This window comes from Ruditapes philippinarum, unplaced genomic scaffold (genome assembly GCF_026571515.1).
Source record: "Ruditapes philippinarum isolate M1 unplaced genomic scaffold, ASM2657151v2 ctg1317_1_1_1_1, whole genome shotgun sequence".
Lineage (NCBI taxonomy): Eukaryota > Metazoa > Mollusca > Bivalvia > Venerida > Veneridae > Ruditapes > Ruditapes philippinarum.
In genome coordinates this window covers 1-57,366 of record NW_026865400.1, presented here as the reverse complement: position 1 = coordinate 57,366, position 57,366 = coordinate 1, and the positions used below count along the sequence as shown (strand labels likewise).

General features: G+C 31.3%; 1 protein-coding gene across 2 annotated transcripts; it reads right to left on the bottom strand.

The window, feature by feature from the left end:
* Positions 1–10,170: 10,170 nt before the first annotated feature.
* LOC132728866 (dopamine D2-like receptor) lies at positions 10,171–40,224 on the bottom strand. Of its 2 annotated transcripts, none has more exons than XM_060714553.1 (3): positions 40,084–40,224; positions 39,095–39,620; positions 10,171–13,500 (listed from the first exon to the last, which is right to left on the bottom strand). In XM_060714553.1, exons 2-3 carry the CDS (start codon positions 39,387–39,389, stop codon positions 11,414–11,416), a joined length of 2,382 nt encoding a protein of 793 aa, XP_060570536.1. In that variant the 5' UTR covers positions 39,390–39,620; positions 40,084–40,224; the 3' UTR covers positions 10,171–11,413. The 2 variants fall into 2 exon arrangements, with proteins under 2 accessions (XP_060570536.1, XP_060570537.1); XM_060714554.1 differs by lacking the exon at positions 40,084–40,224 and adding an exon at positions 39,963–40,078.
* Positions 40,225–57,366: the final 17,142 nt, after the last annotated feature.

Here is a 57,366-nt window from a genome sequence, read left to right as displayed (position 1 = left end):
TCCGGTTTTGGAGTAGATGTTTGATATCATTACAATTAAAAAAAACAAAACAACAATAGCATGTTTCATTTTATCTATAGTGAGATAAAAACAATAAATATGGACAATTAATTGAGAAAAGGGTACATTTTTATCGGTATTAATATGACATTATCAACTTTGAAACATTTTATTTTAATTTGTTATCCGTGTTTAGTAAAGATGCAGAGGAATACAAAATTAGATTTTTATGAATTATTCAATTGATTGTAAATTTAAAAATGATTAAAGAAAAATACAAATGTACATGTAACATGGTTTAAGAATAAACATATTTATATTTGAAAGATAAACCATATAATTTACTGGAACAGTTTTGACTTTTAATCGTCAGTCAAATATGACAATTGAATTCTTAAAAATTATTTTACAATTTTAATAAAAAAAAGAGTATACGCTCCGTAAACATAAAAATCAGTATTAAAAATAGAACATAAACACAAAAGAAAAGAAAACAATATTCATATTTTGTTTTTTTTTAATTAAAATTAATAGATATTACAATTTTATAATAAACAATTATGCTCAATAAAGCGATAAATAATAAGGGACAATTACAAAGTGTGGTACGTGTTGATCATGCGTTACACATATGGATTATAAATAATTGTATACATGTATATCCGTTGCTATTAATAACCACGATCATAAAGAAAAATAAATAAAGTAATATTCTAATCTCTAGCATGCCAATCAAAGTTCATAATGAACACGCTCATTCATAAGTGATATATCAATTCTTGGTAAAACCAATTAACCATTTGAAAGTGTATAAGAATATTTTGTCATCATATGTCTACTAGTTCATCTTCACTTGCTGCTTTTCTTGCTTGGACGCCCTTTGATGCCTTGCATCAATGCTTTTCTTGTATGGACATGTAATATACTGGCTACTGTCTTGTTGAAGTATTGTAGTGGCATAACTAGTATTTGACTATTTTCTTTTATGTCTTTTTTCAAGACATGTAGACTGAACTAGAAACTTTTGACTAGAAGTTTGTGTAAGTTTTGTACGCCTTTGTATATCATAGATATTCAAAAAAAAAATGAATGAATAATGAAATAGTGAATAATGTCATAAAATTTCATCTATATACATGTATATGCTATTCACTGTGTCAAAACCTCATGCTTTCAAGAGCACAATAATTTTCTACCCTTGATGATGCGCTTGTTATGAGATTATGAATAATTTTCATTGCATACTTACCGTAAAATTCCTAATAAACGCCCCTCCCCTAATAAAGGCCCCCCCAGGCCTTTTGATAAGGAAAACAATCTACTTATCAGTGCTGAACTCACTAATTAAAGCCATAATTAAAACACTTTTTAATGTTATTACCAACACTTGCTAAATCTTTTTCTAAATGTATTTACAGTGATTTTTGGATTTAAAGGAAAAAAACTGTTATTGTAATTTAATAGCCCCCGTTTTTAGGGAAATGTTTTAGCCCCCGGGGCGTTTTAATAGGAATTTTTTAGCGGTATATCTTTTACTGAAATTTTAGATTCAAACCCAAATATGTCATAGAGCCTACTAACCTCCCCTTTTTTTTTTTACAGGTTTTTGGGGGGCCGCCAAAAGAAAAATAAATTTTCTGTTGTATTGAGCTGCTCAAAATTTAAGTTAATACCTGTTAACAGACACTAAACAGATAACTTTTTATATTTTTTAAAAAAAATATGTCATCATACAGGCATTAATTTAAATGATGTTAACACTTATGCTAATATCACAATATTTCTATATATTCTTTCCTGAAAGCAATGTTTATTGATAATTAAGTTGAGTGTTGTAAATTCTTTTGGTCTATCAGTATCATTTAGTCCAATGTTGTCTGGATTGAATACTGTATAAGCCAGTGTGTAACACTGGGATGTGTGTGTAACACTGGAATGTGGGTGTAACACTGGGATGTAGGTGTAACACTGGGGGTGTAACATTGGGGTGTGGGTGTAACACTGGGATGTGGGTGTAAACACTGAGATGTGGGTTGTAACACTGGGATGTGGGTGTAACACTGGGATTTTGGGTGTAACACTGGGATGTGGGTGTAACAATAGGATGTGGGTGTAACACTGGGGGATTTGGGTGTAACACTGGGGTGTGGGTGTAACACTGGATGTGGGTATAACACTGGGAATGTGGGTGTAACACTGGGATTTGGGTGCTAACACTGGGATGTGGGTGTAACAACTGGGATGTGGGTGTAACACTGGGATGTGGGTGTAACACTGGGATGTGGGTGTAACACTGGGATGTGGGTGTAACACTGGGATGTGGGTGTAACACTAGGATGTGGGGTAACACAGTTTTGGGTGAACACGGGGATCTGTAACAAGGGGATGTGGTGAAACACGGGGATGGGGTTTTAAACCTGGGATGTGGGTTAACCCGGGGGGCCGGGATGTGGGTTTTTTTAACCTGGGAAATTTTTTTTTTTTGGTTTTTTGTAACACTGGATGTGGGTGAACACGGGGATGTGGGTTTTTACACGGGGAATGGGGGTATAAAACCGGGGTTTTTTGTGTAACACGGGATGTGATTTGTTTACGGGGTTTGGGGGAAAAGCACGGGTTTGGGGGTTATCATTTGGAGGGGGTTAAACCCACTGGGATTTTTTGGGTGTAACCCCTGGGGGGGGTTTGTAAAAACTGGGGGTGTAAAAATTGAGGGTAAAAAGATGATGAAATCTCTTTTGTTTTCTCTTTTGAACCATGTCTTTTGTTTTTTTTTCCCATTGTTCTTGAGAGATCTCCTTTTTTTCTTTTTACTTAAGCTGTAAAAAGTTGTCCCATAAATGATGCTTCATCAAAGTGTTATTACATTTTTTTTGTCCTCCGAAGTTATTCCAGTATTTAATGTGATTATTGAGGATTGAGTACTGCTTAAGAAACCAGTCGTAGGTAATATAAGAGTTTCTGAATGGTGTTTGACATTAATGTTATGAAGACTTTATTAAAGTGCAAACTAGTCTGAACCTTTCAGAAACAACTTGTCATATCCAACATGGTTAACACAATGTAAGACAACAATGTAAGACCAAATTAAGTATTCATTGATTGACTGATTGTATTTTCCTTTATTTCCTGAATAAATCCTGGCATAAATCTGTGAAATGATGATTTTGTACCTCACAAGGTTGTATTTCAGATTTACAAGCAATTACCACTCAGATTTTACCATGTCTTTCTTAATAAAAACAATTGACTTATTTCCTTTATTCTGTAAATTATAAATGACGAAAAATTAAAACTCGCAAAATCTTTGGGTTTTTTTTCTGTTAAAATCGATTGATGTCCTTTTTAAGTTCAAAGGTATAATCAATTTGTTCTACTTTTGTCCTGATCATGTTGTTTATGGCAAAATTAAAAGAGGGTCAATTAGAATATATTTTTATTATAATATCAGTTCTTAGAAATGGCAGATCCTTTGAGAGTAATTAAATACAAGAATGATTTAAAAACATAAAAATGAATATGGCTTTGTATGTATAAAAAAATGTGGTAGCACTGGTAGAACTGGCTTTTGCTGTATTCCATCTTCAGGAATAAATTGGTACTGTTGTTCCTGGCATTCTTCTTTATACAAGATAGTACTAATTATTCTTTATGCAAGCTGGTACTAATTCTTCTTTATGCAAGATAGTTCTAGTTCTTCTTTATGCAAGATGGTACTAGTTCTTCTTTATGCAAGATAGTTCTAGTTCTTCTTTATGCAAGATGGTACTAGTTCTTCTTTATGCAATATGGTACTAGTTCTTCTTTATGCAAGATGGTACTAGTTCTTCTTTATGCAAGATGGTACTAATTCTTCTTTATACAAAATAGTACTAGTTCTTTTCAATGCAAGATAGTTCTAGTTCTTCTTTATGCAAGATGGTACTAGTTCTTCTTTATGCAAGATGGTTCTAATTCTTCTTTATGCAAGATAGTACTAATTCTTCTTTATGCAAGATAGTTCTAGTTCTTCTTTATGCAAGATGGTACTAGTTCTTCTTTATGCAAGATGGTACTAGTTCTTCTTTATGCAAGATGGTTCTAATTCTTCTTTATGCAATATAGTTCTAGTTCTTTTTTATGCAAGATGGTACAAGTTCTTCTTTATGCAAGATGGTACTAAGTCTTCTTTATGCAAGATAGTTCTAGTTCTTCTTTATGCAAGATGGTACTAGTTCTTCTTTATGCAAGATGGTACTAGTTCTTCTTTATGCAAGATGGTACTAGTTCTTCTTTATGCAAGATGGTACTAGTTCTTCTTTATGCAAGATGGTACTTGTTCTTCTTTATGCAAGATGGTTCTGGTTCTTCTTTATGCAAGATGGTACTAGTTCTTCTTTATGCAAGATGGTACTGGTTCTTTTTTATACAAGATAATACTAGTTCTTCTCTATGCAAGATGGTACTTGTTTTTCTCTATGCAAGATGGTACTAGTTCTTCTTTATGCAAGTTATTCTCTATGCGAGGTAGTACTAGTTCTTCTTTATGCAAGATGGTACTAGTTCTTCGTTATGCAAGATGGTACTAGTTCTTCTTTATGCAAGATGGTACTAGTTCTTCATTATGCAAGATGGTACTAGTTCCTCTTTCAAACAGAGGAAAAGTTAGTTATGTCTCAAATTTCAGTGTTTTATGTCTTTTGTCTTGACAGAAAGTTGTTTGATTGAGCCTGCCCATTGACTTAATGCATGAATGCAAGCTACAGTTAATGCACAAGTAGTGTTCAACAGTTAAATATGAACATAGAACAGTGTTTGTCCATGTAAAACAAGGCCATTTCTTGATGCCTGGAGAGAATATTCTTCTAATAATTAATTAGAAAATCTCTTACATCTATTTATGAAAAAAGAAAAGAAAATAACCTTGATTTTTTTCTATAAACTTTTTTTTTATCATTTATTCATGAAGGAAACTGTATCATTTAAATATGTATTGATGGAATTTTCATAGAAAATAAAATGTTGGAATGTTGCTTTAATCATCTGTTTGAACTCTCTGCCTTCCCATTACTTTAGGGAATGCAAGGTGTATATTTTGATGAGTAGTAAGAATGTAATGGAATTTGATTAGTATACAGTATGATATCTCCAGTGGTTAATGGTTGATTAAAAAGTCAAGGCTCATTAGTGGCTTTACCATGGTGTGAGGTCAAGGGTCATAATGCTCATCATCAGTGGGGGTTTCCCTGTCAGTCAGAATTTTATTACATCAGCTGTTAAGGTAACACAACCATGATTAGTTTGTAAAAAATTGGTATTTTATTGTTCTTTATAAGATTCAATAAAACTGAATATAATAAGGGGAGAAAAAAGCAGGAAAATCTTGTTTACTGATCACTTTTCAAAATTTGTATGATGTATAAAGTTATAAGATTTTTTTTTTAATGTCTACAAGCTGAAATGGATGGAATACCTTAACATGTGAAGAAGTGCAATGTGTTGCCTTAGGTGGATGTCAAAAAATACATTAGTAGCAGGTTCTTTGACCATGCAGGCAACATGTTAGAAATGTTATTAACCTCAGAACATAAGGGTTATCACACTTGTAGTAAACTTTTGTGCAGATTGAAAAGCAATGGAAAAAAGGTTTGATCATAATAAGGGGTTTATTAAGCATACTTAAAAGTTCATCCTGTCAAATTTGTGAAATGTATAATGTAGATTTGCCCTGCCTTGAATTTAGAGTTGTTTCAATATAAAACAATATGGGATTCCAGTATTATATAAAGATATAATACATTTATTACAAGACTGTATTTGTTGGAGGTATATACATCTTATTATGTTATTGTTTTCTCTTGCATATGCCCTAAAAGAACAACAAGAACAACAATATCCATTGTAACACTTACCTTAATATAGGGCTAGAAGACTTTGGCTCAAAAAATTGTAATTTTTCCTGATCATAAATTTTTACATGTATATAATAATTATATAATGCACTGTGTCCACTATAATGCTTTTTCAATGTGACAGTCAAGTACATAAACATTTGTTATTAGGACACTTGTAGGCCAAAAATGTTTGAAGATTAGCACTAATCTGCTGTTTTGTTCATTTTACCTGCTGATCAGTAAGGTACCAATGGGTTATAACAATCTCATATTCATAGGTGTGACAGCAAACACTGATCAATTGTGTAAATCACACACCCAACATTTTTAAATTTCAATATATAAAATATCAGTTATAACAGGTTGTAGTGTATCTAAGAATTGTTGAATTCTATCACACTTACCAGTAGTCTATGAACATTGTTTTAATTAATGAAATTTTAATATGTTATTAGGTATGAGGAATTTTCTGATTGACAGAAGAAACCTCATTAATTTGATAACATTTTCTGTTTCAACAGAAAGTCATGTTTTTCAATTTTCTCAGTAGGAATTGAATCTTTCACAAAATAGTTCAATCAGAATTACAAGTCATTCAGTCAGACACAAGTTTGCCTTGTTAGTCTTTGAGTAGCATTTCACACCTTCCTATTTCTAATATTAGTTATTAAGACAGAAATAGAATAAGGTCGACTAAATCCGGAACATGTCGTTCAAATTTCGCCCAACATAATATTTATTTTGGTTATGTTTTTTTTTGTTGCTTTATAGGCAAATCCAAATTCCGAAAAAACGTTTTTTTATGATATTTTCACAATTTGATAAGAATGTAGTTAGGATAATCATCGAGAAATCTGCCAATTTTTCACTAATGAGGCCTGACAAGTTTTTGCTGTAGATTTCTACTTGTGGCAAGCTTGTTATTCTGAACAAGTTCCATGTTTGGTCACAAATGTAATTATGCCTCTTCTATACTCTTGCTGTGTTTTTTTTTGTCTTTTGGAGGAAAGTAAAGTATAATGTATGGAAATTTGTTAATGTCTAGAAGAAAACAATAGGTTTTATTCTTCTTACCATTTTATAAGATTTTTTTTTGGTTTTAGATGTTTTATAAGTATGAATATATTACATCATGCTTGTATTTGAACAGAGGATTATAATGTGTACCTCTGTATTATATGCAATGTTTTGAAGTTTAATTGCCCATGTATAAACAAAATATCATGATTTTAAAAAAGGGGATGATTTTTTCAATGAAGACATGCTATTTTTTTAACTGAATAGTTTGAAAATAGTGAAGTCAGTTTTGATATAGATTGATATTTAATATATTAACTATATTTTTTGAAAATATTCCTACTGGTACATTAGTTTTGTGGCTCAGACTGGGGTTGCCTTTAAGATTTGGGACATTAGAATTGCAGCCAGTAACAGTTTAAGTCTGCGGGATCATAAGAGGTGGCTAAATGGGTTTAAATTATTTGAGTCTCATTAGCAGGTAGGGTGTTGCTTTTAGTGTGTTTCACCCAAGGTAAGCCAAATTCATCTTTCCCGATTTGGTGCCGTATGACCAAGCTGCATTGATATATGCACCGTAAAACCAAACAAAACAAACTTTAAATTTGGTAAGAAATTTCATCTTCACACAGAAAGTTGATTCTGTGCCTTGCTAGCAGTGTCATTTTGACAAAATTAAACAAATATTTAGATAATATTTGTTTACAATATTAGGATTTTGAGGTATTCATGGTACAGTAAAGTCTCGCTTTACGACCAACCCTAAATTACGGGCAATTCGATATTACAACCGCTTTTTTCCGGTCCCGATTTTTTGCCTATATAATTCAATGGTCATAAGGCCCGATATTACGACCGACCGGCTACTACCTATTACGACCGCTTTTAAAGGTCAAAAATGTCACTTAACAATGCAAACGGGGTCCAATAAAACGACCACTAATTTATTCTGCTCGCTACATGTCATCCATTATCTCCAATAAACAAACAATTTTACAACACTTAACGACAACCACCATGAAGGTGTGAACGATTTGCGGTACATGGAAGAGACATTCAAAATATCAATTAACAGTTTGAAATTTAAAGTGTCTATAGATGAGATTATCAGTGAGATTAGCTGTTTGTGATTAAAAGGAATGGGATTAAATGTGTCAACGTTCCTGTCAATTTATTATTTTGAATTGATGCGAAATCGAAGAAAGACGACCGGTGCGTTAACAACACACACTTTCGGATAGGTAGGTTATTTCGTCTATGTTAAATAAAAATAGATATTTTATAATTCGGAGTCAGAACTTTTACAGCTTTTGCAAATTTAATAACAATTGTCTTTTGAAATAAAATTTAGAATCATAAACGGAAAATAATTAATTCAGAACAAAAAAAAAAAATGATTCATGATGTTTTAAATGGCAATAGAGATTTTAACAATTATAGATACATTTTAATATTACTTAAACAAAAAAACGTATTTTTTTTAACTTTAGGTCCGAATAATCCTGAAACAAAAGGACACACATTTAGATGGGTGGGAGAAATAAAGCATCCAACAAAAATGAGTATGCAAGAGATCACCAGAACTCAACAACTGAACAACAATGATTAAAATGAGATTTTCTTGTGAAAACTGTTGAAAATAAAAAATGTCTTTTCGATGTCGTTTTTAGTTGCATAAAATGATGCATAAATGTGATAATTTCAATAAATAAATCATCTTTTTGTTGAATAAAATTCATGTTAATTTGTTTATGTTATTCAAACAGCTATGTTTCAATGATCCCAATCACTAATGATTAATGATATCCTCCTACTCCAGAATACGTATTATAGTAAAAATTAGCATGGGTCTCCAAATTAAGACCGACTCGATAATAAGACCATTTTGACCAGGACCCCAAAGTGGTCTCAATAGCGAGACTTTACTGTATATATAAAACACATTTTAAAAGTAGTCAAGGAAGAAACTTTTTATATTCCACTGTGCAAAAGAGGTGATGTTTTTATAATTATCAGGTAAACTCCTAATAATTCCTATAGTTTAGGGTTCAAAGTGAAAAGTCATTATGCAGTGTAGCTGGCATCTGAAGACCGCTGCATGGTTTTAATTAATATTTTGAAAACATTCAAATTATAGGAAATTCATTTGTAAGGTTTTTGATAATGAATGGTGTAATTGGGGGAAAAATGTTCTTGAGAAAAGGCAAAACATTTTGTGGTGAAACCTTGTTTTTGGACAAAATGAGAAATTTTCTTTAACATTTTGTCATTTGTCATGGTGATACATTCACTTTGTCTTTAATTAAGACAAATAATGGTGTTGCTATGCAGCCTGTGTTAAAGACTCGGGTCCCAGATGTACAACACTTTTATACTCTAATGCCATCTAGGTCTTAATAAAAGGAATTAATTTGGTTATTATCACTTTCTATATTGATTGAATAGCAAGTGTTTGATGTCAAATGTGTAAGAAGGTCCCCAGTGTGAACCTTTAACTTGGAAAAAGGGAGATTATTTTATCAATTTGATGTCACAAGATATGAACAACTGTCTATTTTGTATTCAAGATAGGCTTCTGATTATTGTAAAGGAAGATCACAGTGGTTTCTTTATGATGTTATAATATTCTTCCACAAATTGTGTTATTCTCTAGGTATTTTACCAGACAAATTATTTTAGTGATGAGTGGACAAATATTCAGTTTGTTTCTGTTTATTGAAAGATTGTTGTAATTTTATTCTGATTCAATTAAACTATGGAACACCAGTACATGTATTTCAAGCATTTTGGACACCAGTTTTTCAATCACCAAGTTACTCCAGCACACAGTACGGGAGTTATAATTGTAGATGGGTGGTTAAGGTTGTTAACTTCAAACCTGACTGGGCCCTTATCATTGTGAGTTAAATCCTGACAGGATTTTGGATATTACACAAAGACCTTAAGTTAGAGGTAAATTACTGCACAGAGACCTTAAGTTAGAGGTAAATTACTGCACAGGATCCTTAAGTTAGAGGTAAATTACTGCACAGAGACCTTAAGTAAGAGGAAAGCAACTTCACAGAGACCTTAGAGGAGGTAAATTAATGCTCTTTGACCTTGAGTTGAATTACTGTTATGAGACCTTAAGGAAGAGGTTAGTTTTTGCATAGTGACTGTTACTATTTCATATGTCAGATGTTTTTATTGCATCATGTTATCTCCAACAAGATGTGTTAAACTGTGAACTGGTCTCAGACAGTGAACATTGAACATTGTTTTCACAGATAATGCAAATAAAACATCAAACAAATAAATTACAATAATAAAATTTTATTTTTAAAGTAGAATTCATAAAATATTATTAAATGAGCTGATGTATGGTGAAATGATAACAAAATAACTGAACATGGAATAAACATGAAACAATTATTGACTGTATTAGTGACCAGCACTAAAACACATAAATGCCACAACAAACTTGAAATGTACATCTTAAATATTAAAATATAAATTTAAAATAAGCTTAAAGACAATAGAAGTTTTTTATATGAAAAAATGATAAATAACCTTATTCAAATAAGAAAAAAATATATATTGAACTTGGTTTAAAACTCAGAGAAATTGTTTTGATGGACTAGTTTTTTAATGTTTTATGGACATTGGACTGGTTACAGAATAAATGTAAATTATTGAATTTACTGGTTTTAAATTACAAGGGAATTGTTGATTCAACTTGTTTTGAAATAAAGACAATTAAAAATGCATGCCCTGACTTTGCATTTTGTCCTTCAAGATAATTTTAATAGGAACTCGTTCCTCATTAAGAAAAAGAAACAGACACTTTGATTCTACTTAGATCCTCAACTCAGCATTTAAATTATTGGGCTGTTCTGCTGGGTTAAATTTAAGTAAATTGTAATTTTATTTAGTTTCAATTTTGTTCTAACTTAACTAATCAAAATTACAACCATTATAGCATATATTGTTCAGAATATTTTATTCCTCTTAAACCCTTCTGTACCAGAAAGACTTAGTGTGTTTCTAATGAATATCTTAATTAACTTTTTATTCAGCTAATGGTGCCTTTATGCATTCCCATAAGTCTTTCATGATGTAAAGGCATTTTTAAGTTCTAGAACTAAAACTAAATAAAGGACCAAAGTTATCAGCATTAAAATTGTACAAGAACTTTTTTTATTGAAGATTTGATTCCTTATCATAATAATCAAGTCTGGCACTGCATGCTGACACACAGAGTTAGAAAATAAAATCATATTAATTCTGCAATATATTTGTTTCGCAATATAGATTTGTTTCTATTTCTTTATTAATTTCTGTATATCATGGCAAAAGTTTCAACCTAAAGATTTTTTCAAAAATATTGAAAATCAATTAATTATTAATTGATCATTCTTGTTCTTTTTGTGTTTTTAACAATTCCTTTTTACCAATACAAATGTATTGCACTAAATGTAATAAAAGACATATCACAGATGTAATATATTAGTAAATTATTAAGAACTATTTAGAAATGTAAAATTTTATCTTCCGTTAGAACTAAAGTCACTATGTATTCTATCCTGCTGACCGTTGATTAGAACTGTAAGTGTTTGTCGTCTGTCATGAAACATTGACGCAGGGTGGCTTGGAATACTAGAACGATGGTACTGTGAACGTCCTTTCCCACACAGTTTACACGATAAGATTTTAAGGAAGGCAGTTCTGAATGCTGTGTTGAACATTGTATAAATGATCGGGTTTGCTAGAGATGCGATATAGCCCATCCATACAAATGATGACATCATTTCTGGTGTAATATACTTGCTACAGCTTTCACATGTTGCTGACAGTATGTTAGCAATAAAAAATGGTGTCCACAATATCACAAAAACAGCAAAAATAATTCCGAGCACTTTGGATGCCTTTCTTTCATTTGATGTTGTTTTAGAAGATATGAGGTTTTTGATACCACGTCGTTTCTTACACTTGTAAATGAAGCGTTTTATGCTACTAGGCTTTCGAATAATTTTATGATTATTTTCTGATGACTTGTCCGAGTCATAGGGACTCTCTCTAACATAACTTTGTCTTTTATAAATGTCGCCATTGTTTAAAGCACTGTTTTCATTTACTGTACTTTGTAATTTTGAAAATGGTTTTCCATTGACGTTATTAACTTTGTACATGTAAACAGACTTGGGATGAAGTTTGATAGAAAGAATGTCGGAGCTATTTTCAGAAGACGAATCACCTTCGTCCATAGAATCGGCTGATTCCGACAACTCAGCATTTTGTATTGGTTTCAATTCATCTACATGTGTACTTATAACTATTGCACTATCATTTGTCTCAGTTGGTTGTTTAATACAAGTATTCATATTTAAATTTGGAGTTGGTTGGCAAGTTAACTTTCGTTTAGCTTCTTCCAAAGTTTCTTTTTTGCGTTCACGCTTTGATTCTCTTAAACATTCGTCCATTTCTTCTTGAATCTCATAGAAATGATGACACCATTCTAAAGATCTAAAGTCACGATTAAGTCCGTTTCCTTGGAAACCTAATTGATCAAGTAAAGCTTTTTCTTTAGATTTGCTGTCAGTAAAGTTAGAGCAAGAAACAGATGCTTGAAGATTATTTTTTTCGTAAGTTTTGGGTATTTTGAGACTAGAATGGGTGTTAAGATAGCTCTTACTAGATACATTAGTGTTTGTTCTTGGTCTAAATCTTGACCCAGTTGATGAATGGCTGAAAGATCGAGAAAGTCTTTCAGTACTGGATGATAAGAGGGCTGAATGCTCATCTTCATCTTCAGAAGACGGACTTTGAATCATAGTTATTGGCACATTTAGCATTGGATTCTGATCAATATTCAGCAACCCTGTTGCACTTTCAGAGTTGTCAGTTTTCTCTGCTGAGCCAACATTTTTGTCTGTTTCGTGTTGATCAAAATGAACATGATTAATATAGTCATTAGTACCATCAGTAATTGGAGCAGTGATAGTTGCTTCATATGTTTTGTCCAGTGCATGTTTCAATTCCAGAAATTTCAAGTCGCATTCTGTACATTCAGGTAGATTGACTTTTTCAATGTTTGGTGTTCTGGCCAGTGAGGATATGTCAGTATGGCTTTCTCTCCTAGAGTCAGAACTTGGTGGTGAGAGCATCGTAGCAGCAAGTGTAGATTTATTTCGTGTTTTATTATTCCGAGGGCGCATTCGGAAATGAGATCTGTCAATAGTTCTCATCATGTGTTGATTCTGCCATAATATACGAATTGTTAATGTATAAGTTAATATCATGATGATAAGAGGGACATAAAATGCAAAGATAGAACCATAAATGGCAAATTCCTTCACTGTTATCACACATGTCCTATCATTAAACACTGAACTTTCTTGTGATAAACCATAAATAGATATTGGACTGCTGATTGTAAATGAAACTATCCAGACAAATACAATTTTCACGGCCACCATTGTTTTTGTTTTGTTCCGCCCGTACTGCATCGGATATTTCAGTGTAAAGTACCGATCCATGCTCATGGTACACATATGCCAGATTGAAGCTGTACACATTAGAACATCCATCGTTACCCAGAATGCACAGAACTGGGCTCCAAGGGGAAAATAACCTGCAATGTATAAAAAGAGAAATATGTTATTAAATTTTCTGACATGAAACAAAAATATTAAGTAATGAAGGTTTTGGATACCATGAGTGTGGCAAGTTATTTAATATGTAGCATTGAAAAAAGTTAACTACTTTTTGTGACCTGTTTCAATCATTAACATAATTATACAAATAAAATAGATATAGTATAGAGATACAGTATGTGTATTTTTTGTTGTTTGCGTCTATAAATTTCTGAAATATTTATAACAAAGTTTTAACAAATGTATATTATAGACATGTCAATATTAGTTATAATTTTCAGTAGATGTAAAAAGCAACTGGAGGAATTATAAGAATTATTTTTGGAACATGGTGTGTGATTATAGATTTCTAGATTTTGTCAGTTAAGGGGTTGTCTTTTTTTTAGTTGTCAGATACAGTCAGTTATACTTTAAGGAAGCCGTGTAGGAGACACACAAATTAATTGGACAGGAGAGATGTTGTGACAGTACTATACAACATCATTAGCACTGGAATGATTGAAGATTTCTATACTGATAAATAACATTTATCAGGATGTCCTTGTCACAGCCAATCACTGTTTACAGTCTCCAGTATTTGAAATACACATTTAAGTTTTCTTCCTTTACCCTCATTTTCTCTATGTCTAACTTAATCTTTTCTTTTGCTCTCCCCTGATAAAGATTGTAATGAATTTAATGTACTAATATTTTTTTTTGTGCAACATGCTTTTTCTCTTCTTGCTTCTTGTCACTAATTAGTGAAAATTGGTTAGAAATTTTAATTTTGTTCAGTTTTTTAACATTGGTACATTTTTGCGTCATTGCAACATACTTTGTAAATTGTAACAATTGACTTTTTAACAGCTTTTTTCTCTGATTGAATTGTTAAATCTTCTATCTCTCTAGCTATAATGTGTCAGACTTAAATCTTATACCCATTAATGCACAGTGCATTAATACCCATTAATGCACAGTGCATTAACTGAGTGCAGGTATTTAAGTTACCTGCACTCCAGTTAAAGCACTGTCTGTTGATTGTTGACTCACTCACAGTTGATTGGCTACATTTTTTTGGAGTTCACTTATTGGGACAACAGAGAATGGGATATATTTATGTTGCTTGTACTTTGATTACATTTTTTTCTTTGGCTTCATATTGTTAAGTGTTTAAGAACATCAAGACACTTAACTCAGCCCCCTTGTACAAATCAGATAGCCTTGTGTTTTCTATTACATATCTTTTTGACATTGTCTTCAATGTGTGAATTATGAAGAAGTATTGTTTTACAATATTAAAACAAACAGTGCATCAATAAAATAAGATAAGTAATTGTTTATATGATATTACACTTTTCAGGTCATCTAGAAATACCATTGAAAGGCTACCATAATTATATACATCAAAGCAATATTTTAGTTCTATTATTTTTCAGGTATTCACTAATGACGATGTGCTGTTTTGTTATTTCTTTTATGTTGCAATATCCTCTTCTGAGAATGCCTTCATATAATTAACAGTTAAACAGTTTTGCTTTATTGTTTTCTCCCATTAATTTGGTTTAATGTTGTATTTATTTTGTCTAATTGTAGGTAAGTGTTTTCTACACTCAAGATTGTTGTAATTTGCTTGATGTCTAACAGTTGATAGTTGTGTAATTTTACAACACCTCATGTGAAGAAAGGGTGATAACAATGAAATACAGTTACAGGTAAGATCATTATTTACAGGTAATATTACAACAGTTCATTAAAACAAGAAGTTAATGTAATCCAAAGAGATTGAAAACTAATATGTGAAACAGTTGTATCTCAATGACGCCCTCCCTCCCCCATGATCAAATGCCTCTCAGCTAATTTAGAAAAATAATAACAGCCATTGGTACTAGCAGACAAAACCCCTCTCTATTAGTACATGTAATACAGGATATCCAACTACTGTACCAATCAGAAAAACTTAGTGAAAAGGCTATTGTTAAATTGTTATAAAGTTATTTTATTTTGATGATTCATTTCTGCAGTTAAATTTAATTAGTTTGGCAACAAGTGAACAGTTCATGTTAAGCTTATTTGTTTCTCCTTCAAGGATGGTTAGCTCCCAAGAACTGTTCTGTGATAACAGCTCCATGGTAGTAAAATTCTCATTATGTCATAAAATTTTAGCTTGACTGACAATTTGATTTCTTACACATTATAACAAACTTTTGTATTTGATGTCCCAGTAATTAATTCTAGGTAGAAATTTTTGGGACTTTCCATGTACGCATTAGTTTGACCAACTTTAAAATTTCACAAAAGTATTTATCATCATGATTACCTCCCTTGCCATTTTTAATATGGCTAACAATGTGTAAGGTTTTTATGAAACAACCTCGCCAATCAGTAACCACCCAAAATTTAACTGGCACTTATGTATCAGTTAAGGTTTATTAGTAGATATTTACAAAATTAAATTTAATTTGTAAATACATACTTATAAATTTTAACCAGCTTAGTGTTTAAAATTATTTTTATAAACAGTCGATTCACTAGACTTATTAATAGTTTGCCAATTTACCAAAGTAAATGTGTTCACGATTCATTTGAAATACTGCAGTCCTATCGGACAAAAAACTAATTTCAAACACTAAAATGCACATAAAATCTCTTAAGTCCTTTATTAGTGCTGCCCACCATGTGTGATTCTGTCCTGGAGAGGCTTTCATAAACTATATTACCCTGGCTTACATAATTTCAAAATAATTTTTCTTGTTTATAATAATTCATAGATAAGTATTTCCCATCAGCAAACATGTTTAAACTCTGATATACTCATAAATCAAGTCCATTAAACTATGATATACTTAGAAATAAATCAATCATAAGAAAGATTTATGTTTTAATGGATTTCTGTAATTAGTGAGTTAGGCTGCTGTTGATCTTATGTTTTACCCTCTTTGAATAAAAAAATATGATGGAATGCTTAACGGAAATTACCATTCAGTTTATAGAAAATTGTTTATATTAAAAGTCAGCTTTATATAGGAATTGAATGTACTTATAGTCTGGTAGCAGGGAACAATTAGAATTACATCTTAGAATTACATCAATCATTTATAAACACTCCCTACAGAACAAAGTTTGAAAGTGATTCAAGCCAAGTTTTCTTTTTACTTGTAAAATATAATGGAAAATGTTCATTTTTACAAGCAAAACAATGTTCAGAGATAGGATAGTAAAAATGTTAGACTTTAAGAAATCATTAAAATTTCAATTCAACAGGTATGGAAATAGACTTTTAAGCCTAAAAAAACAGAATTTTACATTATGATGGCATTATATCATTACACCATGTAATAGAGTTTTACAGTGATTATCTGTCACAGCATTCTTTGTTACCATGGTAATTATCAGCCTTAAAACTCCTCTCTAATTGGAAAAAGTGCCACCGTTAATTTGTGGTAGACATGCTTTCAAGACATAAATATCGTGCTTGTTTCTGTAAAAGCTAGGTTTAAACACTCTCTTAACAAAATGCTATTATCAGAATGCTATTCAACAGTGTTTGTTTTTTTGCAAACTCTTAGTGCACAGTATATGATCCCAAGGCCTCTACTGGCAATGCCACTGCATCGCTGCAGCAATACTTGTGAACATACTACACTAACGTCAGTAATACACAGTTTTTACAGTGGTTTTTAAGTCCATTCATGCTAAGTCTGATATATTTTGGTGATAAATTTAATTAAATTAGATGTATGCATTCTTGAAAAATATTGTGTGTAATTGATAGTAAACAATTTCACACAGGGGTATAACATGATGTCACATTTTGTTATATAAGTAAGTATGAAAAATGGATTAACTTTCCCTTTTACCTATAGAACTAAGTCGAGATAATCTGCCATCAACATTTTATTCTTAGCTATAAGGTCATAAAATATTTCTCTGTAATTACCAAAATGGAAACATTGTAAAAATTGTCTTTCCATTTTCTTGTCCTGATTAAAATGTCAGTGTTTGATAATGATTCAGCCTTTACTAAGGCATATAGCCCATATTCTCCATGCTCCATCATTATATAGAGACAATCATAATTACATAGAATCAAAATTTGATTTTAAAATAAACAGTAACCATGGAAACTGTGACTTGAGGGTGAGTGATAAATTTCATTTTGTATCTGTTGTATTTATAATCCCATATTTATTTGAAACATTAGACATGGTTTCATCTTTTTTATATAGAGGTAAAGTTTTCTGGGATTATGTTGTAACTGCACTAATGGAAAAATTAATGATGAATTCTGGTTTAGGTTGTGTGTTTCATTAGGAAAATGAACATTTGCACCTCGATCAATTGACTTTGATATTTGCTCCCCTTTTGTTAAGGTGGACATTCAAGTACCTTGTCTGTTAAGGAATGGCAAAGATTTGCCATACTCCTACATATATGATATTTAAGGTTTGTTTTTTAGACTCTGAATCTTATTGCAGTATAAAACCATAATGTACCTCTTCAGACAGTAATTGTTGGTATGAAATGATCCTTATATAACTTCCAACTATTGTATGTATGAGGAAAATACCATTATTATCCTTGGATAATGCTAAAGGAGCTGACATTTATTAAACAAGTAATGTAATATAACCATTTTATGTCTATTGTACAATGATCAACAATAGATGACCTTGTCATTGGACAAGAAAAAACTATCCTATTATTAAAGATTTTTTTTCTTCAGAAATCTTGAAAATGTTAATGGAGTTAATAATGAGATACCTATGTCTGTATATATATTATGAATTGGCTGTATGAGAATTTATTTGTGTTTTAGGTTTTGAGTCACATGTAATACTATATAAGTGTTGCATTATTTTGTAATTTTCTAGCTTTAAAAGTACCCATAAACTGTTATGGGTAAACTAGAATAGGCCTGTGCCCAGCTTAAACTGAAGTATTTACCCTTCTTTGAGTCATGGCTACTTTATAAACAAGAGTTTAAAGTCCAGATCTCAAACCAAGGAAAAGTTTTCACTTACTCACAATCATTTCCTTTTAAATTAAAGACAAGATGATTTAAATGTAAAGAAACCAAAGTAAAAATGTTAAGAAAAGTGCAGAAACAAAAAAGTAAAAAGTAGAAAGAAATTCAAATTAATATTTATAAACTCTTTGCTACTGAGAGTTGTATCATTAATGTCCTATGTTACTCTTTGTATGTTCATTTTAATTGTTGTAATTGATAAATAATGTAGAAAAGGAAATAATGGTCTTCTTGGAATCATTATTCATCATTGTGAACAATTATATCCTCCAGTAATCTTGTATAAAAGACAATTGTATTGGTAGGATTAGAGACATATTTTCTCCTGGTTTTAGCTCTGTTTTCATGTAAATACTCGATCTATCAGGATACTCCAAACATACTTTCTTCATTGTCAAATGATGAAAAAGATTATTGCCTTTCAGAGAAAGAAAAGATTCTGTAGTTTAGATATATGAAATATATGACATCCGTGTGTCCCGGGAGATTTGTTGAGAAAATGCTATGTTTGCATTACACTTCTTAAAGTACTGGTAATTTGAAGGTAACAATAACTTGCTCATAGAACATTACAAAGCAGTCTTGTAATTGACTCTCTGTTTTCCATGCTGTTTTATGCCCTAACCTTTGCAATTCTTGTTTTCCAAGAGTTAAATATATATGTTTATATGACTCTGTCTGAAAGGTGACATGTAAGGCTTTTTTTGTTTGTGTATAATTGCCTTTATGTAAATTCAAATTCAGTGAAAATTTTGATTATATCATGATGTTGGTCAATTTCCCCCAGTGTCCTGCTGGACTTGTTCATACTCTAATATTGGAACTGGTAATTACTGGTGTATTCACGGATAGCATTGATCAATTGCTCAGAGTTAATTAAGGAATATGGTCTGCAGTTTAATCAAGTTATATTACATTTATTTCATGGTTATATCATTTGATGTTTCAATCATTAAATTACCAAGGTAACTGGTGGGTGGATCTATGAAAACTATTTAATTAGTGATTTGTGGTCTACAAAATCATTCACCTCATTAAATTCTTACAGGTTATTCCTTTAATTAGACTTGTAAATACCTAGACATGTTTCCTGTATTATGTAGTATCTACATCAACATAGCTACTATAATTAACAAAATGTTAATGATTATTTTCAGACATTCCTGTAACACCTTTTCTTTCCTCCTACTTCTTTAGACCGATTTTACAAAATTATAATGTTAAAGTGTTTCTGTTTCTCTTCGAGTTATTTATTTGTCCAGAAAACTTTTTTGTATAAAAAAAAGTACTAAATAAATATGAATGGAAATTAAAGGAAATGAAGACAGATTTTGTTGTTGATGTTTGCTGTATCTAGATCAGCAAGAGATTGGGCTGTAAGTTCTTCCTTGATCAAAGTTCTTTCCTACATCTTTCCAAAGATTTACTCAAGGTAAGGAAGTCATGCAGACAGGCTTAAAATGTTTTGGTGTCTTTGATGCTGATTTCCAAATTTATATATGAATTAACACATATGTGTGTAAAAAGGAAGAATGATTATCTCTTGATTTGTACTTGTTTTTTGGTATAATTATTCAGCTGGCCTTGGTGTTTGTAGTTGTTGTTTTTTTTAAAGCTGCTCGCCTATTCAAAATACCAGGGATCTTGTATAAGATAGGAAAATATTTTATGAAATTGATACTGTAAAATGTTTTTTGTGATGTAGATGTTTGAGAACATGTTTTTGTGCAGGTAACATTATGAATGATGATAATCATGTTTTGCAGATGATAAAATAATACATTATATACCACAGATTAGGTTTGTTTGTTCAACTGATTACATTAGTTTTATCTGAAACTGAATATAAATATAAAAGTAGGAAAAAAAAATCTGATTTTATCATGAAAAACCATATGTTGCAAATCAAATTTTTTTATGCTTATTTACTCAATTACAGGTAAACTGTCTTTCTAAAGCTAGAATCTTTGTAACATCTGTTTATTTGACCAGCTAATTGCTTATCCCATAAGATTTCAAGGTGTTAACTTATTCCAATTAACCAACATCCCATGTGTGTGTCATTGACACTGAAGACAAACAGCTGTAATTGAAGGAAAAAAAGATAAGGCATTGCAGACTTAATTAGATAAAAATAACAGGTTACTTGTATAAACACATAATGTCTTACTGGACATAATATCTTAATGGTTACTTTAGATCTACTTTAGATTTTGGAATTGCATGACCATTGTTACCAAGATTTTTCCATCAAAATGTTTAAATTGTGCACCAAGAGTCTGGATGTCAGACTGACATGGCTTTGCTGGCATGGGTACAATTCCAATGTCAAATTCTTTCAAAGTTCAATGTTCTTGTATTGTTATCTAAGGTCTTCATTGGGAAGTTATGTATGATTTTCATGCCAGTGGCTAATTAGAATTCTGAAGAGCTTTTTTCTCTCTCGATTTCCTAGCTTTACTGATGTGTAAAGTATTGCAGATAATGAAACTGCTGTTTTATGTGATAAGATTAGGATCTAAGGCTTGTGATTGGTCAATATCAGTGTCGCAAATTTTTGTGTCATGTCCAGGAACAGATCCAGAATTTTTCAGATAGAAAGCCCATTCCAAAATAGAGAAAAATGGAATGCTTAAAGAATGGCCAAAATGACAAAATTGAAAATGTTACAGGCTCGCTTTGATTGAGCCTGTTCATGGACATTACTGGAAAGCGCAAGTCACCATCCATGCCCCCCTAGCACTGGCTTAAGCAGAATTCAACATTTAAATGAAGTCTTAACATGAAATCCACCCAGAAAAATAAGGATAACAGACACAAATGATTCAGGATACATGTATACCAAAAGATGAAATAAATGATTGCAAGAACACTTCTAAGAAATAGGACCTGCATTTCGAAAAATAAAAGTCAGTAACCCCAGTATCATAGCATCAATGTACATAAGGCAATAAACTTGATAATAAACATTTTATTCACAGTTACATTAAATCATAACAAAATGGAAATAGAAATAATTCTGGAGAAATTGCAAAAAAATCTTTATGTTATTTTGAAGACTTGAACAAGTAAATTCTGTTTGAATGTTATGTTGCAAAAATTTAACATTTTTGTTGTCTGTATTGTATCATATTATAATACATATAGCAAGTTAAAGTGAAGTATCTGTCAATCAGTATTGGTTTTGTACATTAAATATGTCAGTTTTCTGTAAGCTTATTGAAATAGTTTTGTTATTTCATGTTATATAACAATTTGTAGTACTTAATACAGAAATGATGAGCTTTAAATTATTAAAGTGACATGTCAAATTATAAAGTTAACATTTTGCCATAATTTCTTCAATTTGATAATTTTCTTCGCATGAACGATAAATAACTCATGTGGGCATAGGAAATTTTTGTTGTAAATATGCATCGAAATTAATTTTATCCATAAAAAGAATGGGGCAGTCTTTATATTTTAGACAGATTTATAAATATCCTTAACATATTCCAGTATCAACTGTTGGTCAATCACCATTATAACATTTACTCTTTTGAAATGAGATTCCATATTCACTGTCAGTCTGTATTCTCACTTGTATAACCCATTAATAGAAGCACCAAGTAATGTGACTCTTGATTTAACACATCTCTAAAATAATAATCGGTTTCAATTATTCTCTAATTTCATTTTAATAGCATCATTATTGATGTAAAAGCTTGTCACATATTTCAACAGTAATGTAGTAACAAATACAGAAAGCATCAAATTTCCCTCTCCCCCCACCCCACCCCCGTTTATATGCTTTGATTACTGCTATTATATTCAGAATATGGGGCTTTGATATTATAATATATAAGTAACTATGTAGTATAAAAAATGGTAAAATTGTTTGATTAACAGAAAAGTGATACAACATCCCACTCTTTAATAATAAATATTTATAAACAATAGAGATTTATGGTGATATATATACTATAAAGAGGATAGTTATTTTTGTTCTTGTTTTTTTGTATGAGGAGAAGAATAAATTGAAACATTAAATCATTGCTTTAGGCAGGTTTTCGTGTAGGTTAAATGAACAACAGATAGCTGGGGTTTATTGAGTTATTTTATACATAGTTTAAGAGACTATTCTGACAATTGTACTGCTATTTAAGGCGGTCGTAGGATGGTTCTGAAATAATCATATTTTCTCTCGTAAACTCAATTTGTCTAGTATGCAAATTATTTTTACTAGGTACAATAGAGTAATATTTGTACCGATTGATTTTTGAAGGTTTTCCACAAATATCTATCTTATTAAGTCTAAAAAAGCTCAAGTGCTGTTGTTTAGCTTCTATTTTAGTCTATTTCTTGGTTTAATGAAGCTGAAATCATGTTGTTTGTGATGTTCATATTTGCATAAATGTTATTTATAGGTTGTAATATATGGTAAAATCATAGAAAAAAATCATTGCTTATTTATAATTCAATACACATAAATTGTCTCTGTCTATCAGTCTGGTTTTTTTTCCTTAGCAGAAATACTTTTTCATCTATATTTGTAAATATTTTACGATCTCCCTATCAGAAATTCTTCATTATCTTTAAAATCTGAGATTCCCAAATCAGAATTTAAATCAGTTGTTTTCATTTTTAAATTATGCATTTATCATTAGAAAATTATGCATTTATCATTAGAAAACACCCACAGTGGCATGAAGATTTCTCTTTTGTTTTGGCAGCCAGTAAAATGAGGAAAGTATTTAATTGACTTATCTACACGATTAATTATGTTAGGAGTCAGATAGCATCTTATAATAAAGCTAGAACTAAAACGTCAGTCTACCAGGCAAACAGCCAGACTGTCTTAACCTTACCTTTCCTATGTCTTAATTTCTTACATATTTTATGTGTTCTTTAAGCAGGTAATACTGTTTTATTTAGCTAATTGACAAATTCTAATTGCCCAATTGATACTAATTTATATACTTGTTTGTAAGTTAATGTCTCTCTGTAGAAGATGATTGAAACTAAAATTGTTTCATATTCTCAGTGAAAGAGCTGAAAATATCTTTAAGCTTTTCAATAAAAAACATCAAGTATACTTTAGTTGTCATTTGCTGAACAGTGTTTTTTCATTTCTGTATAAGTACTTAATTAATGCATTTTTGCACCAAGTTATTGTCAGCTAATAGCAATAATGATTGACACAGTACTTGTAGACAAATGTGAAAAAGCAAATGTCTTGAAATTCAGATGAACAGTTAAATTTCTTTGTTACAAGGCATTATAATGGTTTACTGTTATATAAAAGTAAGCTTGTTTGTGTCTGACTTTGTGGCAATTAAATTAGTGTTACTGTGAAACCTAAATATTTATGTATTATTCTAAATTCAATTTAAATGCTTAAAATTTACGTCATAACTAATGTGTTCAAAAAAGACACATAAAGTAGCATTGTTTTATAAAGACAATGAATAATTTATTATTCATAACTTTTGCAATAAATTAATTATTTATATCACCAATTCTACCCTGTATTATAGTAAAAATAGTGCTACTGTTATAGTGTAAAGTTTGTACAGTCTTGTAAATTATCTACTGAACTTGTTACTTAATCTGTTAGAATGCTTATTGTTAAGCACATTATGATGCCAATATATTTTTATTGGTCATAAAAATACCACAAATAAGTTTGTTTTTTCTTGTTTAAGAGAAAAGATTTTATTGTTGTGCTTTTTGAGTTTTAGTGTTGAATATTTTAAACATTGATGTTCATAGTTAGATACAAATTATGATTTTATGATGTCATATTTGGGAAATTGATACAAATTCTGGAATTGTTCGTGATAATATGATTTGAACCCACTCAAAACTAGGCAATAAAATCGTTTTCAGCTCTTTATGTTTGAGTTGATATATGGAATTGAGTTTGTCTGTAGAACTTAATGGTTTTATTTTATTGTTTCATGGTAAAATCCATGACAGTAAGGTGTATGTTGGTTTTTTTCCCACTCTCATTTGGTGCAAAGTTAGCCCTGTTTGCCAATACAAAAAGTATCTTCAGGTTTCTTTTTTACAATTTTATTACTTTAGTCCACAATCATGGCAAACAGAGAAATTAAACTTTGAATTTTCAGATTGTAAAGATTCTGTAAAGGGGTTGGTGTGGATAGGAATTGTAAAAGGGGAGATGTTAGTGTGGGACGTGTTGGTGCTGGGGCAAGGTATGAGTAAAAACTGTTGTTAAAGTGAAGATGTTCGAGAAGTGGGGAGGGGTGTAGGAAACTTATCTTATTAATAATGATTTAACCAACACAAAATCTGAAGTACATAATGTACTGAAGTGTAGATTGTATGATGTTGAACAGTCACATTGTAGTAATTACTATAATATGTTTGAACTATACAATAATCATGGGTTGTGGTATGTTATGTAAATATTTATGATCATTCTTCAAGCATGCAAACAAATATGCACTTGGCAATGATTTCCTGGATTGTGCACAAGAATAATTGTTAATGTGCTTTAACAAAATATGTGGTGGTTTGGTGCAGTATTTATTTGGTATTTCATTGTTTTCTTAATGCAAGAATCATGCTTTCATGATTTTAAGATTTATAATTATGTATAAATATATATACTAATGGAATAAAGTTAAGCAAGTTTGAAAATATATTACTTTGGAGTACATTCAGCGAGGAAGAAAGCATGAAATCAAATATATGGCACACATTTTGATTGCAGTTGATATACTTCATTCATATGATATTACTAGATAAAATGGAATGGTGAATGGTCTTACTGGAAAGAACATTAAAGGGGTCGGCCAAAAAAGTCATTCCAGTATCAATACCTTGTGTGCCCACCATCAACAGCCAAAACTATAAAACATCTTCGTTGCATGCTGCAAATGTATGCATGACATGTGATTTTCGTTCTTTATGTCATACTCTGCTTGACATTTAACAAGTTTATATACATAGACACAATGGGTTATGATGACCAGTGTTCAAAAACGTGTTTTACTTCCTTGCTGTGCATTAAATATCAAATGTGTAATCAACTTACTAAACTTTTTTCCTTCAGTATATAAATATAAACTTGATGAAAGCGCATAGGCAATATCAAACTTGTAATGTCCAATAATTGTTTTTTGTTAAAAACTGAAGAAGGAAATGTGGCATTACTTAGATACATAATTGGGGATTTTCGATGAAATTGTCAATTTGGAAAATGTATTTATTTTCCCTTCTTTTATGCAAATGAAATCACTCAGGTCTTTTGTTATATTTTACAGAAAGTCTTTTGATGACTCTTAGCATCATGATTTCTTCTAGCATGATTTAGATCTTTCCAACTTTTGTCATAATGTAACAATGTGCCTTCTTCCATTCATAAGTTTTTTGATAGGACAGTTATTATATAGCAATATCTAAAGAATGTTCATAATCAAGAGAATTGTTTCCTTGTAGTTCCATTATAAGAGATATGATTGGAGATAATTTAGGGCCTGATCTGACACCATTATCACATAGATTGTCTGTAACTGCAACATTAAAAACACCAGTAATGTGCTTCTATTTGTGGTATTTCATCTAAATTGTTGTCTGGCATTATAAGAACCAGAACAATCTATTATATTATTTATATATACCCTGATACAGTATCCAGGTCATTGCTGATAACTGGTCACATTTTACCAGAAAAGATAAGCCAACAATTTCTAGTTTGGCTGAAACAACTAAATCTATCACAATTAACTACAGTTGTTGTATATACTGATCAAGCTTTTGTGATTTGACCATTTATGTTGGAGTTACTGCCCTTTCTTTGCCTGTGCTCTTATGGGTGATTTGTGATTCAATCATAGTTGACAGAAAATTTTTGTTACAATTGTTTCCTCACTGCCAGACTTGTATAAACATTTGAGCAACTATTTGATTTGTTTTCTGATTTTCTGAGCAACAGTTCATTTATACATCTAACATTTTTATAATAGACAATAGTAAATAATATGCTTATCATTTTTGCATACTGAATAATTAAAGTAAATATAGTGAGCTATGACACAATACTTGCTGACTGAACTGCTATAAAGTGTTGCACCCTTTATTGTCAACATCATTACTAGATATTATGTTATCTATACAATATCATATAAAGTATGAACTTGTCAACAAAAATATACTGTATCAAGGGTCAATTAACTTAATTAAATACAACAATTAACTTGTTGTTGACAATTACCCATATGATTAATATAAAATGCCATACAAATTCGTTCAGTTATATTTCATTTTATCTTTGATAATCTCCCTTTTCTGAACAGAACATATTTTGATGTGTTATTAAAGAAAAATGACTCATATTATGTCTTGCACCAAAGCTTTTATCTGTACTTTGGACAAAACAGGTCTGAGAGTTCAGCTAATACTGACTTTTGATGGAATTTATTTCACCCTGTTAAGATTATTTTTAAGATAATTATTATCTTGTTCTCTCAGAGAATCAGTGTTTTCTTCTTCACACATTTTCTAAAGATGCAATGGTAATTGCATTTAAAAAATTGGGTTTAACATTAAATGTTTAACACTCTCGGGGGTTTTATTTTCTGTTTTGAATTGCTACTGAAACTCAAAGACTCTGTAACAGACAATAGTTTATACATAAAAAGTTACAATTTAGCTTTTTTGTTGGTAAGATAATTTATATTTATATGTGCAGTTAAGACAGAAGAACAGTCATAAAAATCCTTTCACAAGCAATATAGTCATAGACAGAATATAGAACAGTAACCTTAAAAAATGCTGAATATGGCAACATAACTATGTTTGTTAGAGATAATACAAGGGCATCATGTCATTCATATTATTTCCCGTCTTTTTTTTTGGACACAAGGTCATGGTTATATTGTCAGGGAAAGTATAAGGTAATCTTAAATGCTTTAGGTGAAAACATCAGCTGTTAAACTTAAATGATAATTTAAATATTTTCAAATGTGGGAGGAAATTGTAGCTATAAAAATATTGAGAAATTAAAACCCTTTCATTTTTGGAATCTGCGTTTGTTAAAGAACAAATGGTCATTAATCTGTGTAAAAGTCAACAAGTGAGGTTATAATTAAAGTTAGTTAACAATAGGACAGTTCTGTTACACAATGTAATTGACTGTTGTAAAGTATAGGAAAACAATGAAGGATTTGATTATAAAACTTGAACAAACAGTCACTGAAGAAAAGTTATAGTTCATCTATCATTTATTTTGGGAAGTGTATGACGCTTGTAAAATAACTATGTTTGATATGGAATTTTGTTTTAATATTTGTATTTAAAATATCATATGTTAAGTGTGTTTGAGACACTTTTGCAGCTGCATTTATATAAAAGATACTAATTTGTAACAGATACCAGTGCAATGAAGTTGTGTGCTGTGTGGCGACATTTTGTTGTGTTTTTGTCACGATTGACGTCATTCGGTGTAAACTGATATTTCTTGTTGTGACAGAAGGAAAGCATTGTGCTATCTATTAAAAATAGAAATTGCTTCTTTTTGAATGAAAGGTGCTAATTTTTGTTTCCATTACGTCATTTACAACATTGTATTATGATTAGGAATATTTCTGGTTTCAGAGATATTAGCAAAAAAGAAATTTTTTCTCTTGCAATTTTAGAATTAGGCTCATAGTTCCATTTAAAAGTGAAGAAAACAAATATCAAAAGAATCTGTTGAGCTTTACTGAAGTTTTTTGTTGGAATGTCTCATACTTTTTAAAAATAATTTGCTATTTCTGATAAAAATAACCTTGAAAGTTTTTTATATGACCAGTATTACAAAAAATGATACAGAACATTTTTAGCAGCTATATACTTTTGTTGAATATAAACCTAATTTTGAAACTAAAAGAAATAAGTAGCTTAAAATACAATTCCCACATCCCTATACAAAATTGATATGTTAAATTAGCAATAGAAAGATGAAGGATACATTTTCATCTTGAAATTAGAACTCCTGTAAATTTTAATGTACATCAGTTGCAGCTTTATTTGTTCTCATTGCAATAAACACAGTTTGAGGTTGATAAAAAGCTCTCAATTTATTGATACATAATTGGATAATATTTGTTTTTATTTGTGTATTGTGTATTGATTCAACACTTCATCATGTACACCTTGTCATTTTAATGCTGCCTATAACCTGTTATAGCTGCCCTGTTGACAATCATACATTTTGTATTCTCTTAACAAACTCAGTCAATATGTTTAACAGCTCAAGTTGTAACCATCATTCCATTCATTAGTATCTCCTATCAGTAAAATCAGAAGAGGGATATTGAAATGCCATTGCAATTGTCCAAATCCATCCAGTGGCACTCCCACAATTTAAGCTTCAAAGCTCGGCTAATTAAGTAAGCAAAACTTCTCAACATTTATTTAATTTTTTGGTGAAGAATTCTATTGTCCCTTTGTCCAATGGTATTAAGGATACCTAGATAAGTGGTTATAGAAACATGATAAATTCTCTTTAATGGCTGAAAGTGCATTGTGTAGAACAAGAAGTCAGGGACTCATAGGCAGAAAATGTTTTCATTTTAGTACTGGACTGCTATGATTTTTCTTTCGTAAATAGGGAAAAGTTGTTGAGCATCATTTTGATATTCCTGTTTGATCTAGAATATTGTTTACCCATGCACAAAATTTCTCATCAGTATAAAATAACTTTCATTGATACTGGGGTTGGCTTAATTTTGCCAGGCATTAGTTACAGCTTAACCTAACATTGGATAATAGAAAATACCATGTTTTATGGTTTACCCGATAGACATTTTGCCATCTTATCTGTTCCTAATGAAGGTTTGATGAGGCACATTTTGCGCCAGTTTTTATTGTGGAAGAAAAGTATATCTATCATTCTTATATACAGATATTGGACTTTTCTAGTGAGAACCATTATAATATATATATTTGTTTACAGTATAATTGTAAAACAATTATACATACCCATGCAATCCTTTGAGCAATAACTAAAAAATTGCATGCATTATGTCACTCACTTGATTGTATTATCTTAAAGAACAAGGCTAACCTTCCAACAATTTGACAAGATTTGGTACAGCTTTCCTCAAATTTAGAAGTATCTAAAATTGCAGCATTATAATGCCAAAGATAAAAACCAAAGCCAAACTGCACATGCTTGCAGAATGCCAGATCTTTTACTATCTGCTGCAAAAATTGAGATTAAAGCTGCATGCCTCCATATGAGCCAAAATATGTCTGAGAAAAATGCACTAAGATTGAAAGAAAAGTAAAAAAGATTCAAGACACAAGTAATTACATGGATTGTAAATGCCATTTGTATTAAAAATGTGTAAATTACTTCTTATGTTCACTTCAGAATATTTAACATTTAAATACACAAATCTGGAGGCATGCAGCTTTGAGCCAGCAGTCTAGAGTGTAAGACTACATGAATGTGTATAGTCATTACTTTATATTGGTGGAATTGGGCAAGCCATTATGATGGCAACAGTCAAAATCTATGAAATATTGAACTATATAAAACATTATATTACATTTATACTTAATTATGTTTCAGTTTTTGTGAAATTGTTTAATGACTTACAAAATAATAGTATTATACCAGCATCACGGTTCTCATTATGTTGTGAAGGTAGACCTAATATTCTCCATATTTAAGAAGTTGCCATAAAGGATACATTAAGTAATGTAAGCCAATGTTGAATTATCTCCTTAACAACCAAACTATTTTTTGTTTCATATAAAAAGATACATAAAAATTGATAGTGAAATAGATGAATTCAAGAAAGAAGAAAATATAGTAGTTTTATTAAGACCTTTAAAATATTAGAATATTAATTTAATAAAGCCACAGGTGGGATTGACATTTTTGAACTACCATAATAAAATCAAGTGGCATATTGAAATTTTAAAGAAAAAAAGTAGGGATGGCAACGAGTACCAAAATCAATACTCGAGTACTCGGTCAATTTTCCGATCGAGTACTCGGTTACTCGGATGATTTCCAACAATCTTCAAAGTTTAATGACACAATATCAACACCGTCTTCAGGCTACTTTCGGTTTCTATTTCAATTCACAGAATTCGTATCTATAAATAGGACTGCAAGGGAGGTAACTTAGAAAAAGGTCCAATAAGCAAGTTAAATCAACAGCATGATATGTTTATTAACTTCATTTAATGCATATCAAGTATTTCTGGATTTATATGCTTAAAGAAGAAAAGGGAGTTACTCTCCTTTATTGAGTAAAGAAAAACAACGTATAATTGGGTCTAATTACAACCTTTAATCTAACATTCATAATAACAAGCCGGCCCTGTACTGTTTTCAAAACGGTTACCTTAAAACAAGTTTCGGCTACAAACTGTTACACAATTAAAGGTCATTAAATATCATAAGAGGCCGAATGATGTAAGCGACACAGGTGTTCAATCCCATGCGCGTGTCAAACTGTTGATCACTCGTTATGTTTACGATATAATTTTCGCACCTCTTCAAGGATGTTTTTATTGTATTTTACAGGTATTTATGAAGATACATGTATATCTCCGAATTTCTGAACTAATTGGACACCAATCTCATTAAATCTAAAATAAATAGAAATTTTATTTTTTTTCCCCGAGTAATCGAATATCAATTTTGTTAACCGATATTCGGACGTTCGATCGAGTACTCGGTTAACCAAGTACTCGTTGCCATCCCTAAAAAAAAGTTTTGTTTCAACCTTGGCTGTGTTCCTCAAGTATTGATTTTTATCATATTATCATTTTGTTTTATTCAATAAAGACCATATTGCCTTTAGGTTTTGATTGATTTTTATGAGGACTGTAGGAGTCAATTTTAAAGTTTTTACTGGAATGAGAAGATCTTGTTATCAATTATAACCAGTCCTGGTTGATTATAAAATGTATAAAATAGATAACCAGGATCAGATGGGAAATTTTGATAGAACAAAATTTCTCATAGAAAAGATGTGTTTATTAGCAATAAGCTAAAATATCCACTGATGAAATATTTTATTACATTTTTGATGCTGCTAGAATTTTAAGTAAAAAAAAGACTGAGATAAATTTCAGGCTGGAGTTAAAATGAATTTCATGATAGATAGCAAAATATCTTGTTCTTTCTTTCTAGAATTTTATGGTCAGCTTATTTTAAGATTTATTTTTTTATGATTGTGAAAAGGAGTCATTTGAATTTTTATAATATATTATTTAAATGATTTTAGATAAATATAAGAGTTTCCTTTGTCTCTAAAAGTTAATAAAACCTGAGTATCCTGTAATGTCAGACTGTAATGACGGACTGAATGCTTCTGATAATTTCTTATTTTAATGACTTTTTTTAAACATTAAAATAATTGTTAATGAGGATTATATAGAGGATATTTGTTAAGTTCAGTGTAAGATCGGAATATATTTCACCGAGTGAGCACCAAAAGGTATATTTCACGAGTGGCACAGCCACAAGTGAAATGTGAACTTTTGGTGTTCACGAAGTGAAATATAATCTATTGAATAATAATTGTTAATGAGGATTATAATTTATTGAATATAGTCATGTCTGCTTGTTTTTTTTTTGTACTGGTATATAATTCTATTTTAGAAGTAAAATTAAAAGTCTTTTTTATTGTTATCTATATAACATTACAATAAAATGTAAACCAATCCCACAAAGAAAACTACTCCCTAACAGTATTGATTCCTTTTAAAACTTCAAATTCAACCTCAATCTTAGTCTAATGGAAGTGAAATTGTAAATAAATTTAATGGTATAATTTGCCAAAATAGCTGTCTTTTTAAGTGCCAGGGTTTTTATTTCTAGAACTTCCTCAAGATTAAAAATAACTGTGTTTTCATCTAATGCAAAGCTTTATATTAATTTCTTTTCTACTGTGATCCCTCCCCTCTTCCCTTATTTTTCTTGTTTTTTGGAATGTCAGCTGCACTGGATATGTTTATATGTTACACTGCCTTTTACAACATTGTCTGCCATGTGGAGAGGAGATGAAGTAAAGGAGGAAGTTAGGGAAATTAGTGAAGGCAATCAGACACTCATGCTGCTTTTAATACACAGATTTCTGTCTTCAACAAATTGATTAAAAATATGAACAGTGAACTTAAAATTGAGAAAATCAATGTAATCTGTATAGTCAAAAAGCATTGTTGTTCCTCTGTGTACACTAAAATTTATACAAGAACCTAATACATTTGTAATATGAAAATTCAATGTTAATTACTTTGGAAATGAGGCTTTAGGTCATATTCCTAATTTGACCTTCATTGTAATGCGTATCTGATTTATACAACTCCTGTAGTCATTTTGCAGAGTTGCTGCCCATTTATAATTTCAAGGGAGGGAAATATTCAAAATTATTTTTATTTGGTTTTCTTTATCATATTTTCTGTTTCTATTCCATTTTACATCTTACCCATTGCTGTAAGTGAAACTATACAATATTGACCCTGTTCTTTCAGTAAAATACAACAGCAACCTTGAAGTCATGTCTGACTTTTCTTTTCTAGTCTCAGAAAACTTTCTCATGTTTTGCTGGAATCAAGTTTTAACATCTCCTTGCATATGACCTTTTCAACTTGCTACTTATCAGAGGATGTAATTGAAATATCAAGCAGACAAGTTCATCCATCAGGAGATATTTGCAAATCTATCATTCATTTATACTCATTGATATATCCAGATAATATTCCATTAATATGTGCTTTCCCACCAAACCCCACTTTCCATAACCCATCTCTCTATCTCACTCTAATTATAATTCTTTATTGAACAGAAGTTTCCTTACAATATTCGGTTAATATTCTCCTGCATTGACAAATTTAGATATAGACAAGTGTAAACAGTATGGTTTATGTATATTCATCTATAGTAGACAAAATCATTTGTCATTGAGATCATAAGAATAATATATTTGCATTACATAAAATGGTTATTCTTTTTCTCTTTGACAAGGCACATCAGATGATGTGCTAGATTGCCTACAAGATCATTATGTTACAGTGCAAAAGGTCCGTGTGAACTATTGTTGACAGGATCATCTTATGTTTTGAATTGTAACTGGTTAGAAAGTTTGACATTCATTCTGAGAAGAAAAAAGGTGCACATGCAGTGTTGCATTATTGGTAAATTTACAGTTTAATACTATGGAAAAGTAAAATATAAAATAATTACAGAGGAAATAAGACTTTTTTTGTGCCAAGCCCTTCAGATGTTATGCAATGAATAGATCATTGTTATGATATATGAAAAGATGCTATCATGGTCTTATGTCTACTAATTTCATTTCATTGGAATTTTATCCAGAGTTATCTTCTCCAAATCTCAAATTGTCTCTCCCGGAAACAGCTTCATAAATGAAGAGATTAATGTGTCATAATAAAACAAGATATGCAAGAATATAAGACTAATGGGTTACATTCTGCACCTACATCATAGCTATCAGACTTACTGGATTTATTCTGCATCTACATCATAGCTAAAGACAAGACAGAGTAGGAGATCCCGGTTGTGAAATTTGGGGATATCAATACAAAAAAGTGAAATTGAACAGCCAAATTTATAAACTATGGTCTGGCCTATATTATTTAAGGCACAATACAGTAGTGACATAGACAAACCATTTAATATCTTCTCTCCAGGGCTAGTGGATGACAGAATGGTTTGAATAAGATTTATCTGAGGAACACACAAAAAAAAACAACAACAAGTTTTAGAAATTTTAAGATGAATTTCTTTAAAATGTTACTTTTTACCTTTAATTATTAGAAATTATAATATTTATTCTCATTAATTCATGCTAATTAATTCATGTCCTAATTGTAATTAAATTCATCTTAAAAAACAGCATAGAAGTAGGTATATTTACATTACTGGCTGCTATAGCTATATATTTGCACCTGATTAGTAAAGGTAGATTGTAGGCAGATACTTGTAGATTGGAGGAGCTGATACTGATTGAATCATCAGTTAACAGGCGTAGACAGCTGATAAATTCATCAGTTTTTTACTACAGACAACATTAAATATTATTTAGTCAGATGTTCATCTGTGTGTCCTCCCACTACAGCCTGTATCTAACCACTTTTCTAACAGAGTGTACCTGAAGACCCATGTTTGTTTTTGTTTTGTTTAAAGTTCTACCAACAATTTTATAAGAATGTTCCCAGTACTAATGTCAAGTGAATTATTTTTTTTTGTATTTTTTAACTACAGTTCAAAGTTCTGTAAAATTTCCATTGATTTATTGTTTCATACTTTTCTTAACCAACTAATAGGTGCCAATTGAATCAGTAATTGACAGGTTCTCAAGTTTGATAACTCTTTTGATCTGTTTCAGTTCATGCTTATTAAAACAATACAGACTGGTTTCAGGTTCTTGTACAATCTGTGTAACTAGAAGCTCTAGAGACCGAATAATGCTAGTTATCTATATTGCTTTTAAGATAAGGGCTTTTAGAACTTTGCTCTTCTGTGACTACAAAGGCCTTGCTCTACAAATTCAGGAACATGTAGCAAAATAAAATAATTGTTTGAACTTTTTATGAATGGTTGAAATGTTTTATCTAGAGAGCCAAATGTTATTAGATTTAATGATTATTTTTGAATTATGAAGGTGAAAGATGAGCATGTTTCCCTTGTGAAATAGGTGAATTGAAATGAAAATTCCTAAAGTATTTAAATTAAATGAATGGTTTTAATTGACTGAAATGAATGTTCTATCTGATTAACAGAAGACAGTCAAGGTCAAAGAAAATAATCCCTCTAACAAAACAAGATAATCTCAAAAAGTATGACACACTGCGATACATATCTGTACTAACATATTGCAATATAATATTATATAATTTAAATCTAATAAATGTAGCATGAGAAGAAGTTAAAAACATTGAGTATTGTCACAATATTAATTTGCCCCATGTACCAGTACTTATATAATGTTTACCAAGTCTCTGTGAGACCAGGATAAACAAAAGTACAACAGTAATACTATAAAGGTGCATGTTTTTTTGCAAACATTTGTTGGATGTGTCTATGCTTCATCAACTACCAACATGTTTCAGGCTCTAAATTACCTTGATGTTCATGCCTTATCTTTTTTATATTTTTTTATTAACAAGCCAAGTTTGTTTTTGATGAACATTTTTTGCAACATTTGATCCACCCAGTGTAACCCATCCTTATAATGTTCATACCAGTACTTAAAAGAAATAGATAAAAGTACATTTTGGAGTAGGCAGTTTTAATTAGAAACAATTGTGATAAAGATCGTGTAGTATTCATTAACTTTATCTTGTTTCTATGAAATAATTCTGAGGTAAATAGAGAGATTCTGTAGGGGGAAATGACATGAAGTGTCCAATAGATGCCAATTGTTAAAGCAGTTAATGACTACCCTTTACAGACAGTCAATGAGTGGAGAAATCTCAGGTGTCAATTAGTTTAAGTTAAAAACAATACATGTATGATGTCTGTTCTTTAAATGAATTTAACAAGACATATTTTTAACCAGGTTTTCAATTTTGAAAATCCTGGTTATTAGATTGGGGTATGGCGGGCGGATGGGCGGGCGGGCGTCAAACGAAATTGTGTCCGCTCTGTAACTCTTCAACCCTTTGAAGAATTTTGATGAAACTTCAGACAAATGTTTACCACATCAAGATGACGTGCAGAACGCATGTTCCGCATGGCTGGCTCCAAGGTCAAGGTCACAGTGACATTAACATTGAAAATCCTGTCCGCTCTGTAACTCTTCAACCCTTTGAAGAATTTTGATGAAACTTCAGACAAATGTTTACCACATCAAGATGACGTGCAGAACGCATGTTCCGCATGGCTGGCTCCAAGGTCAAGGTCACAGTGACATTAACATTGAAAATCCTGTCCGCTCTGTAACTCTTCAACCCTTTGAAGAATTTTGATGAAACTTCAGACAAATGTTTACCACATCAAGATGACGTGCAGAACGCATGTTCCGCATGGCTGGCTCCAAGGTCAAGGTCACAGTGACATTAACATTGAAAATCCTGTCCGCTCTGTAACTCTTCAACCCTTTGAAGAATTTTGATGAAACTTCAGACAAATGTTTACCACATCAAGATGACGTGCAGAACGCATGTTCCGCATGGCTGGCTCCAAGGTCAAGGTCACAGTGACATTAACATTGAAAATCCTGTTTACATGATTTTAACTTGATTTGGCAGTCAAAGGTCATATCATCTTTGGAGGTAATTTAAAAAAGATATGATATATTATTTCATGTCTACTTTGTAACTTGTTTTTCATTATACAGAATTATCAATATAATTATAGTGAACAAATTCTTCTGTGCTGAACTCGTCCTACATTCAAACTTTCACAGAAGCTTTGTCATCAAGCACCCTGGCACATATTGTCGGGGTTTTGTGATTGGATAGTTTTTGACCTAATTATGGCCCTTTGTTTTTTTCCTTATACATAATATTATAGTGAACACTTCTTCAGTGGCAATTCCTCCTACATTATTCATGTTTTACATTGCACATAGTTACATTGTTTGTTGCTTGTATTTGTATTTCAAATACAACATATTTATCTACAATGGTGATAATTGAAAACCTGGTTTCATGGCATTGCCATGTTTCTTGTGTTAATATGTAACATTGAAGTTAAATTATCAAGGTAAGATGCAATATTGTAGAAATATTATCATTGTCAGATGCAGGTAAACTATCAGATTTAGATGCAATATGTTAGGTAAACTATCACTTTTAGATGCAATATGTTAGGTAAACTATCATGTTTAGATGCAATATGGTAGGGAAAATATCGGGTTAAGATGCAATATGTTAGGTAAACTATCAGGTTTAGATGCAATATGTTAGGGACATAATCAGGTTGAGATGCAATATGGTAGGTGAATTATCAAGTTTAGATGCAATATGGTGGGTGAATTATCAGGTTTAGATGCAATATGGTGGGTGAATTATCAGGTTTAGATGCAATATGGTAGGTGAATTATCAAATTTAGATGCAATATGGTGGGTGAATTATCAGGTTTAGATGCAATATGGTGGGTGAATTATCAGGTTTAGATGCAATATGGTGGGTGAATTATCAGGTTTAGATGCAATATGGTAGGGAAATTATGGTAAGATGCAATATGGTAGGGAAATTATCAGGGTTAAATGCAATATGGTAGGGAAATTATCAGGCTTAGCTGCAATATGGTTGGTGAGTTATCAGGTTTAGATGCAATATGTTATGGAAATTATCAGGGTTAAATGCAATATTGTAGGGAAATTATTAGGGTAAGATAAGATGCGATATAGTAGGGAAATTATCAGGTTTAGATGTAATATGGTAGGGACATTATCAAGGATAAATGTAAAATTGTAGAAAATTATCATGCAATATAGTAGGAAAATTCCTTGATAATTTACCTACCATATTGCACATTCTGTCTTGAACTTGATTTATACTCGGCATGAAATATCTGATAGTTGGTTTCTTGCTTATATTTCTTGCGAAAATATTAGGAAGAAAAGGAAATTAAGGAAATAGATAAAAGTTTTGGTGCCAGATTACCAGGTGTATACTGTACAGCCCACAGATCTCTTAATTATTACATATATCTGCCCCATTTATAATGGCTCATTTAGCTTTTGTAAAATGTGTTTTTTGTGATAAAATTAGTTTAAGAAGTCATTATGTTCAACATGTGAAAAATGTGTTTTTAGGTCCTGCAAACCTTCATGTTATGCCATATGTCAAATATGTTATGAAGTTGCTTTGGTAAAAGTTATATTTAGGGGCCTTAACCCTACTGTAATATTTGAGTGGTTTTAAAAATGTTTGATAAAATTGGTTAATAATAAAAAAAACAAAGTTTGAAAACTATCAAAGATATTGTTCTCATTCTTGGTATATTTGCTTCAGCTTATAATGTACATCTGCATGACAAGGAACAAGTGTTCAGTATTTCTAGAATTATTTCCCTTTTTCTTTATGTAGGAAATGGATAAATGTGAAATAGTATCTAGATATAAGTATTGTGTATTGAGTGATTCTTGGTTGAGATATTTGTACAAATAAAGTTGAATATATAAGATATACATGATTGTATACAAATACATAGGTATTGTAGATATGGATATAAAATTAATGCTTCACGTGTCTCAATGATATAGTGTACATCATAAAAATGAATGATAGCTAGATTGGACAACAAAAATATTATATTAAGGAAAAGAATCAATAAAAATGAACATACTATGAATAAATTAAAAGAATAAAGTTAAATAAACAAATTCATGAATGAATTAATGAGTTAATTAAATGATAGAATAGAATAAATCCTGAAAATGAATAAATATTTGGTTTGAAAATTTAATTTAAATTCAAAGAAAAGAGGTAATAAAAGAATTGAGTTTATAATGAATTAATTGCTAAAAGAAATGGAGTGATTGTTAATGAATTCAGAATTTAAACTGGAATATGTCAATGATATAAATGTATTTAATAAAGAGCATGTGGCTAGTAAAGAAATTAGTAAAATACCCACCATAGATCTCTACAACCATTCCAAAAGGCATGACAATAATGGAGACAAGGAAGTCAGCGATGGCGAGGGACATGAGGAAATAATTTGTCATATTCTGTAAGCGACGCTCCCAACACACAGCCAGGCACACAAGTAAATTTCCTAAAGCTGTACATAATATCACAACAATGAGGGCCAGAAGCCCCCATTTCACGCTTGCCCCAGGCACCGGTATACATGTACCATTAAAACATGTGTCATTTGATTCAATGGAACTGCCATTCATTCCGTACATCATCGGTACTACACTCCACATTTGTAATATCCAATAAATAAATTCCACTCTTTACTTATCCGGATGTTTCAGTATTTGTTCCTTTCCATTATGAATTGAAAAACAAGGAAATCCAGAATTTAATATCCACACAGTGTTGTATTCCTAGTTTTTTTCAATAACTTTATTGTAAATCAATGGTAAAATAACTGTCCATGTTTATAGTTGATGCTTTATGATAGAATTCAGGTATTTTTGGATTTATTTCATTTTCTGTAATAAATAGAAGAAAAAGAAATTTCTTTTTAAAAATGATAGTGTAATTTCTTTGGATGCAAAATATATTTGTATCATAAGAACAGAAATAATTTTCTATCTTAGAAACTTCTTTATGGTACTAATTTCTGGAAAATATTTGATAACTTTGAGAACAAAATTCTTTAACTTCAATATGCAAAGTATTACCAAGGAATTAAGCTTTAAATTAATTATGTACAATTATTAAAAAAAAATCTTAGAATAACAAATATTGATAAATATAACATCCTTAAAGAAAAAAGACATAGATAATTAAAACCATTATTTTCATAAATTCTTTCAAATTTTCATACTCACAATTTAATTGTTAATTTAATAAGAGAAATTAAACAGTTTTGCTTAGAAACATTTCGTCATAGTAAATATTCTAGTATTAAATTATTGCCTTAGAACACACTACTACTACCATGGGCAGTACCTGTTAAAATCCACGGCACCAAGTATTTTCCAATAACAGAATGATCAAGAGTATATACCATTGACAGATCGTGCTACAGTAATCCACCTATTGGTTGTTAAATCACTGAAAATTCCCACAATTACCAGAAACTATTCTAGACGCTAGAATACAGGGACCTAGACTGAGTTACCAACATACTCATCAACCAGTCTGTGTAACACTTTTTCTTTAAGTTTTGCATGTAACTTCATATCTCTCAATCTTATAAAACATCATACAATGTCTTTTTGTAGTCCACTGACCAAGACCCTTAACTCTAGCATTGATTTTCATGAAATTATCTCCCCTTCAAAATAATGTTCAGATAAAATTTTCAAATGTTTTTACAAAATTTTTGTACTATTATCCAGACTGTTGTTTTGCTATTGTAAACACTGATGATAATGGAATATGTAATCAGATAGTAAAAGATTCAAAGCAACAATGTCTTACCTTTAGTTGTAAGGTCTGAGTTATTTCTACTTTCAAGTTTCCCTGTAAGTTCCTTTTTTTTTAAAGGGAGACACAGGCAAAATTTTCATTTCTTCATTTTGATTTTTTTCATTCATACTTCTGTAAATGTCCTCAAAGTAAATGCACTTGACAGTCATTGGAACAAAACTTTTCTCCTTATAAAGAATAAAATACTGCTTTCCTAACTTGACCCATGTGGGTCAGGTAAGAGCTTAAAATTTCACAATAGTTGCTGCAGTGAACTCCGGAAACGTTGAAGAACATATAAAAAAAATGACTTATAATAGACTTGTTTCAATCATACAATATTCACGATATATGTGATACTTAGTGATTTTGTCAGTGTCTTAATTTCGTTCAATACACCTATATATTTACGCTTCAAACCCAAAATTTATAGAATTTATACAGAAATTCATGCTGGGACTTTAAAAAATGTCATTTTAGCATGATTTGAGTACATTAAATCATTTTAATATTTTTGTCATTTATTTGCCTGAGTATCCCTTTAAACAGATAATTATTTTCCAGTCCATTTCTGGGAGAAAATTACTCGTTATAACATGTCGTACTTGTTAACCGTATTCAGTATCTAGCATTAAAGTACATATAGAAAATAATACCAAATCAGGCTTATCATTATCCCTCCTGATTTATGAAATGAACTTGTCTTTTATCATTTACTGTAAGACGAAGAACGTTTTGTATCAAGACTTTAAAGGTTAGATACAGTCACAAAGATTGATTTAATGAAGATTTGTATTCCTGGCACTAAAATTTTAGCAGAATGATGGAGTTGCATTGAAAGAATATAAGAACTACTGTATATAGTCCATTAACAAGCTTCCTCACAATTACATTGCTAACATTATAATATCAAATTGCAAACATTCTAAACCATTCGTCTTACAGACACTACACACTGACAGTTGTAATGGAGTTTTGAGTTTTGGCACTTCAAAATTAAAACTTACTTTAATTCTTTTACCTTTGAATTTTTTTGTTAATAATTCCATCTTTTGTTAAAATTCCTTGTTTCTACAAGTTTTATGTTCCTGCACAAATGTTCAAGTGTTTCCTATTTATTTCTAAGATAATAACACACCAATGATGTTTTTAAAAGACACCTGAAAGTTTTTATCTCTCTTAATTAATGGAGTAAAAATCAGTGATATCATAAAATAAAACAGTAAGTTAATTAATCAATTAATTATTCATAGAGAATCAAGGAGGGCTCTTCAGATTATAATCTTAAGGCTGAAGAATTTATTGTTTGTTTCTTAGAAGAGAAAGACGTAATGATGTGATCTTTCTAAACTTGCTGGTCCTTCTTGATAACACACTGATTATCTATTAAAATACTAAAAGTCTTGCTGTTTATAAGAAAGGTCAATCTCAAAAACCCCAGCACCATACCCAACCCACCCCCAGACGGCCAATTTATTGACCATAAGAGTGGCTAACTATATGTTTATCTTTATGGAAGGTCCATCAATTCAAATTCAAGTTGATATCAATGGACCAGAATTTCTGGTTGCTCAAATTAATCTGTTTATGAAACTCCCATAAAATAAAATAAAAAATATAAATAGATTCAGTCAAACCAGGGAAAATACCATTATAAAAATAAAGTTATGTTAACATTAAGATATCACATCAGGTAATAATAATTTAAATTATTTTCTCACACACAATAATGGAATCTATGTAAGCTGTGTTCATAATGTAATTTTTTAATGTAAATCACCTGAACAAATGTGATCTATTTTCAGGTGAAAATTTTTATGATAGGAAATTAATGTTGTTGTTTAATTTTATCAGATGAAACCAATGAGAAATATTCATGACTTTGATAAGCCTCACATACTTTTATGTATTTTGTTATCCAAAAAAAGCCACTTGTGAAGAGGGAAGGTGTCCAAATATAGAAAATCAAGTGTATAGTGGGTATTGTATGAAGAGATTCACACTGATAATGCCCACATTACTGGCCTCATGACACACTAAACTTGATAAATGTGTAAAGGATATGAAGCATTTGTTTCAACAAGGACATAGTTTAATATATATCATTAATGTCTTTTTATCACATTGAACATCTAGATAATCCCACCCCCAAAACTATGCAAATTTAAAGGATGATGCAGATGAACTTAGTGCACATGTTACAGTCATTACAATGAATGTATATAAAAATGTTGATTCACATTAAAGTACAATGTGTGTAGTGGACATGTCCTGTGTTGACTTGGAATTGGCAACACTGCCAACATTTGGAATTTAAAGGTCTTACAATGGACTAAAATACAATTACAATGTTCTCAAAACAGAGAAATAAAACTGAAAAAATGGACCCTCATAATCTATGAGAAGAAAGCTAATTTATAAGAGAAACATAATTACTGTTAGTGGGTAAGAAAGTAATAATGAATTTTAACCTATATTCCATATTTGGAACACTAATGATCGAGCATTATTGTCATCTTATTTTGTTAATGAATCTCTTACCCACTCTGTCATTAATTAGTATTGTTCTGCAACAGCAAACATAATTTTTTTCAGCTATCGGTTAACCAAATCCCAGCAACAAGCAATGAAACCAATAGTAATGTTCAATTATATTCTATAATGTTTTGGTGGCTTTAGGGGCATTTAAGCAGTATATAAGTAAATCATAAGGTAACTTTCAAGGGTACTAAAGTGGAGGCAGCTAGTAAATTAATTCAAGCATAGGAGCCACTTTATTGTTCACCACGCCACATTATGTTTCTATATAATTTCTTGCTGACACATTTTAGGGTATAACAATGCTAATGTTATCATCACAAAAAAACTTTTTAAAAAGATTCATTAAGTAATGTCAGAATATTACAAAAATATTATAATTATAACTTTAGTCTTTAATTATGGAATAAATAAAGTATATTGACAAAATAAGACCAATAAATGAAATACAATTTGTCAGATACAATGTATATGCTACTTAAAATATAAGTTATATGATTGGTGGAGTATTTATTCTTCTTTCAGTCTGTAACTTGCCCTATATTCTGTTGTAGAAGTGTTTTATGTAATTTTTATGAGAATATATTTGATGTAGGAATATGTTTGACTTAATTCTTGGTCTGTTTACCATAACAGATATACATGTACTTCAAAGGATAATGCTTACTATTTTTCTTTGCTGGTTGATTAATGGGTTGTATTATGTAATACCTTTGGGGACTTAGTGTTGATTACATGGACAAGGTCAAGGTCACATTAAGAAGATGAAAATATTTGTCAAAAGATAAGACAGAGCAAAATTTCTACATGCATCAAGGGATTTTAATATAACTTGTTCACCATTGTTAGGCACAAAGTTCAATTTCCCTAGTGTGACCAATGAGGAGGTAGTAGTAACTAAGATACAGGCTATGAAGGTGTCTTGAATTGAGAGATAATCACAAATGTTCACAGTCATAAGACTTAATGTAACCTAATATAATCCAGGGGAATATATGCATCAAATATATAGGTCAAGGTCACCAAAGATAAATTAAATGTCCAGTTTCTGTCAAGACCTTAGTTTCTGTATATATATATGGCTGGATTACTTGATCAATACAAATAATCATGAGATGTTGTGTCACATGAAGGAATAATGAATCTAGGTCAAATGTCAAGGTCACACTAAGTTATCAGAAGGTTATGCCTGTAGGAAGCAAATTTTCTATTTCTAGTGTCACGGTTCAGAACTGTTCACTATATAGGGGGAAAAGATGTGTAAGCGGCCGGATAGCTCAGTCGGTAGAGCCTCGATACGGTATTCCGAGGGGGCCCGGGTTCGAGTCCCGGTCAGGCTGCACATTTTTCTCACCCTGTGACATTTGGCGCCCAACGTGGGGCCGTGACTGAATATAGCTCAGAGTTTAATTCACATTGCTCTGTTACTCTGTGAAATTCGAGGACAAATTTCAATATAGCAGGGGAGTATGTCACGGCTCAAAACTGTTCACTATATAGGGGGAGAAGATGTGTAAGCGGCCGGATAGCTCAGTCGGTAGAGCCGCGGTACTGTATTCCGAGGGTCCCGGGTCCGAGTCCCGGTCAGGCTGCACATTTTTCTCACCCTGTGACACTAGTCATGCATAGAATGATTTAATACATCTTGAGAAGTAGTGTCATGTGCATGAAGTACCTTTTCAGGTCAATGGTCAAGGTCACACATATAGAGGCTTGTCCATAGCAAAACTTAAATTGATAGATTATTATATAATTTAGCTTATTGAATGTTCACCAGAGTTTTGCTAACAGAATTCAGGCCTCAAGGTTCAAAAAACTATTTTTCTGAGTTTTGTCTCAAATATCAGAGCTGTCATTGGTCAGTGTACACAATTCTGTTGCAGTTTTTGACCAATCAAATACATAAAAACTTAGTTTGAACTTAAAGATTTTTTATAACCTCAGACTGTTCTCTGTAGCCAGGTCAAATAAACATGGATTGAATGATCTTAGCGTTAGGTGACACAAATGTTCACCATCATAACACATAATATTGCACACATGTACCAGGTCTATATGTCAAAGATGAAAGTAAAACACTTGTCCATAGTGAAAGTGCTACATGCATTTAGGAATTGTTACATCTCTTAGCACAAATATTCAAAATTGTAAGGCATAGTGTTGATTGCAAAATTCTAGTCTCAGTGTGACAAAGGTCAGGGTCACTTGCAGAGGTCCAAGGACAGATATGAAATGTGAATATTGACCATTTAGTCATTATGAATATAGGGGTATGTTAATTATCTTCTAATACAGTCAAACGTGTATTAAGCGACCGCGCAAGGGAAACACCAAAAACGGTCGCTTAATGAAACGGTCTCTTAAGACAGTCAGCATGATATAAAAGTCAAAATTTATAAATGACATCTTTCTTATGCGGTAGGAATGCTTTTTAACTTCATTTTTATATAAATGTTGAATAATTAGTACGCTCCGATAATCTAAATGGATGCAAATGTAAAAAATAACTTTCTGATATTTATTGACAAAACGAGGTGCAAAACAGTTTTGATCCATTACGTACATGTTTGACATTTTTTTCTAGAATTTGTTAACTTCTCCGTTGTTTTTCCTTGTCTCCAACATGAAAACCCTAATAGTGAAGATGTTTTCTGTTGTGCATTTTTTCATTTGAAATAAACAAACTACATCTAATTGTTACGATTAATTTAACTGCTGATCAAGTTCAAGGTCAATTCAATGCAGTCTATATGTCAACATGCCAAGCGTATTTACCATCTCAGTAGGGGCGGAGCGTTGCATTGTTTATCCGATATTATTGGATAATACACGTCACGCGCATACTTACAGTAACATGCCATAAGTATTGGTTAAAATGGCGGCCATATTGGATTTAATTGAGCATGTATGTAGGATAAGTTTCCCTTTGATCACATGCTGCCAATCAATGTTGACGTAAATAACACAGATATTAATAGCACAGCCATACAGCATAGGTGTACTTCATTTGAATTCGCTAAACCGGTTTGGGAAATAGAAATTTTCACACGTTTATTTGTTGTGTTTTGATTGTTGACATACTTGTCACATTACAAGGCGGCGTTTTCTAAAAACACAATTACTTGACAGGTAAAAGTGGTCGTTTAGTGAAAAGCTTTATCTCAATTAGGTGACTAATTAGCGGTCGCTGGTCGCGTTGAGCAAAAGTCGCTTAATACATTAAAGATATAGAGAGAAAATGATCGGGAATAATTTAAAGTGGTCGTTTAAGACATAAGTCGCTTAATACACGTGGTCGTATGGGCAAGTTAGACTGTATGTACACACAACAAAACTTCAATTATTTTGGTTTGTTAATCATGGTTTACAAGGGAGAAAATTATTTGAATCATGATAAATATTTGATGTCTCCAGCTCTCATTCTGTATTCATAAGACCAGTATTTGACAGCTAGTTTCTGGAAACAGTAACAAATTAATACATTGCTTTTGATTTGACACATACTTAAATTTTAGCCTACAATGTGCATAAAAGAATCACATGTTCCAAAATTATGAGAAATCTCCCCATCCCTCCCACTATACTTTATACTTGTTACCAAATACAATTTTGTTAATTAAAAAGAACTACAGATCTTATTATTTCTTATAAATGTCACTTGCAGTCAAATGTTGATCACAGAACAAAAGCAGTATGATTTAAAAACTTGTTTGTTAATATAAGAGCTGGATAAGGGGTGATATTTTACCACTTATGTGATAATGGGTGTGATTTAAAAACTTTGTTTTACAAAAAGTAGATAAGGGATATTATCACACACCTGTGCCGATTTTGCGACTCCGTAAATATGGTATTGCACGGCCGTGCATATATTTTGACGTGACGTCATAAGCGTTATACAAACATAGTGTAAAGACGCGCTAAATGTTAGCGTTATACTATAGGCGCGTCAATGAAAAATGACTCTTATTTCACTTTAAACGGTCTTTATTTTTGGTATGTGATAAATAGAATATTAAATTCGTGTAAGTTCATTACTGAATTTATTGCACTCGTTGAATAAAATAATATTATGCTCGCCAGAGGCTCGAATAATATAATTTTATTCAACTCTTGCAATAAATTAGTATTGAACTTACACTCATTCAATATCCTCTATTTATTATGCCCCCACTTCAAAGAAGAGGGGGTATATTGCTTTGCATTTGTCGGTCCGTTGGTCCCTCGGTCCGTAGACCAAATGGTTTCCGAGTGATAACTAAAGAACCCTTAGGCCTAGGAACTTCAAACTTGGTATGGTGATTGGTCATGACAAGTAGATGACCCCTATTGATTTTGGGGTCAAGGGGTCAAAGGTCAAGGTCACATTGACCTTGTAGGTAAAAACAGTTTCCGATCAATAACTAAAGAACCCTTAGGCCTAGGAACTTAAAACTTGGTATGGTGATTGGTCATGACCAGTAGATGACCCCTATAGATTTTGGGGTCAAGGGGTCAAAGGTCAAGGTCACATAGACCTTGTAGGTAAAAACGGTTTCCGATCAACAACTAAAGAACGCTTAGGCCTAGGAACTTCAAACTTGGTATGGTAATTGGTCATGACCAGTAGATTACCCCTATTGATATTGGGGTCAAGGGGTCAAAGGTCAAGGTCACATTGACCTTGTAGGTAAAAACGGTTTCCAATCAATAACTAAAGAACGCTTAGGCCTAGGAACTTCAAACTTGGTATGGTGATTGGTCATAACCAGTAGATGACCCCTATTGATTTTGGGGTCAAAGGTCAAAGTCACATTGACCTTGTTGGTGAAAACAGTTTCCGATCAATAACTAAAGAACGCTTAGGCATAGGAACTTCAAACTTGGTATGGTGATTGGTCATGACAAGTAGATGACCCCTATTGATTTTGGGGTCAAGGGGTCAAAGGTCACATTGACATTGTAGGTAAAACGGTTTCCGATCAATAACTAAAGAACGCTTAGGCTTAGGAACTTCAAACTTAGTGTGGTGATTGGTCATGACCAGTAGATGACCCCTATTGATTTTGGAATCAAGGGGTCAAAGGTCAAGGGCACATTGACCTTGTAGGTAAAAAACGGTTCCCGATCAATAATTAAAGAAAGCTTAGGTCTAGGAACTTCAAACTTTATATGATGATTGGCCATGACCAGTAGATGACCCCTATTGATTTTGGGGTCAAAGGTCAAGGTCACATTCACCTTGTAAGTAAAAACGGTTTCCGATCAATAACTTAAGAACACTAAGGCCTAGGAACTTCAAACTTTATATGATGATTGGTCATGACCAGTAGATGACCCCTATTTATTTTGGAGTCAAGGGGACAGTTTGACCTTATGGTCATTTCTTGAATAGAATGTCTATGTAATTTAACATACATGGATATAGAATGTGAACAGAATGAAATGCTAAGGAACAAAATATTAAGCTGCTCTTTTAGTAGGTTTGGCGATGAATTTATGCATGCCCTACATCTATACTGACATCCTAGGTATTCTGTTATCATTTTAATCATGATACATGAAAAGCATTGATGCAAAGCATCAAAGGGCGTCCAACTTCGCAAGAAATGCAGCAAGTGAAGATGAACTAGTAGACATCTGATGACTAGATATTCTTATAAACTTTTCAATGGTTAATTAGTTTTTACCAGAATTGTATAATATTTATGAATGGCTGGGCGAAAAACATAATATGTTTGTATTTCATTTCCTGCAAAATTCTCCAGTTCGTTATTTATTACCATAGCATGACACAAATGACCGTTTCGTTAAACTAAAACTACTTCTATAAATAGATTTTCGGACATTCACAATGTTAAAGTCATCATTCTATTTATAGGTACAGCAATACATAATAACCCACTGTGTACTAATAAAAAAAAAACGAAGATTAATTGACGGATAAGATAATTTCATTTGAATATGTTTGCATTGCGAAATTCTCCAGTTGCTATTCATTGTACATATCGCGACATTTCATTTTTGATAATCAAACACCCTCATACCAATCGGAATGATCGGCTATTATGACCGACGAAAAGGCCCGAGAAGTTGCAATTGCCCTTTCACAAAATCTGATTTCATTCCATAAAGGGACGTCGCGCTTCAGTGCGGACACTAATAAACAATATTTTTATATTCTATGGATAGCATATATATAGCTTTATACACTTTAATAATGAAATTGTGTGTTTGTTGCAAAAGTTAGATAATTATGTGGAACTTTCACAGAAATCTTGTGATGTCAATTCATCTCTTACCAACTTTACTTATTGTTACAGAAAATAGTGAACAATGTTGAATCTCATTATGAAGTTAGAATCTCTTGCTTTACAGTCTGCCAGCTTAGCTCAATAGGAAGGCATCAGGGTTGCTTGTTTAACCATTGAACAAGGCAGACTTTCCCCCCTGACAGTTGATCTCTGACATTGAGTCTAATGGTATATGCCTCTCACAATCACGTGGGACAAGTACATATCCTTGGTCACTTGTGGAGAAATTGGAAAATACAGGAAGCCAGTAATTTATGGATCAACTGCTGAGATATAAACATAAAATGTGTTAAAATAGGCATAAAACCAAACAAATCTGGCATGAAGACTAATCAAATATGATAGATGAAGGCTAATTGATTTTACTAAAGTTCAAACTGTGGCCCTGAAAAAAGCATTCCCTCACAATTAAAATTGGTAAAATTGTCTCATCATGTTAACATGTGACATTCAGTGTAAATTTTATACCCACTTAATCAGCTAGACAAACTAATATAATTAGTGAATGAATGGAACACATTTGGAGAATTGTTTCGTTTTCAAATTGTTTGGGAAGGAGATTATAATGTAGAATTTCTGTGATTGTTGATATCAATCACTTGTGTAGGAGTACACATTGATATCCTACTGGGACATCCCTAGTCTTCTTCATTTTATACTTAAATTTCATCTCCTGTCAGTGAATGATGATGATGTACTTTATTGTATTGTGACTGACTGGAATTATGAATAAACAGTGGAATAATCTATTGTAAAGTTTATACAATGCACAATTTTAACCTCAAGATCAAAATTATCATACTGTCCTTTCGTCTGTAAGTTTCATTTTGCACTTGTGGTTCAAAACAATAGCATTCACACTGATGAGAACACAGATGGCAATGTGAAAAACTTGCGTGTAAAAAAGGATATTGAATCTTTCATTGGAATTGGCTCAGATCCTCAAATCTAGAAGACTTAAGATAATCATTTTAGTTTTTACATTAACTAATATAATTATGTAAGCTTGATGGTAGGGAAAGCTGTAAACTGATTCAAATTATTTTCATTAAGACTATCCAGTACTGGACTCTTATCAGAAACAATTGGCAATCTTTAGATTATCATGTTCTACTCTTAATTTAAGTAATAGTCACTTTAAAAAAAGTGGAAAAGCACATCATATAAATTTGTGTCAACACTCTTGTACCTTCAATATTGACAATGAATTTAATTCCTATTTTATTTGATTTAGACAAGTTATATTCTGTTGGAAAATTGAAGTATTTCCCATATGATATGGTAATGGAACCATAGATACATTCAGTAAAGCAAAAAAAAAAAGAATTTCATTTTATATAATTTGATTTAAACAAGTACTTTCTGTTTAAATTAAGTTCTATAAGTCCTGTAAGAATAACATTAAATTTGTAGCTTTTAATTGTGGCTTTTAGAATTAGTTTGGTCTAGGGAGAGAATGTAGCTTAATTTCTATACAAATATAGAGAATTAAAGAGAGGTTTGTAGATAAAATGTGCTGTAAATGTCCATCATTAACACATCTCAGACACTCTATCTTTTAATGAGGACTTAACATACTATATAAATGTACTATAAAGTTTGTCTAAAAGGATGGGGCTGATTTATTAATACACTTTCTTTTTGCATTCCTTGGATGTTATTTTAAACTGTGCATGCATTGCAAAATTTGAGCAGGTGTGTTTGGGTGTCATGTTCACTGTTAGTTTTTTCACTCAGATACAACTTAATGCCTGTTTAATTAAAATGAGCAGTTCCATATATTTGTAAACAGGCACTCAATGGAATAGTATTAGGGACATTATCAAATATCAATGTTATATTGGTGATTAAAGAACGACACAGGCAAAATTTTCATTTCTTGTTTTGAATTTTTCATCAATTATTCTGTAAATGTCCCCAAAATGAAAACAGGAACAAAACTTTTCTCATTATGAAGTAGTAAATGATGGTTTTCTAACCTGACCCATGCGGGTCAAGTAACAGCGCTCAGATTTTACAATAGTTGTCACAGTGAACTTAATAAATGTTAAAGAGCACATCAAATGAATGACTGACTTAATGTTTCAAAAAAATAATATCGACAATGTCTGTTATTGTAACTTCCAGGGTTTTATCAAGTCACATAACTTGTTAGCCGCGTCACGACAAAACCAAAATAATGGGTTTGCGACCAGCATGGATCCAGACCAGCCTGCGCATCCGCACAGTCTGATCAGGATCCATGCTGTTCGCTATCAGTTTCTCTACTTCTTATAGGGTTTGTAAGCGAACAGCATGGATCCTGATCAGACTGCGCGGATGTGCAGGCTGGTCTGGATCCATGCTGGTCGCAAACCCATTATGTTGGTTTTGTCGTGACGCAGCTCATATGCTTTGGTCAATATGCCTCTTTTCCTTTTCATAGCATCAGCAATCTGCATTATTAATATATAGTTAAAAGGTTTTTATCAGAAATAATATAAGAATGTAGATGTAATACTGAAAGGACAATTTCAAGTCTTTGTTTTGTTTAATATCCTCAGCAACATGAACTAAAATAGCCATATAATTGATTACATTGAATATTCATGAAGTCAGTAAGACACTCAGTCAAATCATCTTAGTGAATCAGCCAGAGATATATAATAACTGAAAATTTGACAGATATATTAAACACAAGCAAATTGTTATTAGAATAGTATATGAAGAACTTATAATGTACAATATACAAGACAAAACATTGCCCAATTTTCTTGCATCTGAACAAGTCATTGCACTACTAGACTTTAGTTTAAGCAATTCCTTCACAGAATCAACACCGGTGTATTTAGTTATCTAACAAAATTTAATGGTGCTAGATAATAAACCAGCTGTTTGTAAAACTGTGTATTTCTCCACAATTTGATCATTACATTCACATGTGGAGATTGATCTACTTCTCCACAATGTTATCATGAATTTCTGAACAAATGGTTTAAAGGCACATTAATCCTCAGAAATGATTGTTTTTTTCCTTAGAAAAGGGCAGACATGTGTTTTATTATACTTTGATAATTAATGGATTTAGAGCAAGTTAGATGCTTCTTATTTGAAGAAAGTAAAACTAAATATATTTTAATAATAAAGGTAGTAAAATATGAACAAAGTGATATTTTGACATCTTTATCAATTTTTTAGTACACTGTATCTGTACTATGGTATCTAACAAAATTTTAAAAGGAGCAAAAGATGATTAAGTTATATGGCCAATGAGTTACTTTTTGGACAATGAAACATACACCAAAAGGAAAAGGTTTTGAAAAAACATAAAAACTCACATACATTTTTAGGCTTAAAGACCTAGTATTGTTAAATTCATCATAGTTATCTTGTGTACATTCATGGGTCACACTCTGGATTTTTGTCTTGTTGGCTCTAAAAAAAATAAATTCTGAGCTATTTTAAATAAAGGAGAGATGCACACTATTTGATATATTGTAAGGTAGACATAGAATTGCTGTACTACTGTGGTACATATATTTGCTGTTAAAAGGTCATGTCAAGATATTTTGGATGATTCAACAAAGAATAGATAGTTTGATGGACAGATCACTGTTTGGCCATTTGAAAAAACTCACAAACTAAACATTAAAAAAAGAAAATTTTGATAGACAAACAACTAGCTAGCTGTTATTTTTTGTGTAAAATATTTGGCATTTTCTGTAGTATTTGTCAATTATATTGACACCCATGATATAATGAATATCATTGTTGAACTGCACACAAGGCAATCAGCTGGCATCATCAAAACATTTATCAATAAGATAAAAGTACAAAACACAGCATAGATCTTACACCAGACTTGTGACATTTCATGTTCATGTTTAAGATCAATTTTATTCAATTTTGTTAACATTAAAAGACAGATGGCCAGCATGGGAATATAAAGAAATGAAATGATAAAAAAATCCAAAGATTCTGTCATCCCACAGCCCTAACCTAATTAGATATCAGTTCAGTCACATATTTCCATCCAATAGCCAATTACATATTCCCTGGAATACCTTCTTAGAAAATCTGTGGTATGTAAATTGTATTTTGACAAGAAGATTTCAGTTCTTTGTCCGAAGATGAACCTTGTTGTAAGCTTATAAATACATTGACCCATTGCTATTTAACTCTTTCATCACAGTATTTGTTCTAATTTTGTCGTTCATTAACTTCTTATTTGCTAAAATTGGATTTGCCATGCTTTTGTGTAACAGTCCGTTGTCAATTTGGTAAAATAAACAAGTTTTAGAGAGTCATGTATTATACAGACAAGACTGGACTTTGCTGCCTCTATTACAGATGTGACATAGAGGATATTTGTTTGTTTTGCATGTAAGATTGAAATATAATTTCACTGAGTGAACACCAGATGCAATATTTTCACGAGTGGCGTAGCCACGAGTGAAAATATAATAGCTGGTGTTCACGAATGAAATATATTTCAATCTTATATGTAAAACAAATAAATTTTCTTTTTATTTCATGCTTTTTAAGTGATTTTAAGTATTTTTTTACTGATTTTGCCGCGTAACATCGCGCATTCTCCTTTGTGACGTCATCACATCATGACGTCACATCATCAATTTTGAAATATAGTTCTGTTAAATTTCTCTAATTTTGTTTCATTTTTAACATGATGTATGGGGACATCGACTTTCTTTTCCTAAAGAAGCAACATTTACGTATGACAGCATTTATTTCTGCCTGTTATTCCATTAAGTTATGATTTTCTTTTCATCCGCATTCAGATATAGTACGGCTACAGTGAAAATTATATTTTATAAATTTCACTAGTGGTTTATCAGAATATAATCATCTGATATATTACAATAAAACACTGGAAAGCATGAAATAAAGACATGTAATATGTATATACTTTTATATTGAGGCTGGTAAAACAAGTACTTTTCTATACACAAAAGAAATTTCTAAACGTTGCTTAAAATGATTTAGGTGCAGTATTTTAATTCTGAATATAAAGTGCATACATCCTTGCATTTAAAGCACTTTGCTTGGTTCATGTTAAGAAAAGTTTCTCTGATTTTTCCATAATCTTTTTAAAGTGAAAATTTATGGAAAATCAGAGACTTTATAATTATAAAGTTGGAAATATTTCAGAGGAAAGTTTTTTCTGTGCAGAGGTTAATACAGATACATTCAGAATGGAAACATTTACTAGAATCATTGTTATTTTTTATATTTTTCACCATTATACATTATCCAAAAGTCACATTTATTTGCCACCCTTGTATTGGATTCACTTTTTTGTAACCAGCAATGTAAATTTATATCTTTGTATATTTTCAGGTAAGAAAATGTTTGAAGACTATGAATACTGTAGGCTTTAGGTAAGTTTTTATGTATTTCGGGCAATAAAAACCATGCTCCAGATATGAAAAATGTGGTCTTTCTTGACAGATAGTCTTGTCTTTAGTATTTCCATAGGAAAATGTTTTTTTGGTTTCTGCTGACAGTTCCAATTGATTTTGGACTTTTATGTGGAAATTACTGAAAGAGAAATAACAACTGCTGGATACATTTTGTTTAAAAATGTGTTGAAAATTTTAAAGAAATGATGTTCTTCTGTAATTTTGATGTAATTATTATTTATAATGTTAGAATCCTTGTGGGTGTATGAGGTTAAGAGATTTTAAGCAAAGAAATTCAAGAGCAATTGAGAACAGCACATTTAATTGAATTTTAATAAGAGCATTTCAGCAAAGAGCATAATTGTTCATTATCCATTAAATATCATTTAACAGCAAAAAATGATGTTAAAATATCAAAAGTGAAGCAAACAAATTTAAGGGGTGTTTAAATTACTGAGATAAGAAAGGCAAAATTATTCAAGTAGGCATTGCTAGATAAGTTAACTGACAAAACTAAGAGCATTAAGAAATCTGCAAAAAGATTTGTGCAAAAATATTATGTTATTTTTTTGCTTAATTATGACAGTGTGCAACAAAAATTTCAGTACATGGATGAGCATTTTATGCCAGAGATAACAGTTAACAGTACTGTTTGTTTAAGAAATGAAAGTAATTTTCTCAAGATAAAATGTATCTTATTGTTTGATACTATAGCAGATTCTTGATTTTTTGTATTCTGGAGATATTTCTCTGATTTTGCTCACAATTGGTCAATTTACTCTGTCATAAGTGCCACTTCAGTCTGCTGATTTATTCCTATATTCTAATAGCCACTGCTCTTTTCATGACCTTATCCTGAGGGAAAATCATGTAAATTGTGTTTGTGCAAAGTTTTTCCTTGTATAATAAAATAGTATTGTTATAGTATGGTTATTGGAGGATATCTGCTGGTGTCAGAGAAAAAGAAACCTTGATTATTTTTGTTAAATATGTAAGCTCAAACCATCAATTACCCTTACAGTGACCCTAATTTCTGTTCTTGTATGGATTCCTGTTTCCTGTGTACCATTTTTCCCTGCTGGGATATTATAGTAATTCTTGATCAAGATTGTTTTTTCGTGTAAAAAAAGAGGAAGAGATCAAATGTTCCAAGTTTCTGATATATCAACACATCCCAACAAATTGTAAAGAGTTTAAAGCAATAGCTCTCTTAATTTGTTTGTTTACTTACGAGTAAAATTAAACTATATATAATAGAAAAGTATAGTGTTCTAGAATTGTAAATGATAAAATTCTTGATCAGTTACTGAAACATGCATATATAAATAAGAAGAATAAAAACTGATTTTTTTCCAGCAATTAATATGAAGATCTAGCTTAAATGTTATTCAGATTTTCCTTTTATCTCACTGTTTATAGTTCAATACCTAAGTTTCTTCCTTAAATTCCATAATAATCAACTTTCAATAAAACTATAAAAGGTTGACAGTGAACTGGAGTATAACAAGTGTAAATTTGATTAGTTTTTAGCTCACCTTGCACAAAGTGCAGGTGAGCTTTTAGGATGGCCAACCAAATGGCGTCCGTCGTCTGTCGTCCGTCCACATTTTAAATATTCTAAGGACATCTTCTATGATACCGCAAGGCCAATGTTAATGAAACTTGGGCAGGAATACTCTTTGTATGAAGCTTCTATCAAGATTGTTCAAAGAATTCCATTTCATGCAGAACTCTGGTTGCCATGGCAACCGAAAGAAAAAATCTTTAAATATCTTCTTTTAAAGAACCGTAAGAGCTAGAGCTTAGATATTTGGCATGAAACATCTTCTAATGAGTGTCTACCAAGTTTGTTCAAATAAAAGCCCCTAGGGTCAAAATTGGCCCGGCCCCAGGGGTCATTGATTTTCTCTATATGCATATTAGTAAAAACTTAAAAAATCTTCTTTTTTAAAGAACCCAAAGAGCTAGAGCTAAGATATTTGGCATGAAAACATCTTCTAGTGAGTGTCTACCCAAGTTTGTTTAAATAAAAGCCCTGGGGTCAAAATTGGCCCGCCCCCGGGGGTCATTGATTTTCCCGTATATGCATATAGTAAAAACTTAAAAAATCTTCTTTTAAAGAACTGTAAAAGCTAGAGCTTAGATATTTGGCATGAAACATCTTCTAGTGAATGTCTACCAAGTTTGTTCAAATAAAAGCCCTGGGTCAAAAATTGGCCCCGCCCAAGGGGTCATTGATTTTCCCTCATATGCATAATAGTAAAAACTTAAAAAATCTTCTTTTAAAGAAACCCAAAGAGCTAGAGCTAAGATATTTAGCATGAAAAACATCTTCTAATGAGTGTCTACCAAGTTGTTTCAATAAAAGCCCTGAGGTCAAAAAAAAGTTGGCCCTGCCCAGGGGGTCATAGATTTTCCCTATATGCATATAGTAAAAACTTAAAAAATCTTCTTTTAAAGAACCGTAAGAGCTAGAGCTTAGATATTTACATGAAACATCTTCTAGTGAATGTCTACCAAGTTTGTTCAAATAAAAGCCCTGGGTCAAAATTGGCCCTGTCCCAGGGGTCATAGATTTTTCCCTGTATGCA

What these genes read in the sequence shown, in the direction of transcription:
- LOC132728866 (XM_060714553.1), bottom strand. Translation starts at nt 39,389, where the DNA reads ATGTGGAGTGTAGTACCGATGATGTACGGAATGAATGGCAGTTCCATT. An exon ending in AATGGTTGTAGAGATCTATG is followed by an intron (nt 13,501 to 39,094) that starts GTGGGTATTTTA and finishes TATACATTGCAG; the next exon opens with GTTATTTTCCCCTTGGAGCC.